General features: G+C 35.1%; 2 protein-coding genes and 1 long non-coding RNA gene across 3 annotated transcripts in view; all 3 read left to right on the top strand.

The window, feature by feature from the left end:
• LOC127844824 (uncharacterized) overlaps positions 1 to 75 on the top strand; it is a 2240-nt gene extending 2165 nt beyond the window's left edge. Inside the window, exon 3 of the long non-coding RNA XR_008032903.1 lies at positions 1 to 75. This exon is cut by the window's left edge and continues 253 nt beyond it. This is a non-coding gene — a long non-coding RNA (uncharacterized LOC127844824).
• Positions 76 to 35202: 35127 nt separating this feature from the next.
• On the top strand, positions 35203 to 58667 carry LOC127844819 (ER membrane protein complex subunit 4-like). The gene is made up of 5 exons (XM_052375331.1): positions 35203 to 35328; positions 47509 to 47632; positions 49152 to 49305; positions 54804 to 54964; positions 58120 to 58667. Exons 1-5 carry the CDS (start codon positions 35267 to 35269, stop codon positions 58153 to 58155), a joined length of 537 nt encoding a protein of 178 aa, XP_052231291.1. The 5' UTR covers positions 35203 to 35266; the 3' UTR covers positions 58156 to 58667.
• Positions 58668 to 71375: 12708 nt separating this feature from the next.
• Positions 71376 to 72089, top strand: part of LOC127846037 (N66 matrix protein-like) — a 6854-nt gene continuing 6140 nt past the window's right edge. Inside the window, exons 1-2 of the mRNA XM_052377215.1 lie at positions 71376 to 71463; positions 71915 to 71962. Coding sequence (XP_052233175.1) covers positions 71376 to 71463; positions 71915 to 71962 — 136 coding nt within the window. The remainder of the gene's footprint in view (positions 71464 to 71914; positions 71963 to 72089) is intronic.

The raw sequence follows: 72089 nt of genomic DNA, 5'->3' as shown, positions 1-72089 counted from the left end.
GTATTGGAAAAAGAGATGATTAATAATGTAAATATTTGTAGACGTTTCCATGACAACTGTGAAGACTGAAAGACTCATAAATACGGTATATATGCATGTTCCTCACAAATACTTCACCAATTAAGCTGTATATAATTAATACATGTTAAATGGACCGTCAACCGCGATTGACGAAAAAATAAAAGTTCTAAAATACTGTATTTTTTTCAATCATTTTTCGTTTATATTGATTAAAATATCACGACTGGTATATTACATTACTTGAAAAACGTTCATATTTTCAGTATATTTTCGCGATGTGAAATCGAAAGTACATCGCGAAAATAGGTGACATAACGATATAAACACTATAAATAACGCAAGTTGATTGATCATTTCATATATAAAATATATACATTTCACTAGCATGTACAATTTGCATTCCTGGGTTTACCACGTGACGATGATGATCAATCTACTTGCGTTATTTATAGTTAACTGGTAGTTACCTGGTACCTGTACCCAATAAAATTTATTACCGAATATACTGAAAATATGAAAGCTTAACAACTTTTTTCAAGTAATGTCATCATTATATCAGTCGTGATATTTTAATCAATATAAACTAATAATTGTAAAAAATACGGTAATTTAGAACTTTTCTTTTTTCGTCAATTGCTGTTGACGGTCCCTTTAAGTGTTCTTATCTTACAAAGACGAACGTTTAAAACATCAAGACATTATTAGAAAACACTGCATTGGCGCCACCCCCTAATCTGAGCGCCACCTCCTTGGCATTGGCTCCATCTTTTTGAAAAATGCAAACTTATCTATTAGATCGGTTAGAAGCTGATGTTTTTATTCACGCATTAACTTGTTAAAGGGGCCTTTTCACAGATTGTGGCATTTTTTTACTTATTCATTAAATGCTTTATATTGATAAATGTAAAGATTGGATCGTAAAAGCGCCAGTAAAAAATCAAGAATAAAATTAAAAAAAGGAAAAGAACATTGCCCGGAGCAGGTTTCGAACCAGTGACCCCTGGAGTCTTGCCTGAGTCCTGAAGTAAAAACGCTTTAGCCTACTGAGCTATTCCGCCGAGTACACGTACTGGGCGTATTTTATACCTTATATAAGCAATCTTCGTAGTTTCACAAAATTTAACGACAAAAACAGAACTCTCCAAATTATTCAATCGTTTCGCGTTGCAACGCTTTATAATTTTTAGGTTTTAAAATCGTCAAAAGATGCATATAATGGCTATATTAGACCATGGTAAATGTTCAGCATTACTGTTTCCTCTCAAATATCATAACTAAAACGAAAATTTGCGAATCTGAAACAACTTTTTTCAATTTTGTCAATTTACCAAAGCGTGAAAAGATCCCTTTAAGGTTCCAAGCAAAAAGTATTATGTAATAAGCGTTTTAATTAGCTGGGAATTTGCTCGTCACACAGGCAAAATACATCGATTTGCTTTTACGAATTCTACCATGCCACAACTTATAAAGGTCCTCACGTTTCCAAATGGATTGTGATTGTTTGCGTCTGTACATCTTTGGATGAATTTATAATTGCTGAATCGCACTACATTGGCTGATTTTAAAAAATAATGCGAAATATGTTGAAAAACCTAATCACCCTGTAAAATTATCCGTTAAATTCAAAACATCTGGGCCTGAGCGCCACCTCGGAAGTAGCATTGGCTCATTTATTAATGCATCTCAAAAAAGAGGTGGCGCGCGTGATTAACGGCCGTGCTTTACACAGCTGTATAGGGGTCATGCGGCGATCACTTAATTATGATATTGTTTTTTATACGCCTAACGCCCCGTTGTTTTCTGTCTAAAAGATCGTTGTGACAGTGACAATTATGAAAGCATTTTATAGTCTGTACAAGATAAGTATTGATGCAAAGCATCAAAGGGCGTCGGGAATTTCAGTGTAAAAGGCACTCAATGAAGTTACATTGAACGATTTTTTTTCTACTGTAAAGATTAATATATTGGCCGATTATTTTGAACAAAATAGAAAAAGATACTGGTATAACCATTATCTATGATTTTGTGTTATAACCCTCAAATAACCATTATCTATGATGTTGTGTTATAACCCCCAAATAACCATTATCTATGATTTTGTGTTGTAACCCCCAACTATTTCATAGTTCATTTTATTTACATTGGTTTCCTTTTTATTACTGGCATCCGTGTGCAGTTTTCATTAATGGAACAGAACTGTGTAGGTTTTAAAAAATCTGCTTCATCTTGTAAGCTTAATTTCATATTTTTCTCAACTACAAGAGGAGATGATTCTGAACTTATTCTTACGATGCTCATTTACGATAGGGGTTAAGTACTCATTGATATGAAAACACTGTAAAAGTTTGGGAAAAAAATGAATGAAAACTGTAAATTGCATAAAGAAGCTGCATTTCACAATACTTTCAAATTCAGTAAAAGATCATAATAGATTTATTTCTCCGATATTCATCATGTTCAATAGGGTTCGAGTAATACTGATATAAAACACTTAACAAGTTTGGAAAGATTCAGACGAAAGTTGTGAAATCTTTTAAACAAGTGAAAATTCCTCATTTGCTCAAATTTAATAGAAAAAATTCTGGACTTATTGTCCCGATGTTTCTCATTTTAAATGAGGTAAAAATGCTCATTGATATGAAGACACTGTAAGTTTGGAAAGAATCTGATGAAAATGTTGACATAATCACCTAACCAAGCAGTTTTTCACTTTTATTTTTAAATTCAAAGAGACATAATTCTGGACTTATGGTCCGATATTGCTCATATAGGGTTTGGGTTGGATCCTCATTGACAAAAAAAAAACCTGTGCAAGTTTGGGAAGAATCGGATGAAAATTTTGGACTTTGAACAAGGATTTCAAAATTTCTCAAATTCTAAGGAAGATAACTATGGACGTAATGGTCGGATAATGCTAAAGGGTCCATACCACCTGGATAGTAATACGTGTCGCGCTTCGCGCTCTATATGTGGTCCTTAAAAAACAAACTCCGAGGAGTGCTTGACTCTAGGGAAACGGGTTGCTGGGACACATCTCCTCCTTAATAAGCGGCTGCTTCCTTTATCGCAACTCATTGTTACAATCAATAATACGTGCCGCGCTTCGCGCTCTATATGTGGTAGGGATAGTACTTAGGGCCTGTGATAGACAACCATAAAATTACATGGATTATAGATATGTTTGCATTTTTTGTTAATATAAAAACACGTGTATTTTTTTAATAAGATATTTAAGTGATGTAAGAAATTTTAATTAACGTTGTCACCACGCGGCATCCATTAATTTTAATAAAAATGTCCAATTGTAGTAAAATGGATTTTAAAATGTCTACATCAAAACAAAAAGTTAACATAGAACACAAATAAAATAATTTGAATCTTCTGGGGCTCGAATCTTGGGGCTCTCACATGTAAAGCGAGCGTGTAACCACTACACTACGGAACCGCTTGAAAAATCGCCTTCTAACTAAGATATTTATAAGTGACTGTAGTGTAACGGTTATCAATAAAGCAATAAACCGTGTAATTGCTGTCGTTGGGAAACTACGAGGATTGCTTATATAGCAAATTTCCTGTTGTTCACGTTTTTTTGCCGACAACCATAATCTTTAGTCTTTAAGTATTTCTGAAGATTGAATCCCAGTAGCGATAGAAGGCTGTCAGTATGGTTTGTTTACGTGTTCATGTCGATTTAAGAATGCATGTAAATTGCCATCAGGTGGTTATTTGTTGACTACTCAGTCGTTCGTTCTGACTTCAAAATAAACAGTTCATTACACTCACAGTAGAACTTTTGCTCTTATGATATCTCAGCTGAGCTCGAAAATGGTCCCGGTCCGTTGAAAAATATTGCCACCAGGGACGGGGCAGTTTTCATTATAGTAAAACCTTATTAACGCTCTAGAAGTCTTATTTATAGTCTAAACTTCATTAAACTTGTTCAAAACGGTTGTGTTTATGATATCACGGGTAAAGTTCGAAATTCAAGTGGTTCCGGTCCGATGAAGATCATGGTCGCCAGGGGGCGGGTCAGTTTTCCTTATACAGCTAAAGTGAAAGCTTGTTAAAACCCCTAGAGGTAACATGAATGGTCCAATCTTCATAAAACTTGGTCAGAACACTTGTTCTCATGATATCTTGGACGATTTCGATAGGAGTTACGGTTACTAACTTGAAAAACATGGCCAACAATCTACACAGAGTTTGCAGATAATTACGTTTTTAAACTGTGAGTGTCTATTGATATATGTTAGGGTGCTATTGAAATGTTTCCAAACGTTACGGTGTGAACAACTGGTTTACAGGACGTAATTAAGATTTTAGTGGTGTTTAAAGCTTATGTATTTGATTATATGTTGGTATATGAAATTATATTACATAACTCTAAATTGCAAGCAAAGAAAGAAATAACATGAAGCACAACGTGTCAATGGTCGCGTGCGTGTTAAAATTTTATTTTTTTTAATATGAAACGTAATATAATATTTCTTTTTTCAAATGGAGGAACATAAGTCCAAAAAGCTCCAAAAACATTTTCGTTGACGTTTTTTACTACAAAAAGTTATTCCCCAAATTAGTAAGAATATTCAATGACATAAATCACCATAATCTCTTTGTAAAATATCCTTCTTGTATGTTATTGTTTATATTGCAAATTTGAGACGAAAACGATTAAAATCTTCAACTGGAATACCATAACAAAACATACAAGATTAGAGTTGCTATCAAAAATTAACTTCGGTCGGGTAAGAGGAAAACAAACTACTTGTTGGAACTTAACCTAACAGAAGCGTGGATCCGACCGACCAAAAAAAGGGAGAAACGCCTTCTTCGAAATGGGATAAAAGAGTTGTATTTGATAGCAGTTCTAGCTCTTGGAAAATACAGTGATTGAGTATTCCTTAAATTATAGCGGTCGTTGGTATTCGTGAATGGAAAGAAAGGTTGGGGTTAGTTTGTTAGTCATTTAGTAAAAAAGAGTGAGTATATGTTTAGCTCTACGATAACTAAAAGTTTCCCATCCGACTTCTTTCGAAAGCTTTTGAATAGAGATTTATTTCGTGTAAATATTCGTGCAGACACATGTTGGGCGTTTTCTAATCTTTCTTGGTCATAAAAGGGATCTTTTCACGCTTTGGAAAATTGACAAAATTGAAAAAAGTTGTTTCAGATTCGCAAATTTTCGTTTTAGTTATGATATTTGTGAGGAAACAGTAATACTGAACATTTACCATGGTCTAATATAGCCATTATATGCATCTTTTGACGATTTTAAAACCTAAAAATTATAAAGCGTTGCAACGCGAAACGATTGAATAATTTGGAGAGTTCTGTTTTTGTCGTTAAATTTTGTGAAACTACGAAGATTGCTTATATAAGGTATAAAATACTTCAAGTGTATGTACTCGGCGGTATAGCTCAGTAGGCTAAAGCGTTTTTACTTCAGGACTCCAGGGGTCACTGGTTCGAAACCTGGTCCGGGCAATGTTCTTTTCCTTTTTTAAATTTTATTCTTGATTTTTTACTGGAGCTTTTACGATCCAATGTTTACATTTATCGATATACAGCATTTAATGAATAAGTTAAAAAAAATGCCAAAATCTGTGAAAAGGCCCCTTTAAATGTGCAGCTGTCGTAAACGACATCGCTGTATTCGAGCAAGTAATAATACATGATACGTAGATTGTTTCCAACGAGGAACGGTATACATTAAATTTTAACTTTTTCATTACGTTTATTCTTGTGTAGGCCTTATTAACTAAGTACTCAATATGTGTGCCCGATTTAAGATATTTCGTAAAGTGGAGCAGTAGCCATGTTTTGAAGATTTATAAGTGTTTTCAAATGTCCCAGTTTAAATTTAAAACAAAAAGGGTAGATCTTGATATATCGATCATAGGTAGACGATACCAAACATCATTTTCCAATTTCGCTATTTGAATAACCTTTGGCTATGAACGCATTAAGCTTTTAATATCATCGATCATGAAACTTTCGAATACAACTGTAGCCAGTATTCATTTGATACTACCATGTAGCCAATCAAATACGAGTAATATTTTCTGGTGGTAGTCAGCAAATCAGATCACATTTGATATTTGTTTCTGGCGAATGCCTAACCCATTTGCAACGCTACTTCACGCCTTCCCCAACACGTTAAAGAGAATTGTGATTAAGAGTATTATCGGGAAACATACTTTTGAACTCGTTTGCAAACGCATTAGGTTTACTTTTGAATGCACATCGATCACCACCCTAAGAACAACAATAATACACGGTAATAAAACAGGACATAGTTATGCTTTCATCATCAGACAATGCCAAGCTCATCAAAGACATTTAGTGCTGTACACTGTAAAATCATCCTATTCGCATATAAAATATATCGTTTGTGTCATCAACATTTATTGTATGCGATGATGGACATTGGCCAGCTTTGACATCCTGCTTGAAGTGATTTTATGCCCACATGCCCCAGATTGATCAGATGAGAAAGTACTTGACACATGAAGGTACACAATCTCTAACGAATTCATATTTTACATCAATCATCATGTTATTTACTGCAAAGCCATATAAGGTTTCAAACCATCATCCATACACTGGAAAAATGTGACAAACATAGGGATCACATTTATTACCAGGAAATCTCACTCATTTATCAAAGCGTTCTCTGATTATTCCAGCGAAAAATCATCTTCCACTAGGACCGTGTTTTATGTAATGCATGTCCGTAAAGTGCCGCCCCAGATTAGCATGTGCGGTCCGTACAGGCTAATCAGGGTCGCCACGTTCCGCTTTTATGATATTTTTTTAATTTTTGTTTGTCTCTTCTTAGCCCAAAATCAAGTTTTTGCGGAAAGTCTCGTCCCTGATTAGCCTGTGCGGACTGCACAGGCTAGTCTGGGACGACACTTTACGCACACGCATTTAACTCCCTTTTCACCGAGTGCGGCTCACTTCAATCATTTAGCGGTACACCAGATATGTTTTCATTCAACATAGTGTACGAACGCCAATTTCAAAAGAATATCGCTCGTCGTTTTATGAACGTAATTGCTTTGCCCGATATTACTGCGACATATACACAACCGTATAGGGGTCATGCGGCGATCACTTAGTTATGATATTGTTTTTATACGCCTAATGCCCCTTTATTTCATGTCTAAATGATTAGACTTCATGAAGATCGTCGTGATAGTGACAATGATGACAACATTTTATAGTCTGTGTAGTGCTTTTTTTATGGTGGCCGCCCTTTGGAGCGTATCAGTCAGCAATCACGAACAAATGAGCACAATTGATCCTACAAAAAGTACAAGATGTACCTGTTTATGCCGCGGTGTTATTAACTAGGAAACCGAGAAGCGACACACGCTTGCAAACACAGACATTTAATTAGTTGCTTTGAAATTGTTTTTAATCGATATATTGATTATAGGTTCATACTTGCTCTAGTACCATGATTTTGTTCATATAAAAGAATAAATAGAGTAAGATGCCAATGAATGGTAATGGACCCTCAAAACTAAATAGTTGTAAAAAATGACTTTTAAGCAGTTTACAAACCGTTTGGCAGAACCATATTTGTATATAAAAGAAATTATGTTGAAATCGGTAATGCGCCTATGTTTAAGTAACCTATATTATGTAAAATAAATACAAACAAGAGATGTGTTTGTCAGAAACACAATGCCCCCTATTGCGCCGCTTTGAAGCCATACATTTGACCTTTGACCTTGAACAATGACATTGACCTTGACCTTTCACCACTCAAAACATGCAGCTCCATGAGATACACATGCATGTCAAATATCAAGTTGCTATCTTCAATATTAAACAAGTTATGACCAAATTTTAACGAAGGTTAAAGTTTTAGGAAAGAAAAATACAATGATATTTGACCTTGGACCTTGAAGGATGACTTTGACATTGACTTTCACCACTCAAAATGTTCAACTCCGTGAGATACAAATGCATGCCAAATATGAAGTTGCTATCTTCAATAATGCAAAAGTTATCAAACTTTAACCAAGGTTGAAGTTTTGGGACACACACAATGAATGAATGAATGACAGACAGACAGGCCAAAAACAATTTACCCCGATCTTTCGATCCGGGGGCATACACATTCATTTATTTATGTTAGTTTCACATTTCAGTGCAATCTCAAATCTCAATCTCAAACCTGTGAAGAAAAATGCGTTACTTGATGTTACAAAAATCCACAATAGAGAAAGTTTGACAAGAATTGTATGTTTCAAAGCACATAGCTAAATTGCATATCCGGGACACTAGAATATGTTCCGTGCAACCATACACCTTCTGTTACAGTATATGAAAACTGCTTGTACAGGATCAATAAATGTTAACGGCATGTATAGTGATTAGGGTGCCATTTAGCAATTGTATTTAAGCATCGGTCATTATCATTAAAAATCAATATTCGTTAAACATTGCTTTAAATGGACATTCTTCAAACCAAAATACAATAAATCAAATGGAAGCGCTAAAACAATATGATTGTATCATGTTAAAGTATTATTTATGTATAATCCATTCCCACTGGTCGTGCTTAATTATAAACATAATTAAAAGCATTTTTACAAATGCAAAAGTTTTAAGCGATACAATCTTCATTAACTTTAATTAGAACCGATGCCATGTAATCTGTATTTTCGTATTTTCTGTGCACTTGGGCTCAGATGAGAATTGTGCAGTTTCTATAGGATACATGAGTTTTTGAGTGCTTACTGCACGGCCTGTCAGTGATACATTAATAACATGTCTCACAATTAATTTGTGTTGTGAAAGATTGTGTGACATCATGTATTAGGTATTGATTAATTTAAACCAAGAATTGTTCATGGTGATTTAACACCTATAGGTCGTCTTAGTTACCACTTCGATGGGGTTTTCTATAACACACGCTATATGCCATAGTTACTACTGAGCGAAATGCATCATGCGGCGTCTCATCTGGGTCTACGCTGTTTGCCAAGGCCTTTTTTTCTGGACGCTAGGCATAAATGGGTTAAAAAACTAAACAGATGGGCATTGCAGCTATCAGTACAACGTTCGTAGGTCTAGTAAGTAAGTTTGTTAAGAGTTATTCAAGGAACCCCAAATAATGTAGCATCATACGAGGAAAACCTTAAAATCTACGGAAAAAACACACAAAGCATGGTGGACAAAAGCCTAATTAAATGTATATCAGGTTATGATAAATCGTATTGCAAGATGAATTGAGTACAATGTACCATACATATATTAATGAGATGTTCAATATTTTAAAAGTTCTTATTACAGAAAACAACATAAGTTCATGAAGTACGTTGTACTTAATAAAAGTTAACCCGATTGTGCAATTAGTTTCGCCACGCCAACGCATGCGCATTCCATGTTTCAATATTGAAGAGCTCTTCCGATCGTGTGATCTTCCGCAGTATTTTCAAAATGGTCGTAGTTCCGAGTTAAAAGCAGTATTTAATGCATTTCAGAGGTATCAAGATGATTACAGGTTTCTCTCGTCTTTGACTTTGGAATTTTTACCGACTTTATCTGTAAGTACCTGGATAAAAGGTCTCTATCGTCTTTGACGTTATTTTTTACCCTATATTTTGCTACTTTGTCTGGTTTTACCTGTGACAGTTTTCACAATACATCAGTAGAATTCAGATTTAATTTCTTTCTAAATTCAAGTGTTTTCAGATTACAAAATGATTTAAATATAAATACTTCAACTCTGTTTACTAGTCTAAAATACTTTATTTTCAAATGAGCTTAACCTGAAACGACCAGAGACTGGTAGGGGATTAAACAATATAAAGTTATTTTAAAAAGCTTATTTTGCCATTTCTTGCAAGTATATGAATTTTCTTGTGTACTAAAATTATATCCATATACAATCTAACCAAATATTAGAGGATTGAATACATAATTAATTTTTTTTTTTCAAACTGATTTATTTTTAAATGAACTTTAGTATTAAATATACCACAATGTTGAAATAGTATCTATTGTCTTTTTAACAAAAAAATGGTATGTTAAAATATACTATTATCTTCCTCTTTACTATTGGCCTATTTTAAATTTCTTTTTTTTTTACTTGCTACTTGCATTACTAAAAACAAAGAAAGTAAAAGCACTAAAGTAATTTGTATGCCCGTTCTTCTGACCGTCCGTCTGTCCGTCTGTCCGTTACACTTTGCGTTTAGGTTTGGAAAAATGCTCATAACTTCTATGTCGCTTCAGACAGCAATTTCATATTTGGCATGCATGTGCATATGGACAAGGCCTTTCCATATGCACACAAATTTTGACCCATGTGACCTTGAACTAAGGGTCCGCGTTTAGGTTTCGAAATCTGCGTTTAGGTTTCGAAAAAAGCTCAGAACTTGTATGTCCCTTGAGCTATAACCTTCATATTTGGTATGCATGTGTAAATGGACAAAGGATTTCCATACGCACACAAATTTTGACCCCTGTGACCTTACCCTTGAACTTAGGGTCCGCGTTTAGGTTTCAAAATCTGCGTGTAGGTTTCGAAAAATGCTCATAACTTCTTTATCCCTTGAGCTTTAACCTTCATATTAGGTATGCATGTGTAAATGGACAAGTCCTTTCCATACGCACACAAATTTTGACCCATGTGACCTTGACCTTGAACTTAGGGTCAGCGTTTAGGTTTCAAAATATGTGTTCAGGTTTCGAAAAATGCTCATATCTTCTATGTCCCTTGATATATAACCTTCATATTTGGTATGCATGTGTATATGGACAAGGCCTTTCATGCGCACAAATACTTTGACCCATGTGACCTTGACATTGAACTTAGGGTCCGTGTTTAGGTTTTGAAATCTGCGTTTAGGTTTCGAGAAATGCTCATAACATCTATCAAAGCGTTTATAGGGGGCATATGTCATCCTATGGTGACAGCTCTTGTTTTTTTCTTCTACTGTTGTTTTTAAGACTTCACAAGGATTCGTTGGAAGATTTGAACCGATTTAAAGGTTCGAAGCTGTGTAAGAAGTAGTTGAATATCATCGAAAGACACGGACGGTGTTGTTATGCGGCAAGTTAAAAATTACAGTTACTTTGCGTACGATCTACCCCCTGATTAACCCATTGATGCCTAGCGTCTAGAAAAAAGGCCTTGGCAAACAGCGTAGACTCGGATGAGACGCCGCAACATGCAGGGTCTGCGCTGTTTGCTTTAAGCAATTTCTGTAAGTAATATTCTAAATATAGAAATAAGCATACTAGAAATCCCTAATTTTGGAAATAAATTGATCCAATTTAGAAGGATGGGAGAGTCCACTAGGCATAAATGGGTTAAGAGAACCGGCAGTCTCTGCAAAACGTTTAAAAGATCCAACCATAAACAACTTGTGGCGTTTATAACTATTATAATGATGGTTTGGGTGGTTTTTGTTGTTGATGATGATGATGATCGTGATGTTCTGCGGCCGATGAGGGTGGTAAGGTGGATTAGTATAAGCATAAAATAGTAATTTTTTATGGATATAATGTACCACTACATTCCACTTTTATTTTATGATTACAAACAAACTTCGAACAAAATACCTAAGTCAGATTGACACCAAACAAATCATTTCAGTTAGTTACTTTAGAGTTAAATACCAGTGTTGACAGCAAAGTATTGTCAAACAAGGCTCAATACAGCTGTTGTTGTTATTTTCAGTAATATAAACTGACATTAAAATTTAATGCAAAAATGACAGGCTCTTTTAGAACACATTTATTTACTATTTACAATGTGTCGTACAATGATTTCATTTTTAGAAATGTTAGTAATTTGAAATGAAGATTGGTTAAGTAAAACGAGGTTTCGAACACAGTAGAAAGCTGCTGATTTATTACAAGTGTTGATGATGCGCACATTGATTATCTTAGCTATTAATCGACGAAGAAGCTACTGTGTTTTAAACTATCGATACACATTTTTATACAATAAGTGTAATGTGCAAGAGGGAGCGAGACAGTGAGTGAGTAAGTGAGTGAGTGAGTGTGATGGAGAGAGAGAGAAAGAGAGAAAGAGAGAGAGAGAAGAGAGAGAGAGAGAGAGCTAGAGAGAGAGAGAGAGAGAGAGACTCCTCTTCGCTCTCGATCCTCTCTAGAGAGAGAGATCTCTCTCTAGAGATCGAGCTCCTCGAGGCTCTCTCTCTCTCTCTCTCTCTCTCTCTCTCTCTCTCTCTCTCTCTCTCTCTCTCTCTCTCTCTCTCTCTCTCTCTCTTGAGAGGGAGGGAGGGAGAGAGAGAGAGTATGGTCGCGTCATTAAATAACTCACTTTTGATATGAAAAGAAGTAGAACAATTATCAGTTCACAAATAGGCAAACTGTGATTTCCACCACGCCAATATCTCTCGCACCAAAAAACGACACTATTTAGCGTTAACATTTCCATTTGCATTTTCGTTGCTTAACACCCATATTCACCAAATTATTTGATAGCAAAATTTGGCCTATAATTTCATATGGCGCTTGTGAAAACAAGTCCCATTCTTGCAATACAAAAATAGAGCAATGCGTTTTTATTTGGGTCTTGGTAAATATACACCAACAGCAGCATTGTTTGGTGAGCTTGGTTGGCAACCGCTACATGCGAAACGATGAGATTGTGTCGCTCGTCAGAGGCATAGGTTTCAAAAAATGAATAATGATAGACTTAATTATAAAGTGTTTGCATTTTATAAATCAAAAAGTAGTAATGTTTGTTAAAATTGGCAGCCTAACTTTGTACAACATATGCATTTGTCGAATTTGTCTCATGTTTAAGAAACCAGCTCTGAATTGTCAAGTACAATTTTTTGTGAAATTGTTTCAGAGAAATGAATGCATATGTTCATAAACGACTGGGAAGACAAAGTATCAAGTCACACCTTCTCTAATAGGATATATAGAAATAAGTTACGTACCTATCAGTTGTTTAAACATGAATTTGAAACAGAGAAATATGTATGCATAGCAATGCCTTTTAAGCATAGAGCGGCATTGTCAAAATTCAGACGTGGCGTTGCCCCTCTTAGATTAGAGACGGGGAGATATGAGAACATTACATTAAATGAACGTATATGTCCTTTTTGTAAGTAAGGCGTTGAAACTGAAACATGTCTTGACACAGTGTCCAACCTATGAGGCATTATGAACTGTTTTATATGATAAAGCTTTTCAAATTAATAGAGATTTTGTTCACTTGTCAGATGAACAAAAATGTGTATTTGTTCTCTCCAACTTAGATTTAGCTAAAGTAACAGCCCAATACTTTAACATACTTCTAATTAGATTTGAAATATTATATATATAAGTTCTTCTTAATTACATAGCTCTATATGACTTTGTATATAATTATATTATGTTTTTAAAAGGTAAGAAGGAGAGACTATTGTTAACCAAGGTAACAGTCTATAAATTATTGGGGGATGGTCAGTTTTTAAAGGTTTAGTTACATTTTTATCTCTTTTAGTTTCTTTTATGACTATTTTTATGCTGATAGAGAACCTAGGTATAACAGTCCTCTCTTCGTTCTTACTCTCGAATGCATCATGATATTTTAGGATAATACTTGTAGACTTCGTAACTGTTGGCTTGCATGCAGGGGATGTCACACATCACGCTTTTTCTTTCGATGGGGTTAACCCAGGGTTTTTGTTGTGTTATTATTATTAAAGTAATAGTGATGATAGATGTGTGAGGTCTTCCGGGTGTGACACTTCAGTTAACATTTTAACCAGTTGGATATTATGTGTTGTTTTGATTTTATGCCATATACAGTATATGTGGTTACTATAGTGACCAAATGAGAACATAGTCCATGCATCCCTTATGTCATATGATCAAATCAACGGTTTTATCTAACTGTATAATACTAGTCGTGTAATTATGAAAGTTAATTTGATGCTTTTATCATTTCTTGTAAATAGAAATATTGATTGGCAACACTTTTATGATGATTTTATATATATGTGATTTGTATAATGTATAGTGTTGATGATATGTAAATAAAATAAATAAAAAAACTCATAAAACATCGTAACATCGAACTTATTTCTGTGTTTGTATCGGTGAAGGCACTTTTTGACGAGTACCAATATTTACATGATTTTCAAACGTGCAATTAACCAGACAAAAAGGAACACCGTACGTCCAAAGTCAATAAGTTGATTGTTATGACAAAAACATATTTGATTCAATGCACCTCTAACAAGGACGTAATAATGAGCAAAACAATTAGTCATTCAGTCGACCACCACAAGAAGCAAATATTAACCCGCGCCTTTTATTTGTAAATCATCAATAAAAGCAATCAGATGTCTATTAACACAACTATGTTGATTGATATATATGTTGCTTTAATGGATTTGTGTTTCAAGATTTATGTCCAGAGAGCAATACAAGTAGCATTGATGATTGAGTGAAGTATGAACCTATACTTATACACGTGGCCAAGACTTATGATGAATAAGAAAAGGGGAAATTCATTAAGTTGCGTGTATATTCACTTAAAATGAACCGACGTTTTCAGTATTAATACAACACAGTTAAAGACTCTTCTTAATAATAATGTATGGTTTTGATAAGAATTTGTCCTTATTCTGTTAAGAAATAATATTTATACTTTTTTATTCACCAAAATAACATTAGCATGCTTTATTTGCTTGTTATTCGTGTGTGATACTTGCGACAAATATACCTTGTGTATAGAACAACATATTCGGTCTTTTTTTATTTCGTTATGACTCAAAAAGTTCAAAGATATACAATCACTTGTAAATGACTATGTACCATTAATAGTCTGCCTAGCTATACAAGGTATCCAACTATCGTCCTTACGCAAAACACAAAAACTTACCAGAACTTTGCGGCCACACTTACGTCCAGGAGCTCAAACTCCTGCATCGATTAACCCTTTGCATGCTGGGAAATTTGTCGTCTGCTAAAATGTCGTCTGCTGAATTTCTAAGATTAGCACTTTCTTCGAAAAGAATACTATCAGAATAGCAAACAGTTTGGATCATGATGAGACGTCACGTTCTGTGGCGTCTCATCTGGATCCAAACTGTTTGCAAAGGCCTTCAAAAGTCGGTTTCAGCACTGAAAGAGTTAAACTGGTTATCTGTGTGCAAAGTGCACTTCAACTTGAATCATTATACCAATTTAACCCTTTCGCACATAAGAAGCGAAGTGAGAATGGCTTTTGCAACCAGCAAAAACCCAGTAATCTGTTGAGGTTTTATGCTGTTTGCTGATCATCAGTTTCTAAGGGATAGATATGACGCCTTTAAAACTTGAATCTAGTAAGAAAGGTCTTTAATTTAATTTAACTTTCTTAGAGACCACAAATGCGTAAAAAATAGGTATCTAAGTGGTAAAGGGTAAAAAGATTTGTAACAGAGCTGTGTACATTCTTCCCTGCCATCGTCATTAATATAGCTTTCATGGCTTAACTGGCGTGATTGCAAAATCACACACCGTATTGCGTGATGTGGCGATCCCTTAATTTACTAAAATGGAATGTTTTCTTAATATGAATTAAAAAGTGCTGACGCTTTTGCTCCGTCATTTTTCTTTCTAACCGATCCGAACTAATCAAGTGCTTTGTGATTGTGAAAATTATGCTAACATGTTATTGGAGATCAAAATGCTAGAGTGGTACTGTTTGTAATGCTTTTTCTGGTGGCTGACCATTGGTGCGTATCAGTTAGCAATTACGAACACAATCAGTGTTACCAGCAACACCGTTTTGTACCGCGGTATAATTAACAAGGTTACCGAGCGATGATACATGCTGGCAAACACGAAAATCAAATTAGTTTTTTTAAGTAGTTTGTTTGTATTCGATATATTGATTTGATGTTACTTATAGTTCTGGTACCATGATTTTTTTTCAATAAAAGAACAAATCGAGACACATAAAAAACTGATTGGAAAATGACGTTAATAACAACGACGAATAGGCGGATGACATATTTATGTGTAGACAATGACTTCAGCCGTTATCAAACTGTTTGGAAGATACATATTTTTGTAGTAGAAGTTATATTGACTATTGACAATTTCTAGTATAAACGTATAGACAAAACCCATTGATTTATCCCTTATGCTAAAGGCATCTGTATTAAGTGCAATACATAAATTTAATGTATGTTAGTTAAACGTTTCGCGTACTATTAAGTCAAGTGAGTTACTTGATGTCACAGTGTCGAAAGAAAGTATTGGCAAATATTGAATGTGTCAAAGAACATTCCTCAACTGAAAATCTGATATATTAGTATAAGATATGAAATACATGTATACATATCTTATACAGTGTGGTAACAAATATATTTTATACATTAATTGAGAAGCTCCTATACAAAAGCTTTCAAGGGACGACATTTTCCGCTTTAGTTGTATTTGTCTGCATCAGTTAATATCATCTAATCCTTAACCCACTGTTTCAAAAAAGATCAACCAATGAGAACGGCATGATCAGAGGAGATATATTACACAAGTGTATTAAATCCTCGATTATTATGGTTAAAAAAACAACGCTCGGCAGATATGGCTTCTAATGAGTTCTTTCAAACAACAATACAAAACTCGAAATAAATCGGTGAAATAAATATATTTCACCATCTTAATCGTATATATTTTTCTGTATCTATTATTCCCACCCAGCGTGTTTTTTAAAATACATAATTAAAAGCATTTACAATCGAAACTACCGTCATTAACTTTCATTAGCACGGAATCCCCATTAACTGCATTTAATTACGCTGAATGCGCTTGGGTCATGCAACGACTTAGATCAGAATTATCATGATTCTTTAGGACAGATCGTATTAGAAATACTTCATGTACGGCCTTACAGTTTTCCGAGTTACACATTAAAGGGGCCTTTTCACAGACTTTGGCAGATCTTGAAGTTTGTCATTAAATGCTTTACATTGGTAAATTTAAACATTGGATCTAGAAAGCTCCAGTAAGAAACAAGAATAACAGTAAAGATAGAAAAAAGTTAACCTCAACTGGGCTCGAACCACTGACCCCCGTGCTGATGTGTGTGTATGTCAGAGTTTATTAACCTGTCATCGATGAGTCTTCACGACTACTTAATGTGCTGACCTGCCCCTGTGACCTATCAGGGGAAAATATTTAATGTTTAGCCAAAGTAGGTCAAAAATATCAGTGCTGATATATTAAATGAAGTATTTTATTGGCTTCGCTCTGGAAAGCGGCGACTAGTATGTAATGCTTTTGTTTTCGCTTATGGGAGGAGAAGTTATTTTACGGATCAATGTTTATATTTTTGTTTTAAGAATATCTTGCATAGTGGTGATCTTTTGTGTAAATAAGTACTTCATTTGTGCCTATTACATTTATTACAACATTTATTGCCAATAATGCAAAGCTAATTGTTTTAATTAATAACTGATCCACAACTGATAACAGGGGAAAGATCACAGGGACTGGGCAAATACGCGAAACTTTCTGGTTTTGTATAAAAACAAAACATAATCAAAATATATTTATTTGTGGTTTTTCTAATTTGCTTATTTAGTGGAGAATCAATGTAGTACGATATTTGACGACCTATCGCGCAAGCAAGTTTATTGGAAGTCGTAGTGGTACGAAAACGTACAATGTATTAGTTTACTAATAGACATATAATAACGATCGCTATACACAACTTCACTATATAGCAGTACATAAATGATGTCAGCCGGAATAGCTCAGTTGGGAGAGCATTAGTTAAGGCCCCCGGTACTATCCCGGGTTCCGGCACGAACGGAACAGTTCGGCGGCTGACAATTTTTTTCAGTCAGGTTAATAAATATAATAAAGCTTTATTTTATGTAGACATGTTATGACATTTTTATCAAAATTAATGGATGCCGCGTGGTGACAAAGTTAATTAAAATTTCTTACATCACTTAAATATCTTATTAAAAAAGACACGTGTTTTTATATTAACAAATAAATGCAAACAACACATCTATTATCCATGTATTTTTATGCTTGTCTATCACAGGCCCTTAGTACTATCCCTACCACATATAGAGCGCGAAGCGCGACACGTATTATTGATTGTAACAATGAGTTGCGATAAAGGAAGCAGCCGCTTATCAAGGAGGAGCTGTGTCCCAGCAACCCGTTTCCCTATAGTCAAGCACTCCTCGGAGTTTGTTTTTTTAAGAACCACATATAGAGCGCGAAGCGCGACACGTATTACTATCCAGGTGGTATGGGCCCTTTACCATTATCCGACCATTACGTCCATAGTTATCTTCCTTAGATTTTGAGAAATTTTGAAATCCTTGTTCGAAGTCCAAAATTTTCATCCGATTCTTCCCAAACTTGCAAAGGTTTTTTAATCAATGAGGACCCAACCCAAACTCTATATGAGCAATATCGGACCATAAGTCCAGAATTATGTCTCTTTGAATTTAAAAATAAAAGTGAAAAACTGCTTGGTTAGGTGATTATGTCAACATTTTTCATCAGATTCTTTCCAAACTTACAGTGTCTTCATATCAATGAGCATGTTTACCTCATTTAAAATGAGAAACATCGGGACAATAAGTCCAGAATTTTTTTCTATTAAATTAGACAAAATTAACAATTTCCTCTTGTTTAAAAGATTTCACAGCTTTCGTCTAAATCTTTCCAAGCTTGTTAAGTGTTTTTATATCAGTATTACTCGAACCCTATTGAAAATGATGAATATCGGAGCAAATGATGATCTTTTACTGAATTTGAAAGTACATGTATTGTGAAATGCAGCTTCTTTATGCAATTTACAGTTTTCATTCATTTTTTTCCAAACTTTTACAGTGTTTTCATATCAATGAGTACTCAACCCCTATCGTAAATGAGCATCGTAAGAATAAGTTCAGAATCATCTCCCCTTGAAGTTGAGAAAAATATGAAATTACGCTTACAAGATGAAGCAGATTTTTTAAAACCTACACAGTTCTGTTCCATTAATGAAAACTGCACACGGATGCCAGTAATAAAAAGGAAACCAATGTAAATAAAATGAACTATGAAATATTTGGGGGTTACAACACAAAATCATAGATAATGGTTATTTGGGGGTTATTACACAACATCATAAATAATGGTTAATTGAGGGTTATAACACAAAATTATAGATTAAGGTTATACCAGTATCTTTTTCTATCTTGTTTAAAATAATCGGCCAATATATTAATATTTACAGTAGAAAAAAAATCGTTCCATGTAACTTCATTGAGTGCCTTTTACACTGAAATTCCCGACGCCCTTTGATGCTTTGCATCAATACTTATCTTGTACTTTATATAATCAATCCTCGTTGTGTCACAACAACAGAACCAAATTATTCAATCGTTTCGCGTTGCAACGCTTTATGATTTTCAGGTTTTTAAATCGCCAAAAAGATGCATATAATAGATATTTTAGAGCGTGGTAAATGTTCAGTATTACTGTATCCTCACAAATATCATAACTACAACTAAATTTTGCGAATCCGAAACATTGTTTTAATTTTGTCGATTTACCAAAACGTGAAAAGGCCCCTTTCGATTGGAAAAAGTTTCTTTGCTTTGCGATGCGGTCCTTTTATTGCCAAAGAACATGTAAATCCATGCATTTAATAATAGTAAATTTAAACTTGAGACTTTTCCGGGTGATTTCACTTTTTAGTTACCGTATCACCACGGCCAATTATGGTATAATGCATAGCCGTAGTTATCATTAAGCGAAATATAAAAAGGCAAAGTTTTGTTTGAATGACGTTCACTTCCAAAGGCATTCTTAATTTTCTGTTCTCTTTTTAATAATAAATTATTAATCCGTAGGTAAACGAATTTGTATCCCGATATAATGCAATCGTTTTATTCTTCAAATATATTTGTTAACATATGTTGTTATAATGAAATATTTGATTACTTTTCTGGGAAGCCATTTTTCAATGCAAATTGACCTGTTGTTCACATTACTTTGCGACAACTATTAACGTCCTCGCGTTTTCATAAAGAGTTCATTCTGATAACAAAGCGGCAAACGTTTGTCAGTACTGTTTGCTTAGTACTTCATGTCGCTTTAAGAACACATTAAGTCATTAGGTGGTTATTTGTTGACCACTTAGACGTCAGCTTTGTCCAAAAAGTTACAAGTACATTAAACTCACAGCACAAGAGGCAAAGTGTCTGAGGCAGTTCAAGAGACAGGTATATCACACGCGAAGAATATATTTACTTTGAAATTGTGACCATTACTTTCTGCAAGACATTATTTTTTCTTGCAAGAAGATATTGGGGAGTCAAGTACTTTATCTTCTAAGAACGACCTTGGCCTTGTACCGGCTTAATTGACTAATGTCTTCTCCACATTGGCCCGATACCATTTACATGTCATGGAAATCCATCAAGTCATATAGAGGATATGAATGGGACACCAAAATGGAGTCGGCTCAAACCAGTGAAGTCGAAAATGGACTCTGAGCTTGCATAATTTACTCATATGTTCTTTAACGCCCAACGATTGGTCACAATTCCAATGAAATCCGGCAGTTACCCGACTTTCCAAGCACTGAAAAATACCAAGTCAAATTAGAATAAATTTTGAACAAAAGCTAGAAATTAGAGCTATCGGCCAAACGTTCGTCCGTCTAGTCACTTAGTTTGCGTGGAGCTCTTTAAAAAAAACCAGACCGCCAAATAATGCAAAATGCACACACAAGACGCATGTTGCACATGGAAGCCGTGCACAATACTTGTTACTTCTTGATATGAGGAATTGTGTGCATGCGAATAACATTTTTAACATTAGAGCTCCCTTGAATTTCTGTGATCTCTCAGAGTATCTTTACAATGCTGTTAGTTGCGAGTTTAAAGCAGCAATGATTGTATTCCAGCGAAATCAAGATGATGAAAGTCTTTTGTCGTCTTTGTCGCGGTGATTCTCACCGATATTTTGCGACTCTGTATTTATCATGATAAAAATGTCTTTGAAATTGTAATTGCACCCGATGTTTTAGGAATTTGTCTTTATAACCTGAGCCAGAATAACAGAGTTCCATTAAAATAATTAAACTTTATTTTTGAAATCAAGTGTTTTCTGCTTACAGAATGTTAACTCATACATGATTCAATATAATTACTAGTTCCAACTAGGTAATTGTAAGGAGACCTAGACATAAAATATCGATATTGAATTTAAGATTGTCGTCAGTTTGCCCTAACTAGTTGTGTGAATATGGGCACAAATTCAATGAACTTCCAATATTCAACCATCTACAACGCAATAACGTGTGTATATCTGTCTATTATGTAGTTTCATTTTTCATCCCGAAAGTAATTGTATATATATATTGTCAAACGCAATTTTTAGGCAATTACAATACCCTGCTGAGCACTTTTTCGACACACATACTGAATATATGACATATTAATTAAATATTTAGAAATACGAGTCATGTGAAGTGAAAATTTCACTTTTTATCAAAGCACCGAATACGCTGCAGTTGTTTGCTATTGCGTGAACAGCAGACACCATAGTACCGCACATGTGTGTAAAACAAACTTTGGTTTTCAAGCCCGCATTATGTTCGTTCGCTTTTTGCTGAATGCCACAGTTCTTTGAAATGGTACATAATATGTATAGTTATATAGTGAAATGAAAGGTTCGTTGTTTTTCCCTGGAACATCATCATTTCGACAATACTTATTCATTATCGTCGTCGTCGTCATCATCATCGTCGACAAAAAATTCGACATCATTATCAGTATCATTATAAAAAATCAACATGATAATTTGTATTATCATCATCAAATTCATTATCATCCCCACCACCATCATCAACATTATCATTTTCGTCATTATTAGAACCAGCAGCATTAGCAGCATTTTATTCATCACAATTTTATCAATAATACAATGATCGATCAATACCGTTCCCGATTAATGCGTTGTTGCGTAGTAAATTCATCCAAAGTCATAACCCAGATGCAACTGTCGTCTGCAAAAGATTATCTTTCGATCGAAAGAAATTACATCAGGAGATTACGCTTAATTTCATCCAATTTAACATACTGTATACACAACAATGGACAGACACTGTCCAATAATTCACCAACCTATAATAGCAATACAAATTCAATGTTACATGTCATAGTGGCTAAAGATTCATATGTTGAAGCGTTAGACATCAAGTTCACACCACTAAATACCATGGCATCAACCGATTACGTTAATTACGTTGATTTTTATACAAACGCTCTGTACATTATAGACTGGAAAGAGCGTATGGGCGTCTGTGATCCAATTAATAGGTACATGTATATTCCAATATGAGACAAGATGAGTATTGATGCAAAGCATCAAAGGGCGTCGGGAATTTCAGTGTAAAAGGCACTCAATGAAGTTACATGTAACGATTTTTTTTCTACTGTAAATACTAATATATTGGCCGATTATTTTAATCAAAATAGAAAAAGATACTGGTATAACCATTATCTATGATTTTATGTTATTACCCAAAAATAATCATTTTCTATGATGTTGTGTTACAACCCCCAAATAACCATTATCTATGATTTTGTGTTGTAACCCCCAAATATTCCATAGTTCATTTTATTAAAATTGGTTTCCTTTTTTTACTGGCATACGTATGCAATTTTCATTAATGGAACAGAACTGTGTAGGTTTTAAAAAATCTGCTTCATCTCACAAAACGCGCATTGATAGTGTCACCTAAAAAAGTCCATACCAGAGGGTCCATACCACCTGGATAGTAATACGTGTCGAGCTTCGCACTCTATATATGGTTCTTAAAAAAAACTCCGAGGAGTGCTTGACTCTATGGAAACGGGTTGCTGGGACACAGCTCCTCCTTGATAAGCGGCTGCTTCCTTTATCACAACTCATTGTTACAATCAATAATACGTGTCGCGCTTCGCGCTCTATATGTGGTAGGGATAGTACTTAGGGCCTATGATAGACAACCATAAACAACAACAAAAATACATGCAAAATAGATGTGTTGTTTGCATTTTTGTGTTAACATAAAAACACGTGTATTTTTATAAGATATTTAAGAGACGGAAGAAATTTTAATTAACGTTGTCACAACGCGGCATCCGTAATTTTAATAAAAATGTGCAACGTTGTATTTAGGTCGCATTAAAACGCAGGAATATATAAATATAAATATATATATATATATATATATATATATATAATATAAAAAAAATGTTGACTACTTAAAGTTTCACCGGTTCGCGTATTTGCCAGTCCCTGTGATCTTTTATTAGTGCCCAGTCCCTGTGTTTATCTATTAATTAAAAGAATTAACTTTGCATTATTGGCAATAAATGTTGAAATAAATATAATAGGCACAAATGCATTACTTATTCGTATATTAGCAGCAAATAAAATCGTTTTATTTTATGCTTTCCGGTGGTTTATAGAGAAATATCAGTGAATTAAAACTGACATTTCACTGTTTTAAGCTCGACAAAATGATGTCATAAATCCAGCGAAATTATCCAGTTAAACTCTTTTACAATGTAAATTAACGGTGAAAAAAACATAAAATAAAAGAAAATGTGTTGGATTCGAAGGAATAGCGATTTTAATTCTCTCGTAATCATAAAAAAAAATATATTTTCACTCCTCACTGCGCCACACGTGAAAATATTATTTTATATGATCACTCATATGAAATAATATCGAATCCAACAAATATCCTCTATGTATTATCACAGACTAAAGCGCGATGAAAAAAGAGCCAGTAGTCAATGAAACAGCGTTTATAAACCACTAAAAACTTTGTGAATAAAGAAAATCATATGTGGTGTTTTCTGTGTTGTTGATGAAAATGATGGTGATGTTTTACGGCCGGTGATGGTGATGATGAGGAGGAGGATAAGGGAAATAGTAACACATATTGTGGATATTATGTACTATTGTATTCCGCTTTCATTCTATGAAACAAACAAAGGTCGTCGTTGCGTAGTGGATAGGTGTCCGCCTAGCATCGGGAGGTCATGGGTTCGATCACCACTGTGCAACTATGGAGCATTCCATAGATCTACCCTAAAGATACCAAGTACTGAAGCTAGTCCCAGGAAACGGTATTGAGAGCATTTCAAGTAAGCCTTAGGCTTTCGATGCACTCGAGCTGAAATAAATATGTTTTAACTAAACAAACAACGAAACCAATTACCGACGTTCAATACCAAAGTCAGGTTGAAACCAAATAAGGTCTAACAATATTTACTGCAGAGTTAAATACAAATACTGACAGGAAAGTGTGGTGTAACAGGGCCTAATACTGTTTGTTTTCTTCAATAATAGCAACATTAATACAAATTAAATCATCATTTTCTTAAAAGACTACGAATTAGAAAGGCTAATCGGAGACATATGCATGGATAGTTGGTAACTTAATGGATATTTCGATGTGTCAGTGCGTCAATCACCAGATAAATTATCCCGCTACACCAAACAGTGTAGCAATTGTTCGCGCTTGCTAGGAAACAACAGGTTCTATTGTTAAACCGGTGTTCTGCGACCAGATATCTACGATAACTTGACAGAGTATAACGCTTAGTATCACACCATCACTGCATGTGGGTGAAACTGGATTATGTTCTATTATCGAGGATAACTAAGTAACTTGATCAAGATAAAATTACTGACATCATAGTTATAAATATTTATCTTAAATTGTTCAAGATAATTATTAACTATAAAGTACTAACTATCCTGAATTTCTCAGAACATATTTAAAAAAATACATTAAAAAGTTAATGTCATAATTGGAGACGATGATTTGTGTGTGAAGGTGTCATGTTTTTGGTGTATGAAAACATACCAGCAAATGGAACAATTCTCAGTCGGGGGGGAACCGGAAGTAATCAGTGAACTAGGATCTCTAGTAAAAGGAGAGCCGGAAGCTGAAGTAATCAGCGAACCTGAAGCTAATGTTACCAGTGAATCGGAGGCTGAAGTAACCAGTGAGCCGGAAGCTGAAGTTACCAGCGAACCAGAAGCGGAAGTTACCACCGAACCGGAGCCAGAGAGTCATACTACCGCAGCGGAATCACGCCCTGAACCGGAAGTCGAAGGGAATGCGGAAGCTGAGGGAACACATAACCCTGAACCTGAAGGCCAGGAATCCAGTCTTGCAGAAGCAGAACCCAATTGGCCGGAAGCTTTCAAGGAATGGGGCCCAGCCTGGCACCTCCATGTGTACATGTTTGCTTCACTGTTTTTATCCATCGCCATTGTCACCTGCGCGAGTATGACGTTTTATCTACGAGACAGGCAGAGGTTACGGCAGGGAATCTTGACGTTCACGTTACAGTGCCTCCTGTTGACATTCACTCTTCTACGGTCCCTGTCACTGTTCATAAACCCGTACCAGACCGTGCATGGTAATGACAGTCCCGGTCTGGTTTTCATGTGGACATTCGCGCTTCCGGGCCTTACAGCTTCATACAGCGTGCTTCTACTGGTGTTCCTGGACACGACCAAAATGACTCTTGGACCACCGATGTTTCAACGCTTGTCGGTGCTCCTCGGCATTACGGCGGCGCATTTTGTGGTCGTAATGACATCTGACATTGTCTGTTTTTTCGAATCCTCCGCATGCAAACCAATGTTGATGTTTTGTCAGTGTTTATTTATTTTATACGGACTTTTGCTTGGGGTAGGCTATTTGTATACTGCAATAGTCGTCACGAAGAAATGCTCGAGCGAGGTATTACATGGTAAGTCTAGCTTTGAGTGATGCAATTGTTTCTGTCATGCATTGAATCAAATGTCACCGCGGCGTAGAGCATACAGTGTCCGTCTAGCGACGGGGGTAACGGCTTCGATCCCCATTGTGGGTTTGTTCTTGAGATCTATCCAAAGACGCCGAAAATGTGTTCTACTTGAAAAACAGGACTTTAGAGCGTCTCAATAAGACATTTGCTTTTGATGCAAACGAGCAAATATAAATACGTTTAAACTAAACTAAAATTTGAATATACATAACGAAGTGTTACTCAGCCGCATGTTGGTAATTTATTTCAATTAGATCAGTGAACAATCGTCGTATCGTAACCAGAGTTATTATTATAAAAATAACATAAATTGCCTACAGTTGATACCTCTTAAGAAATTTATTATTGTAGAAAAGCCCGATTAACAACAGAAGTAGTCATGATTTTGCGCGAAGCATCGTAAAATGTTTTGTTCTAAACAATTGTAAACGCATAAAAAAATCTCTGTTCATGTCATTTTCATTCTCGTTTTGCATTTTTGTTATTTAAATCTCAAAAAGGAACGATCAATCGAACTTATTTCTGTGTTTGTATCGGTGACGGCGCTTTATGGCGAGTAGTCGAGTACCAATATACGCAGTGTTTGTATCGGTGACGGCGCTTTATGGCGAGTAGTCGAGTACCAATATACGCAGAATCTTCAAATGTGCAATTAACGCGACAAATTGAACATTGAACGTCCAAAGTCAATTAGTTGATTGTTATGACAAAATGTTTTTAATACAATACACCTCTAACAAGGACGTCTAAATGACAACAACAATTAGTTATTTAGTCGACCACAACAAGAAGCCAATATCAACCCGCGCTCTCTATTTGTAAATCATCAATAACAGTAAGAGGTCTATTAACAACAAAAAATGTATCGAAATAACTTTTGCATTAATGGAATTGTGTCGAAAGATTAATTGTCCGGAGAGCATATCGTGTAGTATTGATTCAATCTACAACAGTGTATAAAATAAAATGATAGAATCCTCAAAATATTACAACTGTATAATTTTGATGAGAAACAAAAATATGTTTTTTCTCTTAGCAGAAAGACCTTTTGGCATAACTAAAACTAATCACTGGGTTAACAATTATTCCATGATGCTTGCGACATATTGGACCTAGTATATAGCAAATGCAGATGTCGGCTTATTATATTCTGTCTTTTTACTTTGTTTCAAACATGCAATAGAGAGTTGTTAACACATGAGCGAGAGCAACAAATGCAGAACGAATAAACGTCGTGCATTTACGTTATGTGAATTTGAGTTCTTAGTCAATATCTTTTTTTTTCAGATGAACACAAGAAAGTAGCCCGTATTGTCAAAATTTCTTACGCCGCCTCCGTTATTGCCTTTGCCGTAGCGGTCACGCACATCTACGCAGCGTCCAGCGAGTTTGGAATATACAATGACGTCACATACGTGGACGCATGGGATTGGTGGATTCTACAAACAATTCTTCGACTCGAGGAATTGTCGTCGGCTTTTATAATTTTGTTGATCGCTTTTCGAAATCCGCTTGAGGGAACACAGTTTTACTCGTGGTGCGCAAAATGGACCAGTACGACTAGCGACAGCAACACTAATTCTTCCGAAAGAAATGTGGCAAATTCACTGGTGACGTACACAATGGTCGAAAAGTTTTAAGAATATTATATATGTTGATCACAATAGCAATTGCACATATTATTGTGTTTACCGTTGTGTGTGCGTTTGTGTTTGTTGTAACACGGTTGCTTATATGAAGGAGATATTCTCCGATGGACTTAAAAATATTTGTGTACATTAAACACTGCCATTGTCTAATTTAATTTAATTTAAATTGATTTAATCTACCATGTCTTTAAGAGAAAGTCCTTCCATTCACTGACGAGATTGTTATGTTATACACCGTACTGCGACATAAACACATAGGGGTGATGTGGCTATCATTTAATTAAGTAAATTGGGATGTTTTCTTGAGACGCATTAAAATGTGTTGAAGCTCTGTGCTCCGTCATTTTTCTTTCTAAACGATTCGAATTAATGAAGTGCGTTGAGTCCGTGAAAATGATAAAACGGTGCTGTGTGCACTGTTTTTATGGTGGCCGACGATTAGGACGTATAAGGCAGCCATCACAAACAAACGAGCAAAACTAATGTAACAAGCAAAACCTTTTTGTGCGCGGTGTAATTAGCTAGGTTACCGAGCAGTGATGCATGCTGGCGAACACAAAAATCTAGTTAGCTATTGAATTTGTTTGTTTGTAATCGACATATTGATTTGATGTTCATAATTGTTCTGGTGACCTATTTTTTATTAGAGAACACAAAGATCAGCATTAAAACAACTGGTCTATAAGTGACCTTAAAAACAAAAGTGATAAGGCGGATGACATACTTGTTATAAACAATTACTTGTAAGGCTTAACAAGCCGTTTGGCAGACACATATGTTTGTGTTGAAGACAATATATTGAATTCGGTTATAAGCCCTAGTCCTAACGAATCGACATAGCTCATTTGTTTGTATTTTGTGCAATTAAACATGTCATTCATGTTAGTGAAATATTTAATTGCAATGTGAAAATTTTAAGGCAATTGCGTTACTTGATAATACAATGTCGTAATAAAGAAAGAATTGACAAATATTGTATATGATAAAGTTCATAGCTCAAACGCACATCTGAAGAGCTAGAACAAATGATATTTGGTGACGTACTAAATAGATCAGGGTGGTGTCGAATAAGCTTAATAAATACCATTAGGATCGCCTTTACAAACGCTGGCCCAAAACGATATTTTTCCGTGTCAGTTAGAATCATCTTACCATGAACACTCTGTATTCAAAAACTAGTTTTACCGGACCAATAAATGCGGACGGATTGTAGACTTATTAGGGGTGACATTTTACGAATTTTGTATTAAATCATCGGTCAGACCTGAAGACTTTGCTTCTGATGGAAAAAAACAATACGAAAACTCCAATGAAATCGGCGAAATAATAAGATGTAACTAGGACTCCATGCCGATGATGAACGTCGATCCGCAATCCACAACAAACATAGCACTTTGGTCTACAGTAGATTCAAGGGTGTGTGTGCGATTGTATTCAACTAATTCGATGACTGTTTAACCAGTTACTACGAGCAAAGACGGGATGACAACCGAGAATAGATTGGTGACACTGGACAGACAGATGACCACCAGGAACAGACTGGCACCGGGGCAATCAATTGAAAAGCCCGAAGTGTAGTTTTCATGAGAGGACATCCACCACCCAGCTACAGACCCCAACAAAAAAGACACCCCCAAAGTCTATCGGTAACGGGGGACTATGACAAATTCATTTGGACGGACCTTATACCCAATCGACTGCTAATGTACCAGTCATCACCAGGAACAGTGACCTAATCAGGCGGAGAGGTCTTCACAAACAAACACGGTCTGCGAATCCACCAAGGAAATCTAGATGTCAACGTATGAAGCCGCCAATACGGTGCTTAGTCTCTTTGATTAGTGAGACGCAGTAATATCCCAGTCAGGAGTCAACCTACGGTACGGAGGAACTCTCAGTCTTCGAGGCAAAGCACGATGTCTTCCGGGAACCAAATATAGATGAAGAGAACCACTTTATAGGGCTACTTGAGCTTGAGCACAGTCAGGAAAAACGATAAAGAGCTTTTCTGGATAGACCAAGCTAGACCCGGCTACTTGACACAAAAAACCAATGATCAAGTGGTCCATGTCATCTATGGATAGAGGGGGACCAGGAAGCTATCCATGCAAGGCCAAGCGGACCGGAAGCTTCAAAGTCTCACCATCATAGTCAACTCTGTAGCAAATGAACGTTTTAGAATAAAGAATGCTGAGGAAGGCTATGAGCCTCCGAGATCCATCAGACGGCAAACCCGCATTGAGAACCAGATACGAGGAAAACGACGATACATAAAGAATTCATCTCTGGAACGTCTAGAGAAGCAAAGGCACGTAAGAAGGACCTCACAGACAGTGGCCGTGCTCGACCTCGCCATTGCATAAAGTACCATCCATCACCAGTCGATTTTAAGAGCCCACCAAAACTACATTGAAGTCTTGCGAATAGGGTCGCGACTTCACTACGATGTGTAAGAATCTACTGCGACTGTACTACGAACGATGCAGATCGGTCACGACTAAGCTAGGACCTCATCGAACGCACCCATGAATTCGGCGCCAATATCTACTGATATTAATTCTAACACGGCACGCGACTTGTTTTCTATAGACAAAGAAGGAAAAAAGTGTGGGCTATTCTCCAACAAATTATAGGCGGAGCTTAATGTTTCGAAAAAGGTTCCGAATAAATAAAGAAACTATTGCAGTAAAATGCACGTGCTTAAATCTCGCTCTTAAAGAAATGTAAAAAATGTAGCACGTATATAAATGTAATGAAACAACAAATTGTATATTTGGTGATAAGTGGCATGACCACGCCTGCTAAGAATTTGTTTGTTAAGAAACGTAATTTAAAAAAACATTTATAGCATGTCAGCTTTTCAGAAGAATTAACACATGTGACGTCATTTAGTTTCTATGAGTGTTGTTCTCAATGAAAGTGACGTAATTTGCAAAATATTAACGAATGAAAACGACGTCAAATGTTTGTACAATTCAATGACGTCACTAAATAGTGAACTTTGTACTAAGAAGGGCGGAGTATTGTAAAATATAGTTCACGTCCAATAGCTTGAAGAAAATCAATCAGAATCATGTAAGAATAGAAATAATATTTTTCTATGATGGCTTGTTGTCGAATAACCCACAGTAAGGAGTAAAGATTCGTTTTATCAAAGCACTCGTGCTCCGCATTCGTGATTTAATTCCTACGCATCTATACTCCTTACTGTGGGTTATTCGACAACAAAACATGATGGAAAAATATTATTTCTTTATCATATTTACGAAATCGTAACTGTTTCGTAACTAAATCGCGAGAATCTTAGCGGGCTCGCAACTCAATCGGGGTGAACTCTTGAGAGTCTTGACAAAGTCGTAAATGATTCGTAGACAGATCACGTGATCACCGATTCCCCGATTGAGTCACGAATGACCTAAGATTCCATTACGACGCCCAAGAACGCACTATGACACTGTTACGAGTCAACTGCGATTAAATTCAGTCTTGGAGGTCTTGGTCAAATTTTAAACACGTTTAAAAACTGGCCGCGATTTTTTGGGAGCTCACGACTCGCCCGCGACTAGCTACGAATGATTTAGGATCTCCGCCGATTGAGTTACGAATGTCCCCGACCTCAAAATATTGGAAATCGGGACAAATCGTGGGGAATCGGGTCGTAGTGGAATACCCCTATAACGGACTGGGAATGCTTTGTCGCCGGATGCACAGTTTATGTCGTACTCTTCATCATGGGAATTAATCTTTTTCTTATCAAAGCAGAAACGCGGACCAGAGTCGGAATCAGGGATCTACTAGCCAACGAGTCGAGGCTTCATGGATGACCTCACTCTTACCACTACTACCCATGGACAGGCGAGATGGATGTTAACTGCCCATACAGACGTCGCTTCATTCGCCAAAATTAAATTCGTGGCAGTAAAGTCAAGATCTCAGATCACCAAGAAGGTTACCGACAGATAGATTCATCCTCCAAGTACAGAACGAGGAGCTACCATAGATAATGAAGAGTCCATCAAATGTCTTGGGAAATTATTTGAATCAAGCTAACAGGACAGCGTTAACGTCATAAAGCTTGAAACACGTGTGTAGAAGAGGGGATGAAGAAGATAGACGTCAGCAACCTTTCTGGAAAGTTCTAAGCCTGGCTACACCTGCATGACTTACTACTGAGGCTAATCTTGCCAATGATGCTTTATAAGGTTGAGCTCAGTGATAGACGCCTTAGAGAGGATCTAAAGAAGTGACAAGGAATATCCCTAGTTTCTCCAGCGTAGGACTCTACGGAAAGAGCAACAGGCTTCAACTCCCACTATCTTCACTGGTGGAGGTATTCAAGACAGCCAGGACGAGACTGGTACTCACACTTAAAGACACTCCATATGAACAGATCCGAGAACCAGGCATTGTTAGGATTGACTGCTGTCTGACGTCAGAGGATTGGAGCGACAGAAACACTTCTTTGGAGCCGAACATAATGAAAAAGAAGCGCGCCATGATCAATGTAGAAGCCAAAAAAGCATAGGAAAGCAAGAAAAAACTAGATAGCTAGAAATGGAAGCACAGAGAAAATTGACAACACGAAATACACTATAAAGAAAATGACCTGGGTTGACATCTGGGAGTATGAATCCATTAGACGTTCCTTCCTCTTTAGATCAGTTTATGACCTTCTACCATCCCCGGCAATTCTCAATCGTTGGGTACTCATACCAGATCCTAAATGAAAACTTTGTGCTCGTCCAACCACTCTAAAACCTATTATTTCGTGCTCCCCTACAGCTCTGTCACAAGAAAGATAAAAACGGCGTTATCAACAACTTCTTCAGAGAGGTGGCTGACTGGTTTCAAAAAAATGCTCGCATTTCTTAACGAGCGAAATAATTTCAACGAAAGAAACATCATTTACTTTCATTAGAACTGATTTCATATTCAGAGTTTGTGGGTTTAATTCCCAATCTTGTAGCAAAACAGGAAAGACAGATGCCTTAACGTTCTATGCAATAGGGCTGTGCAACGACTATGATCAGAGTTATATAGAACAGAAGGGTTGTTGAGAGATTCACGTTCGACCTGTCATGGATAACAAAATAACTTCTTGTTTTCCGAGTTATACATTTGTTTGAAAATTTACTACCTGTACGTGCATTTTAATCCGTTCATGAGATTCTTTGTTTTTCGACCGTGTCTTTTTGTTGCCGAAAATATCTCAGTATGTGTATTTAGTACCACAAAATTCGAAAAAAGAACTTTTTATGGTGATTTTCCACTTTTCAATTGTCATCTTATCACCACGGCTAATAATGGTATAACACACAGTCCATCAAAATAATGTTTTATTAATCCCCTTTAATCGCAAGCATCTTTTATGTTAAATGACTTCTACGTATGGGAATCCGTTTTCCCCGTCCTATTTTCCTGTTGCTCACATTATTTTGGAGATAACCATTATCGTCCTTACTTTTTTGTTAAGATTTGTATGATAACTAAGAGTCTGTCAGTACTGTTTGATTAGAAATTCAAATCGACAACTAATGGAAGTTAAATTAAAACGATGAACTATTCAAAGCTTGCAGATTGTAGAAGTCCGTTCAAGCGACAGTTTTGTCCCATTTTTATATTCTTTTACCTTGATGCGGCGACTATCACTTAGATTCAGCGTGATTGACTTGAGACTTCTGAACATCTTCTGAATAACATTAACGTTTCCTTGAGGAAGTTATACGAACAGACTGACGGACTGACGGATGGACGATCTGACGGCCGGACGGACGGACTAAATTAATTCTTATTATACCCATTCTGCTGTGTAGTGGAACATGAAAACATATAACGCAAAATACTGTACAAGATTGTCAATGAAAACGTACGTCAAAAGATCAGTTAAAAATATCTGATTTCCTTTTTCACAAGAAGTGTCAGGTTTCAGAGCTTTGTAATAAACTTAAGATGCTATTTTAGCACTTCACACATTGTTCGAATAAACGAGTGTCTTTAAAACGATGTTTTCCAATTAATGATTATTAATTAACAGAACCATTAAATGGAATTTTGTTTTAAAGACTTTTGTGTTATTTTTCACGTTTGAATTAAAATATTCCTTTGTTCTTTTACCTTTCAAATAGTTATCAGGCCAGTTTGTGAACAAGTTCCTTGAAGCATCACATAATAGAAAATGCTCTCCAGTTAGTACAATTACCATGGTTCTCACAAAGGAAGCTATACATCTAAAAAGCAGTAAATCTACTTTTTGGAACTCAATATTTACTTGCGAGTTTTTGGACACATTCCGTGTGCTCACAAAATGAAAACTTATTCGATGAAGAACATCATAACAATCGGTACACACATACATATTTTCTCACGTTTATGGTTGGGATTTTAATGTTTTGCTTAAGGGTTATGTATTTAAACCATCTAAAACGTACACTTTTTTTCACAATAAATTTTGCCTGCGTCAACAAGACGCTTCTCAACGCTTCAACTCCGTTGCGTGGAAAACCGTGTAATGAAGTTATTGTCGCAGCACTACAGCCGGTTTGCGCAGTGGTTTGTACACGAGCTTCTCACCTATCCGACCCAGGTTCGATAACCGCTCACGAATTATGTATGTTGGTGGACTCCTTTCTGGACATGTGTTCCGAGTATCTTAACTTAACCCCCCCCCCCCCCCTGCACACACACCTCACATCTCAAGGTTACGCAAAACGTTAATGCCTACCCATAACAAATTAATAACTTGCAAAGGCAGCTTAATTGGTATGTCAGTCGTTTCTGCCCTGTACTGATATTTATGTAGTGGGTGTGAGAGTGGGGGCATTTAGTGGGGGCATTTATATTATTTTTTGACAAATGTGTAGCTCCCTTGATGATTTATGAAATATGCCGTCGGTCCGGTCCTTCTGATTAGTTGCCAAGGTTTGTTACAACTTACAATACGCACGTGCTTATTATCTAGATAGTTCCTAACGGGAAAATGCAACCAAAATATATTAACGTTGTTACCGAACGTTTAACCTTATTGCTCACAGATGTATATTTCATTTTTTAAACTTATTGATAAATCATAAATACAGATACAAGAACTGGTATGGTGTTTGTGAGGCAAACTATCATAGCAGCAGGCTCGGGTAAACATGGCAAACAGTCGTCGCCTTTTTGTCGACCTTTTTTCATTTGGACATTATTAAACCGCTATTTAAACGACGTTGTCATCAATGAATAGTTTTAACTGCATTACTAGTATAAGAACTAAGCATTGCAGTTCTTAACTCTCGTTGCTATATGTTTAATAATACTTGAACGTATAGATTAATGTTAATGGTTATCAACATTGTTCACTTGTGTAAGGTCGCGACAATGTACGACATTATGAACATAAATATTTTCTTGCATATTATAAGATCAGACGCTAATTATCATTAATAAATAAAAAATAATAAATGAAAAATCCTAATAATGGCAAAACTTCATATTTTGTGCATTTCTATACGGTAATCCTGAAGTTGATTAGTGACAGTACCATACCAATGAGAAGGGACGGATCGATGAGAATAAGAATTCTCCAAAGTCACAACTTTCTTGTATAAATTTTATTAGCTGCAAAGGTTGGAACAAGCTCCGGGTTCTCACATTATACAGCCTCTGGCGGGAAATGACATCATAAACTTCGAAAAACACACAAACGTCAGACATCATTTACAGGGAACCAGGCAATTATTTATCCCGATACTTTTCTTGTGGAGTGTAGCCTCGTAACCGGTTAATAAAAACAAAATGTCAGCAAAAGGTGGAAAGAAATTTCACAAATGGACCATGGACTTCACTGGGGCAAATAGGTAACAATCGGAACGCAAATTTAATGCGAATTCACGGATGATTTAAGTAGTTTTTCGTCATTATATTTATCATATTACGATGGGGCATACTATTTCAATAAATCAAATTGCCTTCGTACCACGCACATTCCGTACCAACTAAGCAACTACCATGGTAGTTCTGGCTACCATAACTTTAAATGTCGCTTGTAATGATTTTTGACTTCCGCGACTTTATAGTTATGGACCAACCCTATTAGGAAAGTCAACCAGAAATTCCCGAAAAGTTGACAGTTAACAAAGACCGGTCCAAAACAGCTTTTATATGCCGTTATTGCCATATTGGCCCAAATCAACCACTTGATCGGAAAGATTAACATTTTTCACATTAAACTGATATATTCTTTCACTAAATACTATCTTAATCATTTAAAATTTATCTATTCTGCTTTTACATATCGAGAAAAACAGCGATGTGACAGTCTTTCTTGAAATGCAAATCTCCTGAGATTTCACGGTCATATGACGTTATTTCTTTTTTTAGTAACATACCATGTGCTTAAGTGTTTTCAAATTCAGAATGACATTTCCAGGTATTTTAGATTATTCTGGATTGTTTTGTAAACAAATTGTAGTGTTAATACAAACTCAAAGTAAATATTATTTAAAACTACCTGATTCACACTGAAATCAGTCTTATAATCCACCATACGTAAGTTGTTAATTACAAATAATAGATTTCAGAAAACGAAAGTTATGTTTACAATTTCAGCAAAAAATGTCAAGGTTGATCCGAAAGTATCCAAATGAAAACTCGTCACGTGACAAAGCGACAATGCGTCAAAATTGTGAATTTCAGACTGATGAGTCTAGAGTTATTTTTATCTATTGTAAGATGCATTTGAAATATTTGAACCTTAAAATATTCCCAGATGCAGTAATTTATATTAATTCACTAATATATGTAGAAATGTATCCAAGAAAATGAGCTTTCTTTGATTTATAGCGTGACATAAATATATTACGACTCTGGTTGACTTTCGATACGGGTTCGCTTCAGCGTACAGGTCTGTCAATACTATATAAACTGTAAGCTGAAGTTTCTTTAGCTACTACCATGGTTAATTATGCTCACGGATAAGGGTGTCACGATACGCTCACCTTACGATACGATACGTATCGCGGTACAGTGTGTACGATACAATATGTATCGCGATACGTATCGTTAGATGGAACAGTGGTCTAGCTAGGCCAAAGTAGCGAGAAGTTGTAACATCTTTTGAAGAAATGGTACATTTGCATAATAGATCTTAGTTTTACGTATAGTTTGCTTCAAAAGATAGATTCAGGGCTCAGCCTAGGTTCAAATTTGAGGGAGAAGTGAATTTTCCTTCAGCTAAAATTAGGGACAAGTGAGGCAACTCAAAGAAAAAATGATTTCTGTTCAGCGTTCAATCAACTTATTGTATACCTCTGAGTCTCATTACACCATGCCAGTTATCATTAATCAAAAACCACTTCATTTCGCACTTTTGGGGACAATTACAAATACAAACACACACACTTAATGTTGTGTTATTGATGTATTAAACCGAGTTTAACTAATAAATTTAACACTTAATTCACATGTTATTTATGTAATAACTGGTAAGTCCATTACTGCTGAAATAATTTCTATAATAGAGACTGAAATGGATGGTGGATTTCAAAAGGCTGCATTTCATTTATAATAAGACATGTGTATAAAACCTACATTTTTCTTCTTTGTCATTGATTGTAAATTATGATGGTAATTTTAACATATTTTTTTTTCGTGTAGAGGTGTATCAATTAAACTTCAATTGTAACAAAACCAGAAATGTTTAGAATCTTTTTACTTCCTTGTAAATTTTGAACAAATCAACATTAAATCAAATTTATATTTTGTTACAATTATTTGCTTTACATTAAAAATTCATTTAAAATCTCATTTTACAGCAGAGATAACAAATAAGACCTGTAAGCGAGCCCCATATGTATTGCCAATGCTAGGTTACCTCTTCGCATTTGATCATTTTGGAGTATTGTTTTAATGGGCCATTTAACTTTGCTGAATCATAGTTATTGGTAGCCAGCACAAGGCAATTAATCAAGGCATCATCTATTAACAATTTCAAGGAGTGTAATAGCTCCAGACTGTTCTTTTGAATGTTCAACTATGCATGACCTGTGATTGGGGCAACTAAAGGCTGAGAATCCTTCTGTGTCAATTTTCCACATCAAATTGATTTTAATCAGTCAATCACTGGCACAAACTTAATCATGAAAAGAGGAGAAGTCACTTCGCCTTCATGAAATCAATGTGCGAAGTGAAGATTAATTTGGCGAAGAAATCGCCCACTTTGCCCACTCGCGAGACCCCTGATGGAAACAACATGCAAACCATTTAAAACCATTTTTTATTTTATTTAAAGACCTCTACATATGTGTCATACAAAATACCATATAATGTCATGAAAGTACACGAATTAACAATATGTTATTATTATTTACAAATCTAAAACTTTGATTAAATATGAACACAAATAATGAATATTTTTAAAAAATACGGACTGCTTTATGTTTCTTTTACTTCGATAGATTATTTAAGTTAAAAATTAAACATGTTTACCAACGGGTGCCGGTCAACTCGCACGGTAGTCAACTCGCACCTTTTTTGGTCAACTCGCACGGCATTTCTGGTCAACTCGCACTTTTTGAAGTCAACTCGCACCCCCCAAAAATATATATAGAAAAAGATGAATAAGGCGTAAAAAAATAATTGTTTGTTTCCGGTGGCCTGACCCTACCTAATTTTTTGCCGCCTGTCCTAATCTTTTTGAGCCCAAAATTCGAAAAAAATCGGACCGCGTATTTTTCGGCGACGCTCAATAAACTTGTCTATGTTATCCGCATATTATTTTTATTGTTATTGAAGCGCACGTGGTAGCTGGCCAATCAGCATTGAGTTTGCTCACACATAATATTGGGTCATTCATGCGCAGACACTGTACTCTTGGAATACACAGTTGATCTTATCGTCTGCCAACAATATAGCGGCCGATGGCAAACGTCGTATTTAAAGATTAACAAATCAAAAGAAGCGTAACAATAAATAAATTATTTCTAAGCTGATTACTTAAAACCTTTCTCCTGACTATCGATCTGAATTAAAGGATGATAATTAAATAATTAGTTCTATTTCGACGATGTTACACCTTTCTGCCGATTATCGTTTGAAATTAAAAGTTGATAATTAAGTTGTTTTTTACCCACAAAAAATGCTATGGTAAAGCAATATGTCAACCAAATTGTATATTTGCGAGGTTTTGCAATGTCTGCAGTCAAACAATAACCCATTTTATTTAATGTGAAAAAAGCGTACAATTTTTCGGACTGTCGTTTTACATTATTTTTCGTCGATTATAATTTATTTTCGAAGTTCTTTATAGAAGAAATAGAATGACAAATACACATGCGGTGATACGGACGGTGTGGTTTATAATATTTTAAATTGTATTCACCTGAAAATACAATTGGAAAGACTATAAAAAAGAACAATTAGTAAGGGCTCTGGGTGGGGTGGGGGATCTGCCCTTTTTTCCTGTTGGGTTCCTGCGGCTGCGGTTCCAAGACCCCCGGCCTAATTTTCAGAATTTCAAATTTAGAACAATCGACACCCCTATTAAATGTACATCTATAAAATAACTTTTGTTTGTACTTTGACAAGTACCATACTAATTATTTCTAGATTGAAAACTGTATGTTACATTATGATATGTGATATGCCCTTGTTGTCATTAAAAGAAATTTAAACAAGTTGATTGTACATGTATATATAATTATTTCAAAACCAGTTTTCGGGCATCGAAAAACAAAAACCTGGTTGGCTAAAAGAAATTTTGGGACAGCGCTATAGCCCTGGTAGATAGACCCCACGACACCAGTACATAATATAATCTGAAAATGTGGTCCTTTGGAAGCATAAACTGCATCTAAGAAATATAATAGCACACCCAGTTTGATTGGGTCTGTTCATGGTGATAATGTTACATGCAACACCACTCCCGTCCCCCTAGCAAGGCTTTTGGGCTATTTAATATATTATAAATTATAAATAATATAGTATACACTCCATGATCCCAAAGGAACAGAAAGTATAACAACACTGAATCCCTATAGACACTGAGGGTCAAGCTTACTGCGATTTTAGTTATGCCTTTTATTGGTCATAATATGGACTATTAAAGACATTGCCAGAAGTCAACATTAAACTTCTTTTTAAACAGTTTTAACATCGAATGAGGGGTTTGACAAGGATTTCCACTCTCATCATCGCTATTTATTATTTGCATCAAGTATCTATCACATCACATCCAATCAAATAAACACATAAAAGGCATATCACTAGAACCTGACGAAGAAATCAAACAGTCCTTATTTGCTGACGATGCAACTTATTTTTTAAACGACAGTTACGATTCTTTCCATAACCTAATAGAGTCTCTAACCCTTTACAGAATGACATCGGGTCTTAAACTAAACAAAACTAAATGTACTGTGCTGCGAGTAGGTAAATTAAAACAAAGTAATGTCCAATATAAAAAAGAAATGAAATTTAATTGGACATCCGATGAAGCCACAACGTTAGGAATTACTTTCACAAATAATGAAAAGGATACAGTTCTTAAAAACATACTACCTAAATTACAGAATTTTAAAAACTGCTTAAAATCATGGCATCACCGTAAACTTACACTAATCAGAAAAAACACAGTATTGAAAACGTTTGCACTTCCTAAATTAATTTATGTATTAACAGTTCTCCCAAATCCACCAAATGATGTTATTAACGATATAAAATCAGCAATATTTAATTTCATATGGGATGGTAAGCCTGATAAAATAAAACGAACTCAGTTAATCCAATCTGTAGAAAATGGAGGTATCCAATTAACAAACATTGACTCATTCTTGAATGCAATCAAATGCAGCTGGGTTAAAAGATACCTAGATAACACCAATACAAGTAAATGGAAATTATTCTACCAGAAAATCCTAAAAAAATATGGTGACTCCTTACTTTTTGAATGTAACATCAGCAATACTATCTTACATGAAATTGCAAAGGAAACATATTTCTGTCTGATGTTCTATCAGCATGGAGTGATGTCACTCATAACCTAGAAACCCAAACCAGCAGTAAAACTATTTTATGGAACAATAAAGACATAACTTTAAACAATAAGACGTTTTTCTATAAAGATTGGTTTGAACAAAGCATTAAATATGTCGACCAATTATGACTACAGAATTAAGGATTTCTACTCTTTTGATGATATATGCTACATATACGGAATACCTTCAAATAATTTTCTGAAGTACTACACACTAATCAAAAGCATACCCATACATATTAAATCTGAAATCAATACAAATAATACACCATGTACTCAAACAACATTCGTAGAAAACATACTTGGAAGAAAAAACAAAACGAATAAAATATTTAACACACTACAAATTAAGAACCTTACAGAAAACTCCAAAACCCAAAATAAATGGCAAGTCCTTTTCGGAGAACATGAACTTAATTGGAAACACATATTTACCATGCCATGTAAAGCAACTATTGAAAGCACACTGAGAAATTTTCAATATAAATACATCCATAGAATTATAGCTACAAATAAATATCTCTTTAAATGCAAATTATCTAACTCAAATCTGTGTGACTTCTGCGGTGAAAACATCAAAACTATAGAACAGCTTTTTTGGGAGTGCAAACACATCCAGCCTATTTGGAATCAATTAGTATCTTTTCTTGAACAACAGCAACTAAACGTTAAACTATCTTTCTTAAATGTAAGTTTCGGAATTTACTCATTGAAATCAATAAACTGTAATAATATTGTGAACTTTATTCTTATATTGATGAAATATTTTATCTTTAACATGAAGTACAAAAAACAAGTACCAAATTTTAATTATTTTTTCCATAGTCTTAAACTAAAAATCCAGATTGAGAAAGAAATAGACCTCAGTAATGACACATTACAAATCTTTGAACAAAAATGGAATTGGATTAAATTCTCATAATGTTTGTCAGGGGTTCCACTGGCCCAAAAAAAGTTGTCGCCACTTTTTCGCGGCGTGAATACTGTCGGTTATTCCACCTTATTAATAAGAACAATCATTTCAAGAAACCTTACTACATTAATGTCATTGACTGTATTATCACTTTAAAAAGTATGTTATTTCATAAAAAAAACAATAAGTACCTTCATAAGTCATACCTTCATAAGTCTTAATAAGCTTTATTTGTATATAAATAACATTTTTTTCAACTTGATAAACAACACAGATAACCAAAATAATATAATAATCAATGTATTAAACAGTATGCTGCATAAATGTTTCGAAATTAATTATTCATTATTTTATAACATAAAATCACACCAATGTTCATCATTTGAAAGGGAATCAGAAAATAAAGCATCTCACTTCAAAGTGTTTAACAGTTATATTTGGTCATTAGGACATGATATACATCAGCTTCTGTTGTTAACAAGTTTTCTGTCAGTGGTGGCTGATTTCCAGGTTAAATTAAAGGACTGTTGTTCACGCCTTTTTCATGACAGAAAGGCCCAGATAATTGCCACCATCCATTCTAGTTGCCTGAAATAACATAAAACATATTTTTACAAACTATCAACATCAAACCAACACATAAATGCCCCTATCTTTAAATGTCCGAATTTAAAATATCCGAAATATAGTATATCGAGTGAATGTTTTATATTTAATTCAGAAATTGTTGTTATCTTAATCAATTTATATCCTTCCCAGAACATTACAATAATGAATATATTAAACAGAAATGCTCACAAATACCTGTTGAAACAAGTTTTTATTTGTTGATGTGGAGAAATTAAATGCTTTTGCCAGCCCCATGGTTTTGATTTTAACAAAGAAATAGCGGCCCTAATAATCATTATAATTATTGATCGTCGTGACAGTTTGTCCCCGTGTTACATAACTTATTGCTCAATATCATAAAGGAGCCGTTAATCCGATAATAACCGCCATAAAACTTGACAATAGCAGTAAAAACACCGTTTGTAACACTCTACGCTTCGGTGATTTCTAATGCACTCTGCACTGTAGGTCGCTTACATCGTCGTAAATCAATATTTACAACTGACAGACGCTGGCCGCTAATGCTCGGTCGCGTGCTTTCGACTCGCAGTACATTTTCGGATAGGATTTTACCGATTTTTTTTAATTCGCCACTTTTAAAAAATTGGAGCCACATTTAAAAATTTTGCGCCATTTGGCGCCAATGGCGATCGACAGCGGAACCCCTGGTTTGTCCACTTATATACATTTCACTCTAATGTTAGTTTATCTTTCTAAAATAATTTTGTATATTTTTTTTTCAACCTTATAAGATCATTGTGAATATACAACAAAACAAAGTCCAGTATGCTTTCTTCCCACTTTATACAACTCATCAGTTTTCATAACTATTCTTCTGTTGTTCTTTTCTTTTCTCTTTTAAAAAAAACACCTTGCAAACAACCAAAGAAAAAACATATTAACCCAGTTTTTTTTGTTTTCTTGTTTTTTTTTAATCTTAAGGAAACCAAAAAAAGTATACATATTAGCATATCTTGTATAACATGTCTGAACTTTATTGCTTTGTACAATCACTTTGTTGTATGATCATATACATGTATACATTGTATGTATTATATTGAATAAAAAAAAACAAAAAAACATTAAGCTCGGAAATAAGGAAAGCAACAAATGCAAAATTAATGAACAGCAAGTTTTTATTTCATAAAATCATTTAAATAAAGCCATATAGCATTACATACATCATCAAATTTATTGTTCATACAGTTGTACACACAAAAATGAGAAGAAGATGCACCATGTACGACATTTTCTAAAAAAAACAATATTTTTAAAAATAAAATTATTTGCCTACCTACCTTCCCTAATTTTTTAGGCCATCAGGCCTTTTCCGCTCCATTTTGGGAAAACGCCACACTGGAATTTTGGGAATTTCGCGTCGTGAAAAATCACATTGTGGGAAAAAAAATAATCGCAAAACTGGCTCAATTGGGAAAAATAATCGCATGTAAATAGTGTTTCTTATATTTCAAAGAAGCTGTTAACTGGTAAATAACGGCTATTTTGATAACATTTAATAAAAAATTTACTAAATATTATGAACATGTGTGATAGGTGCAGGGTTTTTAATCTGATTTTGGGGAAAGGGCCTGGCCTTTTCTAAACGCCGGATTTTAGGGAAAATAATGAGTCTTAAATGATCAATTTAAAATATTTTACTGGTTTTAAAACAAATTCAAGGCAACAGATAATTTAATTATGCAATATTTTTCTATTTTCTTCACTGGATCAGGTTAACTAATATATTTAAAGGTTTAAAAAAAAAAAAAAAAAATTTTTTTTTTTTTGGAATTGGGAATTTTTTTTTCAATTGGGAAAAAAACAACCAGATTTGCGTTGGGAATGGGGCCAAAATTCGGACCCGTGGCATAGGGCGGAAAAGGCCTGGCCATGTCAGTGGAAACAAACATAATTTTTGTTGAGGCCTTATGTAATATTTTCAGTAGTTTATAAGTAGTTAATATGTATTAACAATAGTAAATTTGTCCTTTTTTTAATAATCTGAATATATGGTTGTCACATTTAATGGCTCTTTTACACTTGTGGTCGGTGTTTTTCACGGGTTATATGAATGTGTGTAAGAGGTGTGAAAGTCTTGTATACAACAAAAATAATTTAAATGGCAAAACATTAATCAATTAAACTTAATTGGTATGATAATTAATCAGTGATACTTTAATGTTTGTCACAAAACGGATATTGTTGTAAAGACACAGAACATGGGAAACCGGTAAGTACCATGCATTTCATTATATACTTAATATTTCATAACTTAAGAAAAAGCCTATTTTGATTTATAATAGTGAAAAGTCTATGTAGAGCTCTATTTCGGCGTTCATGTTTTTTGTTTTTTAATTATTTGTATTCTAATTTCTATTTAATTGTTGTAAATTTAATATAAGCTTATTTTTTACTTTTTTAATAAGCTATGAAAGATTATGAAATTTTCATACGTTACTATGTTAATTGTTAAATTGGAAATGTAATAATAAAACATCTGTCACCTAATCATGCAGTCAACAAAGTAACAAAACCTGAAAACACCATATCCTATTTCTCGGGGTACGGACATTAGCCCTCTAGGACACTAGCCCCTAGGACAAAAGCCCCTTCAAAAAGTGCACGCTAGGACATTAGCCCCCCGGTGTTTTACATGTAAAACGTTCAAAACTTTTTTATTTAAAGTAGGCATTTTTATTCCATTTCTTTAATTTCATATGTAAATACAAACAATATATAGCTTGTACCACACGCGTACATTTCAGTGTTTTTTTTTTTTTACAATTTCTTTACTATTTTTTTCTTTGAACTCTATTTATTTTGCAAACATTTTGCTATCTGACACCATCCAGAAGTCTAAAATTACCTTACAATTAGATACATAAGTAACATATTGTGTTGTTGTTGCTGTTTTAGAAAAAAATAACCCATTAATTCCATTAATAAAAAAAGATGAAATTAAATGCCTAAAAATAAATGTAAAAGTAAGTAGGGGCTAATGTCCTAAGGGGCAATTGTCCTATGGGGCTAATGTCCTAGGGGCTAATGTCCTAGGGGCTAATGTCCTAGGGGCTAATGTCCTAGGGGCTAATGTCCTAGGGGCTAATGTCCTAGGGGCTAATGTCCTAGGGGCTAATGTCCTGGGGCTAATGTCCTAGGGGCTAATGTCCTAGGGGCTAATGTCCCAGAGGGCTAATGTCTTACACTCCTTTTTCTCACCACTAAAATTACAATAAACAGCTAATCTGTCAGTCATTCAGCTGATAAGGGTACTGATAATCAAGGGGTAGATAAAGCTATTACTGATAGGGGTTGCCTAGAGATAAGGCTGTAGTATGGAACACTTAAATAAATATTTTAATTGTTCATGCTATACAATTTAATATTTAATTAATGTTAATGAACGCACAGTGTTGCAAAATTAAAATATTAGTTAAAAAAAAAGAACTTTTACTATCTGTTTTAATGTGCCGATAATGTAACTATGGTGTAAACAATATTTTGTGAATTTTTGTTGTTGTTATTTTGTGAAAATATTGCAATAAAAAGTATTGAACTAAACTCTGAAAGTATTTCTCATTTGTTTTTATGCATAAATAACTCATTTAGAACCCATTAACACATCAATAGTTTGACTACCATGCGAGTTGACTTAGGTACGAGTTGACTTCCGTGCGAGTTAACCAAACAACGTGCGAGTTGACTACCGTGCAAGTTGACTTAGGTACGAATTGACTGTTAACCTTACCAACTAGTCAAACTGGCTATCTTTGCTTGTGCCGTAAAAAACTCCAAGCGCAATTCATAGAACCAGTCAAATAGTGCACCTTGTTTCATGACGTAGGCAAGACAGTACATTTTTGAGTGATTGAAAATTAATTTTAATGGTTTCAAAGAATTTGCGAAATTCTCAGCGGAATCACACAATTACAGCTCCTGCTTAGGAAACTCGTAGCGACTAAAGTCGTGATATAAAGCAAATGTTTATACGAAATAAACGCCTACCACTTTCTTACTGATAACACAAAAAGATTCCATATTTTTTATTAGAAGCTTGCTGGAGGTGATTTTAATTCAACTTCCGCCATTTTTTGGGTGAATTACAGTTACTTCCCTTGAAATGCGTCATGGAAAATGCCGTACCGTACAGACTCGGAGGCGTATCGTGAACCGTACCGAGGGGAGACTATAAGGATATACCGTCCCACGGAGTACCATGACACCCTTACTCACGGAGAGGGATGCATTAATCGCTCTAGTCCCCAAGCTTGTGTTTTAAACTCCTATTTAGCTTATGGCTGGATCTCCATCAAACTTATACAGTTAAAAAAACAGCGTGTTAATGATTGCTAAGTGGTAGCATCCTTGGGTATCCATAGTATTAGTTGCAATAATTCAACTCTCAGCTTTATAACCCAATGGGTTGCTAAGAGTTGCAATGCGCTCTCTCTTGTGCATGGGTACAAAATGTTATCAACAATGCAAGGGTTAAGGAACACTGAAACTGCAAGAACTTATTAAAGTTTACCTGTCTAAATCACAATCTCATCCAAATGGTACCATTAAAGCAAGAAATAATTGGTTTTTATTGACTTAGTTTTTCTTTTGTACGCTGTATTGGCCATATAGGAAAATTGACCCAATATTGGTTAGGTCGCAGTATACACCAATATTTTGCACGTCGGGTTATGTGATGGAGCCTATTAAAGTCGATAACGATGTGGTTTTCGATACAGAATACACTGTTTCAAATTTAAATATAATAATGTCAGCGAGAAAAGTGTGTTGAAACATCGTTGTGTTTTTATAGGGTGCATGCAAAGGATAACATCCGTAGGTTGCCATTCAGGTAAATTTAACATGTTTATGAAGTTTATTCGTTATTTTCCTCAATTTATCTTGAAGGACGTTTGTTTAGTGAAGCGCACGGATTCCGTGCGCTGAACTGCACCCATGTTTATGAAGGGGTGCATATGGACTGCCAGAGCCGCCATAGCAAAAATTATCAAAGGCTCTGGGAGTCCGTTTATATGGACTACCTTAGTATCAGCCCTATTAATGAAAACATCTAAATATTTTAAGTTTTATATGTTACAGGGTGAGAAAATTGTACGGCCAGTCCGGAACACGAATCCGGGACACCTCCCTAACAGGGCGAGTGCTCTCCCGCCTGAGCTAACCAGGCCGCCACACAACTTCTCCCCTAACATGACCAAGTTGAGGGGATATGATCCGTGTTATGCAAAACAGGTCTTATGACATACACATGTATGTGGCCATGATTGCTCCAGCCCAGCCTGCTCATTCTAATGGTCTGATTTAGAGCTACTTTGTCTGCTAATGAGACCGTTAGAGCTGTCTTTATAGCAAACAGGGTATCACCTGACCAGACTCTGCAATAGCGCAGGCTTCTCTGGAGCTACACAAGCAGCATACGTGCCACTGCTCATACTATTTTTCAACGATTCATCATGTTATTTGCAGGATGAAAGGGGAGAAGCAGATCTCATTGTCTCACACCACTGTCCAGAATCCCTACGGGTACTCAGAGCTCAGCAGCAGGAAGGAAACAGAGAGGCAGGAACAGGACGAGCATCTCATTATCAAGGTTATTTGAAGTGTCAACCATCTGAGTCTTGTTATGGGAATACTGGGCTTAATGCATATTAGGAAAGTGCCGTCCCAAATAAGCTTATGCAGTCAGCACCGGCTATTCATGGACGTCACTTTCCGCTTTTATGGTTTAATATTTGGTTTAAAGGGAGTCTCTTCTAAACAAAATCCAGTTTTTGGAGAAACTGTTGTCCCTGATTAACCTGTGCTTATCTGGGATGACACTACACCCATGCTTGAAAGCCCATTTCCTAGAGTGAAGGTTAATTTTCTTCTGGATTAACCTGAATTTGATGTACTTAAGTAGGTGAAAAAATGGTTTCAATGAACAGTTAAGCCTTTATTAGCAAAAAGAGTATCTATAAAAATGTTGAAATTCTGAAAGCGTGATGATAGGCCTGATTTCCATATAGAAGGCACAATTTATTTCTTTACCAATATATATTGACTACATCCATCCATGTTTTGATCTTCCAAACTATGACAGTAATCAAGGTCAAGGTAACTGTTACTCAATATATGTGCTGCGTTAAAAACGGGTTTCATGCGTGTGCATAAAGTGTCAGTGGGCACAGACTTATCAGGGACAACACTTTCCGCTTCTATGATATTATTTGTTTCATGAAATTCTCTTCTTCGCAAAAATCACATTTAGGCTGAAAGAGTTGTCCCAGATTAGCCTGTGTATACTGCATAGGCTAATCTGGGACAACACTTTACACACATGCATTTAACCCCCTTTTCACAGAGCGCGGCTTCTTTAAACAAATATCCTGAATATCATATATAATCACAAAATTAAGCATTTACTCAATTCAAGCATATATAATTTATTATGTTTTAAGACAAATTAAATTTTGTTTGCATATGGGTCATATTTAGTCAAGGTCACCAGGTACATTCTGTGTCGGTAAATAAAGCAAAATAATTTCCACTCAAAGTCAAGCTTTTTTCTCTCAAGGATTTGTAATTAGAAAAATTTATAATTATTTGATAGCTAAGATATTTTACCTACCATACAAACAGTTTGTTTTAGAAAAAAGGCCTGACATTCTGACGGGTCTATGAAAAGTCAAGTGTGCTCTTGTCAATTAGCTCTTAGATTGTAAACAATATAATGTTCATGTTCAAGAAGGGCAGAATAATGTCTTGTCCGGTCAATAAAATTGATATTGATTATCTTATGTTTTAAACTTTTTTTGCCGTTCCGAAAGGCTTTAACCCTTTGCATGCTGGAAAATTTGTCTTCAGCTAAAAATGTCGTCTGCTGAATTTTTAAAATTAGCATTTTCTTTGTGTTTTTTTCAAAGAATAGTATCCGAATAGCAAACAGTTTGGATCCTGATGAGACGCCACAGAAATGAGACGCCACGTTCTGTGGCGTCTCATCTGGATCCAACCTGTTTGCAAAGGCCTTCAAAATTCGGTTCCCGCACTGAAAGGGTTAATATTGCCATGTGACTGAAGACAAAGATCCTTATCAAATTGTTAACAATTTACTGTCCATTATTCAGAAAGGCTGGAACATTGCTTTGGGGCCGATTAAACAGATCCCCATGAACTTCTTCATCTTGTGGATGGCAGGCAACACGATCTCTATCTTCCCCATCATGATGGTGGGCATGATGTTCTTCAGGCCCATTCAGGCCCTTATGTCTGCCTCCAACAGTAAGTCAACAGCGTCTCTTTTCTTTCGTTATAAAGTGCCTGCAAAAGGAACTTTCCGAATCAAGGAAAAATTTCAAAATTCCCCATTCTCAAAAGGAAGGAAAGTTGCATCAATTTTGTTCCAAAAGTGCATTATCAACAAGTGAACAAAGAAAATGAGCACTAAAACTGAACATTTCAGGAAAAAGGAAGTAGACATTTAAATAGGTTTGTGCCATTAGGTACCGAGCAATTAAAAAGATCCATAATTAAAATCTAAAGATTTTGCCATGCCAATTTTTCTAATTCATGTTTTTTTTTCATGTTTATTTTTAGCTCACCTGAGCACAACATGCTTATGATCAGAACACGTGTCCCAATGATGTCTTGGAAGAGTTGGAAAATGGTTCCAATTGGTTGAAAATTAGGCTGCCAGGGGCATGGCAGTTTTCCTTATATGGCTATTGTAAAACCTTTTTATACTCTAGAAGTCACATTTATTGTCAAATCTTCATAAAACGTAGTCAGAGCATAAGTTCAAATGATACATGTATCTTGGATTAGTTTGAAAATAGTTTGGTTGGTTGCAAAACATGGCCATCAGGGGGCGGGACATTGTTCCTTATATTTCTATAGTAAAACCTTTTTAACACTCTAGAAGTTACTAAACATTTGTTCTTATGATATCTTGGCTGACTTCGAAAACGTTTTTGATCTGTTGAAAAGCATGGCCGCCTAGGGGCGGGGCATTTTTTCTTAAATGGCTTTAGTAAAACCATGCTTATGATAGCTTGGCTTTGTTAAAAAATGGTTATGGTTTTTCAAAATCATGGCAGCCAGGGTTTGGGAAAATTTTCCTTTTATGGCTTTATTGAAACCTTGTTAACACTCTAGAAGTCACATTTTTGTGCTAAATCAAATTTAGTCAGTAATATTTGTTCTAATGATGTCAAGTAAGAAAATTCTTCTGGTTTGTTAAAAAGACATTGCAGCCCGGAGGCTGAGCAGTTTTCCTTATATGGCTTAAAAGAAAACTTGTTGATGCTATATTTTGCCAGATGTAATGGCTAATCTTCATGACACTTTGTCAAAACATTTGTCCCAATGAAATCTCAGATTGAAACTGGGTCATGTGAGCTCAAAAACTAGGTCACCAGGTCAATTAAAAAAACGTGTTAATACTCTAAAAAGTCATTTTTTTGGTCTAATCTTTATGAATCAGCTCATTCTCTTTCAGAATAGTCAAGTTTCTGTAGGTCTCAGGTGAGCGACTTAGGGTCCATGGTCCACTTGTTTTCCCAAATGGCCAAGCACCAGTTCTATTCCCAATTGTATAAAAAGCTGGTTAAAGTGTAACATCCCGTAGCTTACTTTTTTGCGAAGAGCCTAGCACTTGAGTGAGTTTTAGGGTTCGATTCCTGGTAAAGCAATGCACTTTGTGTCCTGACTGGTCATGAAACTATTTCTACAGCTATTTTAAAAATAGAACAAAGGCCTTGGCAAACAGCGTAGACCCAGATGAGACGCCACATGATTTTTTGTAAGAATTATTTTTAAATATAGAAATGAATACACTAGACATCCCTAATTTTGGAAATATATTGATCCAATTTACAAGGATGGGAGAGTCCACTAGGCATAAATGGGTTAACTTCGCCCTCTGACTCACATCGGGCCATTGCATAAGTATGTGCACTAAGTTCTGATAAAGCAGATTACCCAGGAAATAAGGCTATGTAACTGCCTTGAAATACTTCAAGTCTTGTTAAAACAGCAAGTTTTGTAATATGTACAGGTGTGATAATGCCTCCTTTCAGGTGATTTCTCTTAAGGATATTGTTCTCTCGTGAGTAGTTGTAAAAATGGATCCCCTGCCTTATGACCTTTTACAGACTGACACCTCACATCCAGGCATAGTTTAAATAAATTAAAACAATCAGTTTCTCAATGAAAATTTCTGTATGGTTGTTTACAAGATTTTCAGCAGTTTTCCGGCCAAGTTAAAAAAACAAACTGAGATTTCAGTATTAAATCAAAAACAAATAATATTCCTTTCTGAGTGAAACAAATTAACGGTAAGTTAATTCTGAATATGAATGTGATTATGTACTGTATGTCCTTCTAACCATGTTTAGGTAAAGATTCTGCACCCTGCTCCTTTTTAGCTATATATTATATATATATATATAGTGGAGCTATCCTACTCACGTCAGGGTGAGCGTGGAAATGTTAAAGTTTGCGTACCACCTCACACCTCAAATATTTTCTATGTCCCTTGACATATTGCTTTTATATTTTGCGTACTTCTTTACCAACATGACCCCAATCTTTAAACAAGAGCAGACAACTGTATCAAGTATTTTGTAAGGATTATGGCCCTTTTTTCACTTTTTCACAGAAAATTGAAAATTTGGTTATGTTTTGTGTTCAGGTCCACTTTATTCCTAAAGAATCAAAGCTATTGCTTTCATACTTGCAACACTTACTAACTATAATAAGTGGACTGTGCAGGCAAAGTTATGTTACTCTGACTGGAATTTTGACAGAATTATGGCCCCTTTTATACTTAGATAATTGAACATTTGGTTAAGTATTGTGTGTTGGTCCATTTTACTCTTTAAAGTATCATAGCTATAATTATTCCCCCATTACCATTGGTAATGGGGGCTATATAGGAGTTACTTTGTCAATCTGTCTGTCGGTCAGTCTGTCCCGAAATCTTGTTCGGGCAATAACTATGTTGTTCATTGTTAGATTTTAAAATCATTTGGCATATTTGTTCACCATCATTGGACGGTATGTCGCGCGAAAGAATTACGTCGATATCTCAAAGGTCAAGGTAACACTTTGAGTTCAAAGGTCAAAATGGCCATAAATTAGCTTGTCCGGGCCATAATTATGTCGTTCATTGTGAGATTTTAAAATCATTTGGCACATTTGTTCACCATCACTGGATAGTGGGTTGCATGAAAGAATTATGTTGATATCTCCAAGGTCAAGGTCACACTTTGAGTACAAAGGTCAAAAATGGCCATAAATTAGCTTGTCCGGGCCATAACTATGTCGTTCATTGTGAGATTTTTAAATCATTTGGCACATTTGTTCATCACCATTGGATAGTGTGTTGCGCGAAAGAATTACATGGATATCTCCAAGGTAAAGGTCACACTGAGTTTAAAGGTAAAAAATGGCCATAAATGAGCTTGTCCGGGCCATAACTATGTTGTTCATTGTGAGATTTTAAAATCATTTGTTCACCATCATTGGACAGTGTGTCGCACAAAAGAATTATATCGATATCTCCAAGGTCAAGGTCACACTTTGAGTTCAATGGTCAAAAATGGCCATAAATGATAATAATTTAATAATTCTTAAAAATTGCCATAAATTAGATTCTCTTGTTTTGTGAAGACAGCATGCAAAAAAGTCTGTGTCAATGCGGCACATGGGGGTATATGTCACGCCTGTGACAAAGTTCTAGTTGCTTTCAGACTTGGAACACTTGCTTACTATCATAAGGGGACTGTACAGGAAAAGTTGCATAACTCTTGTTGGCATTTTAATGGAATTATGGCCCTTTTTTTACTTAGTCACTTTGAATATTTTGTTAAATTTTGTGTTTAGATCCACTTTACTTCTAAAGTATCAATTAATAAGGCTATTGCTTTCAAACTTCTAATACTTTCTTATTATCATGAGGGTACTGTACCTGGCAAGTTGACTTTGACCTTTGAATGACCTTGACACTCAAGGTCAAATAAATTTTGCTTAAATTGCCTTAACTTCTTTATTTATGATCAGATTTGATTCATACTTTTACAAAACAACACTAACCTGACATACCACAATGGACTACACTCAAACCATCCCTCACGCTCCACCCTAGAATCCCCCCCCCCCCCCCAAAAAAAGTTTTTGTTTTCCTTTTTTTTCTTATTTTAGAAAGATAATCTAATAAATGACCACCCTCTCCACATTCTACCCCCCTCTCCACCCCCCACCCCCCCCCCCCACTTAAAAAGATTTTTTTTTTGAAACATGGTAAAAAAACAAACAAATATTTATTGTCCCCTACCGGTTTCACCGGAGGGGACTTATGGTTTGCGCTCTGTGTGTCCGTCTCTCTGTCTGTGAGTCTGTCACACTTTTCTGGATCCTGCGATAACTGTTAAAGTTCTTAATATTTTTTCATGAAACTTAAAACATGGATAGATGGCAATATGGACATTATGCAAGTCATTTTATTTTGTTCCTACGTCAAAAATTTTGGTTGCTATGGCAACAAATAGACTAGAAATACTGTTGAAAATGGTGGTTTTCTGGATCCTGCGATAACTTAAAAAGTTCTTAATATTTTTTCATGAAACTTGCAACATGGATAGATGGCAATATGGACATTATGCACGTCATTTCATTTCGTTCCTACGTCAAAAATTGTGGTTGCTATGGCAACCAAAAAATAATAATCTGAAAATGGTGGAAAAATTTCTGACAATGGTGGAGCCGGTAGGGGACAATATTGCTTGACAATAGCCTTGTTTATTTCATTTTTGAAGGACCATCCCACCCAAGCTATTGCTATCAAACTTGAAATAAAATCTTATTACTTTCTTTTATGTCTTAACAAATGTTCAATAGATTGTGGAAAATATACCTGAACTCAGAATCGTCTATAAAGTACAACTTCTTTAAAACATAAGCGATCAATATGTTTCAATTATGGTCCTCTTCCATTTAAAATATGACTATATTGCCTTGACCTTATTGAATATGAACAATTTCCCCATGATGGCTTATGTTATACTGTCAAGCACTCGAATAGTCGAGCCCTCTGTCTTCTGACAGCTCTTGTTGGTCATCACGTCACGTTTTTCTAGGCTATTGAATGTTAACATATGAAAAATAAGCTATATATTTTGCAAAAATAAAATTGCCTTTCATTAATATTATATTACACTGTTGCGTGCAAGAACATTGCTAAGAAATTCAAATGAAATAAGCAAAAACAAATTCACCGTCTGTTTGACTATCCAACCTGCCCCTTTTTAATCAGCACCTTGTACTTTTCTGGATTCTAATGATCCTAGATCCTAGTGATCCAAAATGCAAGTGAACCTAGATTTTAGTGATTCTAAATTCTAGATATCGGAAATGCGAGTGAACCTAGATTTTAGTGATTCTTGATTCTAAATATTGGTAAGGCAAGTGAATCAGATCCTAGTGATTCTAGATTCTAGATATCGGAAATGCAAGTGAACCTTGATCTTAGTGATTCTACATTCTAGTGATCGTAGATCTTTCCCCTCATGTTGAATTTATTGTTAACTTTGTACAGTTTAATATATTATTCACAATGTAAGGGGAAATACTCCTCCAGTCTTGTTGTGAATGCAAGGGAGAGAATTGTGAGATGTTAAAGAGCTTATGTTGGTTGACAACTTAATGGAAGAACATTCATAAGTGTTTTATTAGATTTAACAGTTATGACCTGTTTTACAATTTCCCCCTCTTTCCTCCAGCAATCTTTAAGATGATAGAAGGACCACAGCATCTCATACAGAAGTTTGTTTACATACTGGGCAATGTGGTCTGTCTCGGACTAGCCGTATACAAGTGTCAGACCATGGGACTTTTACCAACTACGTCTTCTGATTGGCTGGCTTTCTTGGAAGCACAAAAGGTACCTGAAAGCTTAGCATTATGCAATTGTTGCAGTGAGAAAACCTGAGTTATTGTCATAGCCAGCTCGTCGTGTCGTGTCGCCGCTGGCATGTGCAGTACTTAAACCATCAGGGATGAAAATTAGTGGTTGCCCGTGAGCCCGGGGCAAGTAGATTTTAGCCTGGGCAACTTAAATTCAAAAGTTGGTATTCCAGCCGGGCAACTAGCTTTTTTAAGCTTGAAACATTCACTTACAATTAAACATTTAATAAAATTGGCGACTGTTGATTAATTATTTTAATAATATTTATTCATAAAGGCCAAGGAAATTATTCAACTCAGACTCATATTAAGACATTATACACAGAAAGAGTGTAATGTAAGCAGTTTTGTCCAGTTATCTTTTATTTAAAAAAAGTATTAGATACACATGACAATACATGTACATTGTACTGGGCTCGTTAGTCTTTAGCCGGGCAACCAAAATAGTAAAGATGGTTGCCCGTGTGGGCAACCAATTGTAAAACGTTAGTTTCCATCCCTGACCATGACATTTTGCTCTTAAATCAAAGTGCTTCCACCTACAACTTTGAAACTTCATATGTAGATGCACCTATATGATTTCTTCACGCCACACCTATTTTTGGGTCACTAGGTCAAAAGTCAAGGTCACTGTGACCTCTAAAAAAAATCTGACAAGCTTTTATTTATTCAAAACTGCACCCATAGCCGAGCGTTGGCACCTGCTATGCGGTGCACTTGTTTTAATTCTAATTTGGGGTTAAAATGTTAGCCCACTGCCCTGCTCAAAATATTTTTTTGCACTGTAATGCCTAATAATTCCCCACCACAGTGAAAGATTTATTAAGAAAAAAAAAGAAAACTAAACTAAGACAAACATGAATAAATAAGAAGCTTTTTTGTACATGATTCAAACAATTTCTTCTAACCAGTCTGATTAAGAACTAGTTTAGCATTTGTTGCAGATCAATCAAATTATGTTTATTATTTTTTTAAGGGAATAAACTTATCATTATTAAGAAAAAAAAGCACTTTTGTCAAGAACTTCCCATTCTTAAAGGCCTGGCCACCTTTCCCCCCAAAGACGAAAAACAAATATGGGTAAATTCAATCTGTCAAGGTAACCATTATGCAATGGTGGATTGAGTGTGTTAATTTTTCACAGTTTAATATCAGTAAATGTCTTGATATCTTTATCAAATAATGATATGGATAAACTATTTCCAAAACTGTTAAGTAAAGTTGTATTTGCATTTACCCTTTCCCACTCAGAAGCAAAGTGAAAATGGCTATGTGCAAACAGCTTAAAACCAGAACAGCCTGTGTGTAACTCGCAGTCTGTTCAGGTTTTTATGCTGTTTGATGCTAATCAGTATCTTAGGGTTGGAAATGAAGCTTTTAAAACTTGAATCTAGTAAGAAAAGTCTTTGATTCAATTTAACCTTCTCAGGGACTACAAATGCATCAAAATAAGGGATCATTTGCATAGTGTCATGAGTTTAAATGAGATTGAGTCTGATTTTATAATGCCTTCATATGGGAATGCTTTATTCTGTTTTAATCTTAAATATTTTAGTGCCAGCTTCATGTGTCTTATATCTTTACCAGGACTTTCATGAAATTGTAAAAAGTAAATATGAAGTGGTCCGTACAAAATTTCTCTGTACATGTAACTGGTATATTGGTGGAAATACTGTATATGACTTTAATAATTTTGAGGAGCAAAACAGATAATGAAACACTTTTAAAATTATGTTTGTATGTGTATCATCAAAATTTAATAAGCTGATATATTTAATGTTAACATTAATAAAATGTTATAGGTTGATATATTTTATAAGTAAGTTAATGCGTTCGCAACTACAAAAATATGTTATCTTTTGTGTCAAATACTGTGTACATTGACAATGGTCTTTATTTACTTAATAAACTGTGTTTAGTAGAGATGAGTTAAAGGTAAGTTTATTGAGTCAATATGCATTAGGGAAAGTCACTTAGGCTGTCGGAGAAGGTAACATGCTTTAAACCTCCATTGTTTGGTCAGCTCTATATCTTGTCAACCAAATTGACGAAAAAAAGAAAAGTTCTAATATACCATTTTTTTTTACAATTATTAGTTTATATTGATTAAAATATCACGACTGGTATATTACATTACTTGAAAAATTTGCTAAGTTTTCATATTTTCAGTATATTCTGTAATAAAATTTTACTGAGTATGTGTACCAGGTAACTACCAGTTTACTTTAAATAACGCAAGTAGATTGATCATCATTGTCACATGGTAAACCCAGGAATGCAAATTGTGCATGCTTAGTGAGTTGTATATATTTTATATATAAAATGATCAATCTACTTGCATTATTTATAGTGTGTATATGGTTATGTCACCTATTTTCCCGATGTACTTTTAGTTTCACATAGAAATTTTTTATTATGGAATATACTGAAAATATGAAATGTTTGCAAGTAATGTAATTTACCAGTCGTGCTATTTTAATCAATAAAAACTAATAATTGTAAAAAATACGGTATTTTAGAACTTTTCTTTGTTTCTTCAATCTGGTTGACGGTCCCTTTAACGCTCTGAAGGATTGTCATGAAACTTAGCTCAAATGTTTAGGCCATTAAAATGCAGGAGGCACTCAGTCCAGCTGAATGTCACACTTGAAAGTTCAATGTTCAGTGTGAAGGTGGTGTAATGGATATGGTGTCTGACTAGCGACGGGGCGTTCACGGGTTTGATCCCCACTGTGGGAGCTTTCTTTAGATCTCCCCAAAAGACACCAAGTACTTGTTTTAGGCCCAGGAAACGGATCTGAGAGCGTATCAATAAGCCTGAGGCTTTCGATGCAATTAATGCAAAAAATAGGTTAAAACGAAACTAAAGTTCAATTTTTGAGCCAGTATTTTCATGTCTAATTTATATGGCCTTGCCCTTTATAAATGTCATCAAACGTTCATCAAATGTTTATCCCATTGTGGCAGTGTGCAGTAGAATGAGGCAGTCATGCCACATGAACCAAGGTCAAGGTCACTCTGAAAGGTGAAAAGGATCAAGTCATGGTATATTGCCTTTCTTTGGACTGCATGATAGTGAAAAGAACAAAACTTAAATTAAGATACACATTGTGTGTACGCTTGTGTTTTCAGAGAATTGAGTGGTCCGGAGGTGGCGTCGCATTATAACCAATACCTGTACATAGTTGAAATTGTGAATTGTGTACATACCAAGTGGAAAAACTGATGAACCTTTTCTCAACATCTTCAAGACATGCTGACTGAAGTCGTTCCAACAGTCTTGAAACTGTGAAATAAGAGAGAAGTAGAAACTGTGAATGACTGTTGTAACATCAAGGATGTGTAACTATCTTCATTTTATCAATCCCAGAAACATATGATGTCCAACAATAATGTTATGGTGTCAATTAAGAATGGTTTAAGATTTCCACAACATTGCAAACTTCTGTAAAATGCCAATGTCAGGATTTATCAGAGGGACATTTTTTGATTCACATGTCAGGATATCTCTATATCTTTTTGCTGAAGATAATCGCCTAAATTTCTGGTTTTGTAACATAGTAATTTTTAATTCAATATTGTACATCATCATTTTTTTTCATATTTTTTTATTAAAAGACACAAACTATATATATTTAATAGATGTAGATTTCAGGAATTAATTAGATTCTTATATATATATATATATATATATATATATATATATATATATATATATATATATATATATATATATATATATATATGGCATTAAATCTTATCTTATATGTTCGACACTTGCTGTTGCTAGAATGAATTAAAATTTGAAAACTTCATGTGCAATATCATTGCAAATGTGTTGTAGTTCTTTCCATGAATTGTAATATGTACATGCATGAGATAACGTAATTTATCATACGATGTTTGGAGTTTCGTGGGATTTTCAATAAAGTCAACAATTTCTATCAACATGAATCAGGTTCAACAAAACAAACAATTTGATACCAAGAACGTACATATTTTATTCTAGTTTAAAGTCATACATCACAAAAACGTTTATTTAAAAAAAAAATACAACAGCCCGCCATACGGAAGTTAAATGACGTCATCAATGGGACAATACATCTTAAATATCGATATAGTCATTGCACTCGCAAGTGTTGCACAGAAAGTCAAGACAAATGATAACTGTATGCTTATCAACTATTTGAAGAAACGATTTAACACGCTTATGTCAATATTGACACCATCATCAAAATGTCAATTTCAATACACATCTCCAAAATGGCGTCTCCAAACTATTCGGTGAAGTGTATTCTTCGATTAAATTTGTCGCTGCAGTCCATTCCTGATCTCCAATTCAAGATGTTTATAATTAAAGCGGGTGTACTCTTCCAATTCGTAGTGCAAACAACTTTTTTTCTCCATACGATGTTAAAAATAAGCGATTGTTCGTGTCGTCCTTTCGAACGCCGTTGCTACATGTGTATCAACGTGTAAAAGCCGGATAAGCAAAATCAGCGTACATTTAAAATATAAAAAAATGGATTGTCTTGCAGATTTTTAGGAAAGTGTGGTATGATAAATAGAAAAACAGGTTATTGTCCCGTCGTTTTGTAATATATCAGGCTCGGCACGAATAAAAAAACGGCTCGGCAAGCCTCGCCGTTATTTTATTCTAAGCCTCGCCTGATATATTACAAAACGATGGGACAGTAACCTGTTATTCTCTATAAACTGGAAAATATACATTTATCGTGTGTTATGTTTAACAATGAGAAACGTTCAACATGATTGAACGTCATTGAATTAAGATTCATTGTTTACTTAATTCTGATTTGAAGCAAACATACTTTTACTCTGAACATGCATTTCATTATTTTACGTCCATGCTGTCACACTCAGTTGTCATTCACATCTTTGCTTTTTTATGAGACTTACTTCACGTATTATATAAGGGAGATAACTCGTGGTCTAGTACTTTCACAATGGGCTCAGAGCTCCTGACGTCTTTTATGTGTCGATAGCCATGCAGCAGTACACTAGGTGCTTTACCCCGGACACTGGAAAGACCAAGCGTCGTCTCTAGAACGGGACGTCTCCTGCACTTTGAACTTTAACCCATTTGTGCCTAGCATCTAGAAAAAAGGTCATGATGCGGCGTCTCATCAGGGTCTGCGCTGTTTGCTTCAAAGAAGTTATGTAAGAAATGTTCTAAATATAGAAATACATATACTAGAAATCCCTAATATTGGAAATAAATTGATCCAATTTAATTAGAAGGATGGGAGAGTCCACTAGGCATAAATGGGTCAACCCAGCTGGGGACGATATAAACATGGGAAATTCCGATGAACAAGATATCAATGAGTACACATACATTCCATACACGCGAACAGTTTAGAAATACAATCACTCGCTTAATCATGGACAACGTTATGTAAACCGGACTTCATGCTTATTCCCTCTAGATGATCTCTCATTTGGTTATAATTATGACATATTGAAGACGCCATTGTCAATTTTTTGACATTTTTGGGAACAAAACATGACTTAATGGATTTCAGCAAAAGGTTAAACCTTTGAATGCGACTTGAGGTAATGTTCAATTGTATTCAGTCATCACTACCTCAATCTTAAATCATTATATGTCTTTTAAAGTCGAATAATCTGCACAAATGTATACTTATAATATAATGTTATGCAAAGCATGTTCTAAATGTTAAGTTGGATTTGTTAAACAAAAGGCGGAAAATAATACTCGCATACTCGCGTCATCATAAGATTTTTGTGTAACTTCCATATTAAATTTAATACATCGGCCATATTTGGAAATATTTCACAGAAAATAATCTAAATTAAGGCCGTTCCCACACTTACTTAGAAGCTATATAGACTGATTAACGATTTTTGAGACTGATGTTTGCTCTCAATTTCTAAAGAACAAATGTGAGCATGTCAATCAAACATTACGTTCAAATTACTTTTTATTAACCCGTATGATTTAGTGTGGAACGGACAGGTTCAAAGTCACGTTTACTTAAGTAGTTTATGCCTAATGGTTCCCGCATAATAATTCGAGAAGAACGTGTTTTAATGTAAGATTACTCCGTGCAATTATATATGAGCTGTGAGAAGGGGGTAAATGCATGTGCGTAAAGTGTGGTCCCAGTCCGCACAGGCTAATCAGGGATCAGGGACGACACTTTCCGCTTTTATGATATTTTCGTTTACACAGTGTCATTTCTTCGCAAAAAATCCAGTTTAAGCGAAGATTGTCATCCCTGATTAGCCTGTGCGCTGCAAAGGCTAATCTGGGACGACACTTGCATTAAACCACATGCATTAAACCCCCTTTTCACAGAGCGCGGCTCAATTATGATATTCAAACTAAGCATGATATTTTATATGGGTTGGGAGGGGGGGATCAAGTTCATGAACAAATTGTTGGTGCTTAATATATTGATAGCAGATTGGGCTATTTAATGGAACTTCATTTTTATACCTTATATTATTAAATGGATTGGGATTGCACATGGACGGATGGGATTCTGAACTTACCGGGGAGTGCGATTGGAGTGGCTGTGGTCTATGTAGATGTTACTTCCTGTTCACGTACCGCGGTATGGTAAGAGTGTTTTCATGAATCTGTAAACATCGATAGATTGTATTAACACTTAAGTTTGGATTGAACTTGAGGCGAATTTGGGACAATGTTTTCATGGTTAGTTATAGAAACAAAGGATTCCGCTCATGAAATAAAAAACAAACTGAGATTGCCTTTAATGTCATGCAGAGATGCCACCCATTAAAAAGAAGGATTTATGACTGTAACAGCCGTTTCTGTAAAACATTAAATAATCACAACTCTATTTATATCTGCAATTTTCTCCTACTGCACTCTTAAAGTTTGCCAATTTGAAGTGTACACTTTTTGAAACTGTCCCCATGAAATGTAATTTTGTAAAATTAAACAATAAAAACGATAAAACGTTTATGTCTACGTTTAAATTTCTTTCACTGATGGCATTTGTTGTCAGTGCAAAAAGTAGTTGTATTCTATGCAAGTAGAATTTCCACGACGTTGTAATTAAGTGCGAAAGAATGTGCATAAAATATCTCATTCATCTGATAAAACAAACGTGCACGATTGATTGAATATTCTTCTCGTGACAAAAAAGGCCTGCAATTACACCGACTTCTGTGGTCAAATCGTGCAAAACAAATAGATTTGACAGCCGGTCTGAGCGTTTGACAATAAAGACAAAATCGTAGCCGAGCTGTCATAAGCTACTGACAGTTTACATATTGATCACAGGGGCATGTAATTTTACACTTGTGGGTGACCGTAACCTTAAAGTACATGTTTTTTATGCCAGGGCCAAACTAAATGCCCCTGTCATATAAATCAACAACACTTCCATAATTAGGGATGTCTAGTATATTTATTTCAATTTTTAGAATATTTCTTACAGAAATTCCTTTAAGCAATCAGCGTAGACCCTGATCAGATCATGCATCATGCGGCGTCTCATTTGGGTCCACGCTGTTTGCCAAGGCCTTTTTTCTAGACGCTAGATATAAATGAGTTAAGGAAAACATCCTTAAATCACTGTTTCTACTACATATATAAAATGTAAACGCTGTCACATGTGTTCTTCATAATTGTGTGGTGTAACTGACCAAGTCATAAAACGTGCACCTGCAGTTTAGCAGAATTATGGCCTTTTAGTACAATTCTGGTCAGCGTTTGAGTGCAACTACTTTATATCTCTATCTATTAGCGGACTGCACAGGCTAATCTGGGACGACACTTTACGCACATGCATTATGCCCGGTTTTCTCAGAACGCGACTCTAATGGTTTGTGGTCTCACAGGCTAAGCTGGAGCTACGCTAGACGCATATGCCAGTACCCATGTTCGCATAACACGAACTAAATCTTTATAAATATCTTGTTGCGACTTGAAAATGGAACATCTAACCACGATACTTTTCGATATATAATTGAAGTCAGACGTATTATTAATAGCAAACTTGCACATGTTGGTAGCCTGTTCTAGTTTCAGGAAACAATTCCAGACAGGCTGACCGCGTATATCAAACATGTATAGTTAGATGTTTCAACGAAAACAACTTATCATGATACTACTATTTCGGTAGTTTTTTTCTCACAATGCAAATAAGTGGCATTTACGGATATTTAGGGTAATTCTACAAGATGAAATTTAATATGTAACTGTACCTTTGTCAAAATTTGTGTCTATGTGTCGTTTGAAAATGCAGAGAGTAGTCCGGATTTCCCTGTACTGAACTTTGCGCTCTACAAAGACGCGGTATGGTAAATCTTCTCGAGGACTTCTCTCAAATCAGCCAATGACATATTCGGATCTATTCATTCCGGTGTACTGGCAGGAAATTTCACCAATAGTGTATAGGCTGTTTTAAACGGTCATTTAAGGTGAAAAGCTGGATAAGACAACTACGCCAAAAACATGCGTTTATAAAATTCAGTAAGAATGAACATATAAGGTGAAGGTAGGTTACATGCGGATCAATGATTTGCATTTGTGGGCAAATACGGTCAAGGTCACTTTTACTAGAAATTTAATAAAAACCTATTTCACACTCAATAAGTTGAGTTTTGGCGGAGGTGTCGTTTGAATATTGCTTACATGCACACCTTGGTTGGCATTACAATTGCGGCCAGTTAGGTCAATATCTATGTTAAAAAAGAAGGAAAATCATCAGTAGGTGCAACATCATACAATACAGATAAAACTACTTTGATTTCAACCCGCTGTGGTAACGAGCCACAAACGTCTGAATTTACAAAAGTGAACTTTGTCGGAGAATATCACATGGCAGGCTTAACAGAACCGAACAGATTTTATGACATGTTTTTAAGATCAAGGATTTCGTTTTTTCTGCTCAATGATGACATAATCATGATCCCTTTGATTTGATTGTCAAGCAATCATTGCTTCTTGGCACTGACTTATGAAACATACTCTCTTTCGTCCCTTTCTTTGAAAAAGTATGAAACGACTCTATGACAAGGTCCAATATGGTGTCATTTCTTCATCTTAGATTATTTCGCCATTTACCACCACTAGCGCATTAGGAAATAGGTAGCTTTACACGCGCAACACATGAACTGCAAGTGTTTGGAATGTAGTCAACACTTTTTGTTGCCTCTGCTTAGTCCGCTGGCAGCAGCTGTGATCATGGTAAAACTGAAATGTTAGAAGTTATAGTAGCATAATAATGTTACAATACACTTGGAGACTTTTCTAACGCAACTCTTTTGAAACTTAAATATCTAATTAATGAGTTAAGATTTTGATTTAAAATTACATATGTTATCATATTACTATTTTCTTCGCAATATTACGATTATTTTAAGCATTCATCCTTGACAATCGGGCGCTTTGCACACGGGGTAGGTATGGTTTCATCTTTGCACGTGGAAATGGTGAAACGCTATATGATTATAATTTTATTTCAATTTATTCATTTAAGGTGGTTTGGTACACCAGGAAAACATAAAAATAATTTAAAAATAAAAACATTCCGTATACGAATTCAGGAGCTCAACCGCGATATTGGCATGTTTCAGGCTACCTTTCCCACTTGCTCAAGCATCCGATCGTCCCGGATGAATGACTGTATCGTTTGCTTGCGCATACTGTAGTATACTGATCACTTGTACACTTTTAAATCAAAATATTTATTTGTAACTGAGATATTTAAGTTTGAAAATGTTGCATTAGAAAAGTCATCAAGTGTTGTACAACGCTATATACATCCAATTTAATTTCAATTTCATCATTCTAGGTGGATTTTTACACCAGGAAAACATAACATTAATTAAAAAAATATGACTCGTATACATATTCAGGAGTGCAATGTTGCAATCCGTCATTAAGACGTGTAAGTTAATGCGTTTTACTTTTCACATTATTATTTTACGTTGTAAGATTTTGAGAATTTTAGTTTTATAGTTATTTTTTCAAATTTGTTATGCTTGATATTTTATTTTTAATCAATTTACATTTTAATTTACATTTAGTATTATATATGTTTTGAATAAGTCTGAGTCGAAACCTCAACAAACTCCATTCGAAAATAAGTGAGCTATATTGATTTCATTACGTGTTGCGTTAGAAAAGTCTCAAAGTGTACAGGAGGACTAATACGATGACCTTCACGTGCATTTTGCTCCGTCTTTTATACACAAGTGATTACACATGTATGACTAATTCACTATTCAGGTATGGAAAAAAAACTACATTTTAAGCCAGGGTTTTGGGAGCATGTAGCTAAATGGTTTGCAAGTTCTGTTTTTGTTCGAATATCCGTAAACATGGAATTAAAAACAATCTGCCAATTAAAATAACGCATATCATTCAAAAAATAATTAATCATAAGGTAGTCCACCGTTAAAGTACATTTCAAGTTTTTCTCAACAGGTGCCTTTAAGCGCCGAACAATGCCTGTGTCTGAATTTTCAATTCTTTGTTACCACTGCACATGTGATGATGATGATGATGATGATGATGATGATGATGATGATGATGATGATGATGATGATGATGATGATGATGATGTTGATTAATAAATGTAAAAAGGCGAATAAGAGAACAGGGTAATCATTTGTACAGCCCAAACATGTGTCAGCTCTCCTTTTGGACGCAACAAAAGCAGTATTTCTTGCATCTTATTACAATGTGTCTGTTTCTTGTAAAACAAACTCTCAACAAAGATGTCGATTTTTACGCCGTCTTTATGTGAAACTCGTTATAAAAGTCATCCTTGCGCGGAAATAAATAAAGCAGCTGGTCATGTCACTCAATGACACGAAATGACACGCTTTTGACAGCAACAGATCCATATATTTCTCACAATGTGACAGCACTAACTGACCTATATTCAGTTCATGTTTATCGACGCGTTTGACAGCGGCAACTGACCTAAAAGTAACCAAATACTCATCCAAAAAAGATCTCATTCTTCTGTTGTAGTTACACTTTCCTTAACTAAGACATACCGCCGGTTTCCCCGAATATATAGACACGTTAACCAATTCATATTCCCGCTCATGTATGCATGTAATTATTGTTAACATGTTAATGATTTATTGATGAAAAAGCAAGAATTGTACTTCAATGTTCACCAAAGTTGTTAAAATTTACTTATTTTCCCTCGCCCTCGATACAACTTTTTATAAAGATACAAAAGAATATTTCCATCAGCTATAATGAAAGCAAAACATACATACTAATAATTATAAAGCAATCATTTAATGTATATGTTTTGATATATTATGTGTTTTTTTAGTATGGTACTGTATTAGAATTCGATATACCTGTTTAAAATGCCGACCAGACCAGTTGTTTAGTTTTAACCTATTTATTCTTGCTCGTTTGCTTTAAAAGGCTGTGGCATATTGAAACACTCTCGAGTCCATTTCCTGGGACTAGCATCAGAACTTGGTGTCAAGGGTTAGATCTAAAAAACGCTCCCACGGTGGGGATCGAACCCGTGAGTTCAGTTGGGGCGGTACAGGGCCTTAATTTTAGGAAATATTTCGGGGTAATAAACTACATGAGGGGTAAGTAGAGTTTGACGATGAACTATTTAAGGCCTGTCCCCTGATACAAGTTTTGCAGTTTTAAAGTCCGAGCTTAATTACGTGCATTTACTACTTACTTCGATTATTGGCTACGCAAGATCCAATAAGTGTGTGGCTGAAATTGTAGTACTGTAATAAATTGTACATGAAAAACAGCGAAAAATCGGTGTACAAATATGTACATCATAGACTGTGTAATGTTTTTAGAAATAACCATGTAAACAGATATTCTATCAACATTGCATTTTGTACAAATATATATTAATATTCAGTCAAACGTGGAATGATCAACGATATATTGAGAATTAGTTTCTAAGATAAAACATACGCTCAAGAACTTACGAACATGTGGTTGTATGTAAAATGTCGAATTTAAGAGTCTTATAACTTTTTTCATACGTTTTAAGTATAGCAATATACGCGTAATTCGACACAGTTCAATACCGGTACTAAATAGCTTTATTATATCAGCGAGAAATAAATGTGTTGTTGTTTTCATCTCAGTTCAAACCGGGGACCTGTTGATTGGAAGGCTAATGTCTATATCAATCGGTCTGTCCGATTGATACAAATCAAAATCCATTTGTATAAAATAATAAGAACGTGTACGTGTTTCACTTATAAACCAAACAACATAAATGAAGCGCTAGTATCGTGTTGGGTTGCAAACCCGTCAAAATTTACAATATTGCAAGTGGTAAATAGTAATATACAAATAGTTTACTTATATATCCTTTATATAAAGTATACTTATAATGCGCGTATGGTTATTCCGTCACATTTTATATAAGTTTTTTTTTTTGGAATCTGTAACAACAATTGATTATTTGAGTCGTGGTCTGAGAAAACTGGGCATAATGCATGTGCGTGAAGTGTCGTCTAGGATTAGCCTGTGCAGTCCGCACAGGCTAATCAGGGACGACACTTTCCGCTTTTATGACATTTTTCATTTGAATGAAGTCTCTTCTTAGCAAAAATCCAATTTAGGCGGAAAGTGTCGTCCCTGATTAGCCTGTGCGGGCTGCACAGGCTAATCTGGGACGACTATTTCCTCGTCCCTGATTAGCCTGTGCGGGCTGCACAGGCTAATCTGGGACGACACTTTCCGCTCATGCATTATGCCCAGTTTTCTCAGAACACGACTCATATGATTATACACTTTCCAAATGCAAACGCATAGTACCAATTCTCTGTGACTAATGACGTGTACTTGTGTGTGCATGCGACTGACTGGCCTGTAGCGAAATTGTTTGACACGCTTTGTTGTTAATACTCGAAATGACAGTGCAAATAAATCGCTTAACATCCCTTTAAAGCCCTCTTTGATGTCTATTTTTATGTTATAAAATACTGTATATTTCATAATAACTTGGGAATAAAAGAAATATGGCACACGCTGACACGAAGGAGAAAATATATGCTTTATTTATACAACTGTAAGTCACGTGTTTCTACGATGACTTTGTAGTATGCATATTAACAGACATCATTCCATCAGAATATCATGTATCCGTTCGACTGATGCACTGATATTTCACTAATGACATTTATCCATTCTTTGATATGATTATTATTATATTGATAATAATAATGATAATTTGATGATGATGATGATGATGATGATGATGATGATGATGATGATGATGATGATGATGTCGGTGGTGGTGGTGGTAGTGATGCAGCTGATGATGATAATGACGATGATGATAATTTCATGATGTTGATAAATGGATGATGATGATGATGATGATGATGATGATGATGATGATGATGATGATGATGATGATGATGATGATGATGATGATGATGATGATTGCGATAATTATAGTTTTTTTGGTATTATTGCATAGCCAGCCCATATGTTCCATTGATTTACGCAATTCAAATTATTCGTTAATATGTTAATTGAACGGAATATCACCAGAGCGACGAAAACTAGTGAGTTACAAAAAAACGCATGCGGTAAATTATATAGATATGTTATATATGTTTGCGATGTTTATGTTTCTATCAAATGCACAGGAATTTAAAAATTCAGTCCTGAGCTCCAAATAAAAGTGGAACATAATGACCTGTGACTTTATTTGTATGTTATCAGAGGAGTTAATGAAAGACATGTTTGTATACCTAGTCTTTCTAGCCAAGAATATTGTGTCCACCTTGCGATCAAGAGGTAACGAAATTGATCCCCAATCTGGCAGAATTATTTAGACAGACACATCTGGTTCTACCCAGGTAATGGACTCAAAAGTGTCTCTAAAAGCCACAGGCCTTCGTTGCATCAGATCTAAAATATAAAGGTCAAAACCAAATCGTACGCACGTAAAAATTATTTCATTATTGAGCATGCAGTTTTAACAATGAATGATAATAAAAATATATGTGTTTATCAAGGTACAGAAATACAAATATATATGTCCCTATAAACTGATATTAACACATGTTTCTGATCATTTGTGTCGTATTTGTTTAGACATAAGATACGAAAAAATGTCAGGTAAGGTTGGAGTGTATGAACAATAATTGGACATAAAAAGCCAGAACATTTATAATTTATGGAGTCCTAGTATAAATAATGAAGTGTTTATCATCAGTAAGTGGCGGTAAAATATTGTATATACATACGAATAACCTTTTGTATCCGTACTCTAGATTATTTATATCTTTCGGATACATATGTCTATTCCAGCTTTAAACAAATATGGTAACATCAATACATTCAAAACACTTAATAGTAGTTGTTAGATGTAATGGTGCATGTGATCCTAACGTGAATATTGTTAAAAAAATGCATTAGCTGGCTGGCAATTTTATTGGGTTTTGGCGCAGCCTTTTATAATCATGCTTGCCGTTGAAAGAAAGGTCTCCTTTATAAATGCACATATATTCATTGATTACTTAAACATACTTTTTTACGTTAATCATACTTCTGTTTAAGCATTTGAATACATTTATACTGAAAATGCTTCACATTTAGATATTTATCATTTAAATATTCAAATTGTGTTTTGCTACTTTAATTAAGTTGTAGTCTAAAATGTGAAAATATACTAAATATTGGTTCGTTATATGATTATTTTTTTACAAGGGTTCTATCAATAGAAGTCAATAAGAATGTGTTGCTTTCAATTACCTGCAGTACAGGTGCAAATTTACAGAAAGTTATTAGAATGCATTTTTGACTCATACAATCTATAATTAAAAACTCAACCCGAAGACATGAGGCTGTCCCCACAATCTGTCAGCGGACCCTTTTCTCCAGAGACAATTAACACATTACCGTGACAAGAAGAAGGGTACTTTTCAAACAATATACCACACAATACAATACATAAATTGACCGTACGACACTGACAAATGACCGGCGTGACTCATGAGACAGGGGCCGGTCAAGACCCGTCTGGGTCGGGAAAGGAACGGGTATATAAGGCCCGCCGTACATTTTGCAAATCGCTCTTTGCCAGTTCGGAATAAGTAAGCCTTTCTGTCGCAACAATGTTCGTGAAAGTACTCGGTCTTCTGTGCCTTGCTGGTAAGTGACTTTACGCTGTTGTTTCTTGGATCTGATATAAATATTTTGTTGACTTACAACACGCTAAAAAATCACCCGTTCAGTTCTTCTTGTGAAGCTATCTTTTGATATTTGTAAATGTTTAGATTTCGTGCATATTGTGTATACCGTCAACTTAAGTCGCATTTATTTTATAATTCTCTAGGTTACATATGTTTTAATGTTTAACTGTCATCAGAAAAACACAAAATATAGTGTAACTATTTTATTCAAAATGGAGCATTCATTAATTTAATAAATACATGGCTGAAGCAATAATTGACCATGTTGATAATGTGTCTAAACATTATTCAAAGGACTTAAAAAGGACACTCATTTACTGTTACATAAAACAGTGTGTTTTTTTACAATGTTTGATGCATGATTAAAAAAGCAACAGTGCATGTTATAACATCATGTTTGCTTAGAATACGCATATAATACTCATACACATTATGGACGTTATTTATGTAACGAATTCTTTGGCTTCTGTTTGTTTTTTCATTTATAACAACATTTTATCCCTTGTTTTTCAGCACTTACCCAGGCCTTTGTTGGTAAGTCACACTTTATTTCAAATTCCTTTTTTAAACAAAACAATCTTACAAAAACGATTTGTTTAAGATACACAACTACACATGACGTGACGTGATAAGCAAGTAGATCTTTAAATGCTCTAATTTCGTTTTGGCATTTATTTATTACGTTCACAGGACGTACGTGCGTTTCTGAATACAACGTGTTTCTAAACAGTTCTCTAAAATTCTCTTAAGCATATACTTATAAGTATAGAATGCCGCTCTGTCCTTGAAGAAACCCAACGAAATTACATTTGTTCTTTCCGTATTAATGGTTATTGTTTAAGAAGAAAACAATACGTTTGTTATCGTGATTCATTTAGGGTTCTATTATAACTTGGACGTTTGTTGTTATTCTTAGAGTTTAAAATATAGAAATTAAGACACTTAGCATATGATTAATATTCCATAGCACCAATGTTTGTATATCAAAACTCAATAATTATCACAGGAATGAGCTTTTTATGGAGCACGTGCTCAAGGATATTCCGAATCTTTTAATAACGTACAATGTGAACTAACCGCTCGTTTTATTTATGCACGTCTAAATTTTCGGATATTTTTTTGAGTTCCAAACTATCCAATTTGCTGAACACAAGTCCGGTTTGTTATGTCTTATGTATGCACGGGCTTTATTTGTAGTCCCCATGCCTGTGCAGAAGCAGTTTATTCCAGTCGTAAAGACAGTTGGAGTTCCAGTGAAAATCCCCGTCAAAATTTTAGTTCCAGTGAAAGGTATGCCATTTTGTACGATAAGCTTTTTATGTTTTAAACCGCGTTTCTGCGTTTAATATGTAATATATTGTAAAATTGTAACTTGTGATTATTTATGTTAAAATGACAATAATAACAATCTCACCTAAAACACTGGAATGTATATGAACACAATTAAATTATTACCATAATTGATTAATTCTTTTTAGTACGGGTTTTCATTATTTACCTATTATATTGTGAGAATCGATTGTCATGGTCGGATTGACATATTATGTTATCATTTGTGGAAAGCATAACGTAAGTTATTCGACAGCAACTAATAAATTATGATATCATATATTTTGCACACGCTTTTATTGGTGGAAACGCATCTTTTGAACGCAATTACTTTGTTATTCGAAAGCAATCATTAGAAATATATATAACAGTGGTACAATAACGGTTGTAATTGGAAACTTCTATTTTGTAGTGCCAGTTATCAAGGAGGTGCGCGTACCAGTCTACATTGATCGCAAGGGTACGCGTCAATTTCGCTCGAGTCGCGCGCTATTAAAAGGGGGTTTAATGCATGTGCGTAAAGTATCGGCACAGGCTTATCAGGGACGACACTTTTCGCCTTTTTAAGATATTTCTCGTTTAAATAA

Source organism: Dreissena polymorpha, chromosome 9, assembly GCF_020536995.1.
Source record: "Dreissena polymorpha isolate Duluth1 chromosome 9, UMN_Dpol_1.0, whole genome shotgun sequence".
Taxonomy (NCBI): domain Eukaryota; kingdom Metazoa; phylum Mollusca; class Bivalvia; order Myida; family Dreissenidae; genus Dreissena; species Dreissena polymorpha.
The sequence above is the reverse complement of the archived record's forward strand: the minus strand, read 5'-3'. Positions and strand labels throughout refer to the sequence as shown.

Excerpts from the sequence above, each read along its gene's own strand:
- LOC127844819 (XM_052375331.1), top strand. The coding sequence starts at position 35,267 with ATGTCAGCAAAAGGTGGAAAGAAATTTCACAAATGGACCATGGACTTC. Across the intron at positions 47,633-49,151 it reads ACGAGCATCTCATTATCAAG|AAAGGCTGGAACATTGCTTT; the intron begins GTTATTTGAAGT and ends TCCATTATTCAG. Across the intron at positions 49,306-54,803 it reads CCTTATGTCTGCCTCCAACA|CAATCTTTAAGATGATAGAA; the intron begins GTAAGTCAACAG and ends TCTTTCCTCCAG.